This window comes from Phacochoerus africanus, chromosome 2 (assembly GCF_016906955.1).
Source record: "Phacochoerus africanus isolate WHEZ1 chromosome 2, ROS_Pafr_v1, whole genome shotgun sequence".
In the NCBI taxonomy this organism is placed as follows: Eukaryota; Metazoa; Chordata; class Mammalia; order Artiodactyla; family Suidae; genus Phacochoerus; species Phacochoerus africanus.
The window spans coordinates 109,303,283-109,373,792 of NC_062545.1; the positions used below are offsets into that span (position 1 = coordinate 109,303,283).

At 49.0% G+C, this 70,510-nt stretch overlaps 1 protein-coding gene across 3 annotated transcripts; it reads left to right on the forward strand.

The window, feature by feature from the left end:
* Positions 1 to 21,162: 21,162 nt before the first annotated feature.
* Positions 21,163 to 57,016, forward strand: RBPMS2 (RNA binding protein, mRNA processing factor 2). 3 transcript variants are annotated; one of them, XM_047765850.1, is made up of 8 exons: positions 21,163 to 21,560; positions 47,343 to 47,420; positions 47,987 to 48,025; positions 48,933 to 48,995; positions 49,328 to 49,478; positions 49,937 to 50,088; positions 55,607 to 55,676; positions 55,923 to 57,016. In XM_047765850.1, the coding sequence occupies exons 1-7, from the start codon at positions 21,468 to 21,470 to the stop codon at positions 55,667 to 55,669; spliced, it is 639 nt and encodes a 212-aa protein (XP_047621806.1). In that variant the 5' UTR covers positions 21,163 to 21,467; the 3' UTR covers positions 55,670 to 55,676; positions 55,923 to 57,016. The 3 variants fall into 3 exon arrangements, with proteins under 3 accessions (XP_047621806.1, XP_047621816.1, XP_047621797.1); XM_047765860.1 differs by having other exon boundaries at positions 56,073 to 57,016; XM_047765841.1 differs by having other exon boundaries at positions 55,607 to 57,016.
* Positions 57,017 to 70,510: the final 13,494 nt, after the last annotated feature.

The window sequence follows — 70,510 nt, forward strand, 5'->3', positions numbered from 1 at the left end:
CTGGGGAGGGACATGACACTTGAAAATGGCATCATGGAAGTTTGGCTCTGGCTCCTGCCCAATATCTGTTTCTGCCGGGTGGTGCTGGGCCATGGGGCCTGGGTCTGCAACTCATCAGCACCCCCCATCAGCCCTCCCCTGACTGGCACATGGGGGCCTTCGGTTATCACTAAGGAGAACACGGCTAAGGGTGAGCCAAGGTTGGTCTCAGTGCAGGGGCCTGGTGTCCCTTCCCTGCTGGACACCTTCAGGCAGGGAACTGTGTTCCCATTGGCCAAGCACCTCCAGGTTGACTGAGCTCTGCTATATGTTTGCTTTTTGTGTGTTTTTTGTCTTTTTGCCTTTTCTAGGGCCGCTCCTGTGGCATATGGAGGTTCCCAGGCTAGGGGTCAAATCGGAGCTGGAGCCACCGGCCTACACCAGAGCCACAGCAATGCGGGATCCAAGCCGCGTCTGCGATCTCCACCACAGCTCAAGGCAATGCCGGATCCTTAACCCACTGAGCGAGGCCAGGGATCGAACCTGCAACCTCATGGTTCCTAGTCAGATTCGTTAACCACTGAGCCACAACAGGAACTCCCTGAGCTCTGCTATATGAACGACACCAGGAAATATGCAGAGACCTCACTCATTCAATAAATATTTATTGAATGTCGACAGTGTGCCTGGCCCTGAGCTGGCTTCGGTGAATCGGACAAAAATTCCTGCTTACATTCTAGTAAAAGAAGTCTTAAGGGAAAGCAGAAGTAGGATGGGAAATAAAAGAGAGCAAATCTCTCTTAGCACAAGGTAATCAAGAAGGCCTCTGAGCTGAGGGAGGGAAGTATAGCTAGAAAGAGTATTCCAGACAGAGGAAAGGGCCCATGCAAAGGCTCTGAGACAGGAAAATGTGGAGTATTTGGAGGTCAGCAAGACCAGTGTGATGTGGGCAGACAGCCAGCTCCCCCTCAATAAATGCCAGCTGAACAAATTAGCAAATGATCATAAGACTTTCTGTGTCCAGCTGAGCCAGAGTAACAGGGACTGGGTTTACATCCTCACCTAAAACCACTGAAATACCCCTTTAAGCATATGAAACAGTGGTTCTCAAGACAGTGGATGCCAGGCAATGAAAAATAGTGATTCCTGGGAGTCAGGCAACAAATGAGATCAGCCCTATGAATGGTCCACCTCACTGCCTGAAGAAAGTTTCCAGACCAGAGCATAATGAGAGGAAAGCAAGTGAAGTCTGGTAGCCCCCCCACACTGAAAAAATGAAGCTGGGAGTACAGGACGCAAGGCAGAGAACCAAAAGGGCAAGAGCTGCATGCAGGAGTTCCCTGGTGGCTCAGCAGCTTACTGAGGCATTGTCACTGCTGCAGCAGGGGTTCCATTCCTGGCCTAGGAATTTTTGCATACTGCAGGCACAGCAAAAAAGGGGTCAGGGAGCTGCTAGGAGTTTCCACTGTGGCACAACATGGGTGGCATCTCTGCAGCACTAGGATGCAAGTTAGATCCCCAGACTGGCACAGTGGGTTAAAGGATACAGTGCTGTCTTGTAACTGCAGCTCAAATCTGATCCCTGACCGACCGGGGAACTGCATATGCCACAGGGCAGACAAAAAAAGGGGGAGGGGTGCCTGCATGCCGAGAATTCTAGAGTTCTATAGAGGGTACCTCTGCAGTAATTCTGCTCATGGGGGCCTTTGATTATCACTAAGGAGAGCATGGCTCCTTAGTGATAACCTTAGCCTGCATGTAATGAAACCACTAGAAAGTACGTTAAGAACCACCCAGAAGGGTGAGAAAGAACAATCCTTGGAGTTCACACAGAGCTGTGAAGAGTATTGTTTCCTAAAAACAAAGTGGAAACCTCACAACTAATGGGAAATTGCGCAGAGCAGTCAAAAGAGTTTTTGGCTATTGCGTAGAGCAGTCAAGAGAGTTTTTGGCTCAGAAGTGGGAAAAAAGTAAATGCTACTCTGATCCCAACTAACAAAAAAGTAAGATCTGAAAGAACCAAACTGTTTCCAAATAACTTTTGCACCCCAGGACAAAGCTCAAGGACATTTATAAGAGTAGAGAAAATATCCAGCACCCGGGAGTTCCCATTGTGGCTCAATGGTAACAAAACCAGCTAGTATACATGAGGACACGGGTTCGATCCCTGGCCTTGCTTAGTGGGTTAAGGATCCGATGTTGCTGTGAGCTGTGGTGTAGACCGCAGATGAGGCTCGAATCTCAGCACTGCTGTGGCTGTGGTGTTGGTCAGCAGATACAGCTCTGATTTGACCCCTAGCCTGGGAACTTCCATATTCTGTGGGTGCAGCCCTAAAAGGACCCCCCCAAAAAAATCTAGCACCCAATAAAATAAAATTATCAATGCCTGCTAACCAATAAAAATAAGTACATATACAAAGACACAGAGAAATATGACACATAACGAGAATAAAACCCAATAAATTAAAATCCATCTAGAAATTACCCAGATGATAGAATTATCACGGACATTAAAATATAGTTATTCTAACTATATTCCATATGTGCAAAAAGATAAAGATTGACCATGTTAAGTAAAGATATAGAAGATATTTTTTTAAAAGACCCAGAGTTCCCTGGTGGCTCAGTAGGTTGAGGACTCGGTATTGCTAATTCTGTGGCTCTGGTTGATTCTGAGGCTCAAGTTCGAATCCAGACCCTAGAACTTCTTGCATGCCACAGGTGCAGTCAAAAAAAAAAAAAAAAAAACACGACCCAATTTAAAATGATGAAAACCAAGAGTTCCCGTTGTGGGGCATTGGAAACAAATCCAACTAGGAACCATGAGGTTGCGGGTTTGATCCCTGGCCTCGCTCGGTGGGTTAAGGATCCGGCATTGCTAGTGAGCTGTCGTGTAAGTCTAAAAAGCAGAATAAATAAATAAATTAATTAAATTAAATTATGAAAACCATAATGTCTGACATAAAAAATACAATAGATGGGAGTTCCTGTTGTATTGCAGTGGTTAACGAATCCGACTAGGAACCATGAGGTTGCAGGTTCGATCCCTGGCCTCGCTCAGTGGGTTAAGGATCTGGCGTTGCCTTGAGCTGTGGTGTAGGTCACAGACAAGGCTCAGATCCTGCGTTGCTGTGGCCAGTGGCTACAGCTCCGATTCAATCCCTAGCCTGGGAATCTCCATATGCCACAGGAGCGGCCCTAGAAAAGGCAAAAAGACAAAAAAAAAAAAATACAATAGATGGCATTCTCTGGTGGCCCAGCATTGTCAGTGCTATCGCACTGTTCTCTCTGTGGCCGCACAGGTTTGCTCCCTTCCAGTGAATTTCATGTGCCAGGAATGCAGCCAAGAAGAAGGGACAAGAGGAAACCTTTGTGGGTGATGATATGTGATATGTTCATTATCTTGAATGTGATGATTATTTCACAAATGTATACCTATGTCAAAGCTTATCAAACTGCATACTTTTTTTGTGTGTGTGCTTTTTTTTGGGGGGGGTGTCTTTTTTTTTGCTATTTCTTGGGCCGATCCTGCGGCATATGGAGGTTCCCAGGCTAGGGGTCAAATTGGAGCTGCAGCCACCAGCCTATGCCAGAGCCACAGCAACGCTGGATCCGAGCTGCGTCTGCAACCTACCCACAGCTCGCGGCAACGCCGGATCGTTAACCTACTGAGCAAGGGCAGGGACCAAACCTGCAACCTCATGGTTCCTAGTTGGATTCGTCAACCACTGCGCCACGATGGGAACCCCTGTGTGTGTGCTTTTTAATGCTGCACTCACAGTATATGGAAGTTCCCAGGCTAGGGGTTAAGTTGAAGCTACAGCTGCCTTCACCACAGCCACGGCAACACGAGATCCGAGCCACATCTGCGACCTACACCATAGCTCACCGCAATGCCAGATCCTTAACCCACTGAGCAAGGCCGGGGATCGAATCCACATCCTCATAGATCCTAGTTGGATCCTTTCACCGCTGAACCATGAAGGCAACTCCCTACATAGGTGCAGTTTATTGTATGCCAATTAACTTCAATTAATCTGTTCGAAACATGATTAAAAGGAGGTATATATGATGTGGTGTCTACTGTTAACTTGCTATATCGCCCCAGACATGCTGGTACGCTTTACTGAGACTTAGGTTTCTTCCTCTGTAAAGGTCAGAAAGCAACAGAATCCAAAAGTGCTAGTTGAAGCCAGAAAGAGACGTTATCTGAAGGAACGTGATAGAATCCTGCAGTGTCCCAGGAAAGCTTCTCTGTTCATCTCTTCTCTTTGCTTCTCTGATGACAGCTTTCTCCATTTCCCTATCTACGTGGCAGGAAAAGAAAGCTAGCAGCTTCTGAGTTGTGCATGGTACAGGTTTAATTACACACAGAGATGCTAAATTGGCTCCCTGTCAATCCTAGGCCCAAGTGTAAATACTTAGAAGATCTTCTGGTGCACTTGGGTTAGGACTTTACCGTGCATCATGCCATGTAGTCAGTGGGCAGGGGCCTGTAGTATGAACCTGGCTGGTCTTGTCCTACAGAGAGAGGACAGGACAAGTGCTAGGAAAATACCTGGTGGACAGATCATCAGAGGGATGTCAGAAGGTACTATCAAGATATTGGCCAGAATTCAGGAGACCCGCCCTGTCCTGTAATAACCATGCCTCTAGATGGGGGCACTCCGGGAAGGCTCCTGGAAGAAGTGCCATTGATATCAGGCCTTCAGGAAAATTATATTTGGTCCCTGGCCTCACTCAGTGGGTTAAGGATCCGGTGTTGCTGTGAGCTGTGGTGTAGATCACAGATGCGGCTCGGATCCCACGTTGCTGTGGCTCTAGCGTAGGCCGGCGGCTACAGCTCTGATTCAACCCCTAGCCTGGGAACCTCCATATGCCGAGGGAGCGGCCCTAGGAAAAAAGAAAAAAAGACAAAAAAAAGAAAAAAAAAAAGAAAGAAAATTATACACTGCATCTGTGTGGCCTTTGAAATTTACTAAGTGCTTTCATAACCTCTCTTTTATTTCTTTAGGGTCACACCTGTGGCTAATGGACATTTCCAGGGTAGGGGTCAAATCAGAGCTGCAGCTGCCAGCCTATGCCACAGCCACAGCGAGGCGGGATCCAAGCTGTATCTGTGACCTACACCACAGCTCACAGCAACATTGGATCCTTAATCCACTAACAAGGCCAGGGATTGAACCCGCATCTTCATGGATACTAGCTGGGTTGGTAACCCACTGAGCTACAACAGGAACTCCCCATAACCTCTCTTCATCTAGACCCATCTTCTCAATTTCTCTAGGGTTAACTGGATTATACATGGAAACTGCCAAATGGAGATACTGAGTGACTTGCCTAAGTTCACACAGCTTGGGAGGGCAAGCTCCAGGCTTCTGACCCCAGAGCCCAGATTTGTTCCCTATCTGGGGAGGTTTCCAATGGGGCGGGGGAGGGGTGGTTGATCTCTGAGTGTTCAACAGGGGGTGAGGAGAGAGAGATGCTCAAGTAGCAGCTTGGAGCTTCTGTGTGCTTGCACACTGTGTCCTCCAGAAGATGCCCTACCCCCCACCTTCCTTCTCTCTAGACTCCTAGTTGGGAAGGAAGTCCTCCAGGAGCCAAGTGGGCCACATTTGGGGTGGGGGCGGGGGGCAGAAGACAACCATCTGGAGCTCACACCACAGACTCTGGCAGAGAGGTCAGGTGGTCTCTTGTCAGCTAGCCCCTCAATCACTGTCCCTGACTGTGCTGTCAACCCCAGAAGCCCCTGTTTCCCACTCTACCTCTCAGAGCCCTCCCCAGCATTCCAGGATTCCTAGCACACCAATCTGGTCACTATCTGAGGCAGAAAGGGCCTTAGGGCGTTATCCATTCAAAAGGCCCATAAAAGCCTCATAAGGTAAAAAAAAGTTAAAAAATTAAAAAATTAATAACAAAAAAAATAAATAAATAAAAAGGAGTTCCCGCTGTAGGTCAGTGGGTTCGATTCCTGGCCTCCCTTAGTGGGTTGAGAGATCTGGTGTTGCTATGAGCTGTGGGGTAGGCTGCAGATGTGGCTTGGATCCAGTGCTGCTGTGGCTATGGCTGTGGCTGGTGGCTGCAGCTTCAGTTTGACTCCTGGCCTGGGAATCTCCATATGCCATGGGTGAGGCCCTAAAAAAGAACCCCCCAGAGTTCCCGTCTTGGCTCAGTGGTTAACGAACCCAACTAGCTTCCATGAGGACACGGGTTCGATCCTAGGCTTTGCTCAGTGGGTTAAGGATCCGGCATTGTTGTGAACTGTGGTGTAGGTCGCAGACATGGCTCAGATTCCCCGCTGCTGTGGCTGTGGCGTAGGCTTGGCGGCTACAGCTCCAGTTGAACCCCTAGCCTGGGAACCTCCATATGCCTCAAGTGTGGCCCTAAAAAGACAAAAAAAAAAGCCCCCCCCAAAACAGCCTCAGAAGGTCATTAACAAACCCCCAACTGCGTGCACAACTTCAAGTATGTGGGGATTTCTGAAGTAAACATCCAGAGACACCAGCTGAGTCTCAAAGGGGGGTCCAGGACCCAAATGAGATACAGAACAATTATCTGTTGAGCCTTTCACTATAAAGGTGTTAATACACATAAGGCTCCCACGATTTTAAGTGTTCTTTAAGGCATGAGTTGGTCCACAGCCTGCTTTTGTAAATAAAGGTTTATTGTAATACAGCGACACCCACATTTTTGCATTGTCTATGGCGGCTTTCCCACTATAGCTATCAGGGCAGAGTTGAGTTGCTATAACAAAGATATTAACTGCATGGCTCAAAAAGTCCTCTAAGGGTTGGCTGCCATTATGATGCTGATTATACTTATGAAAAAAAACAGCATGCCCCATTCTACACAACTAGTAATCTGGGGCCTGAATCTATGTCTCTGTTCAAGGATTCTGTAACACACCTCTCTGCCTCTCTTCTTCACACACTTTAACACACAGTGCTCATTCATTCATTCAGCAAGTTTCAGGGAGCCCGTGCTGTGTCCTCCAGGATGAGATAGTGAGGGTGGGGTGTGGGGTTCGGGTGGAGGGACAAGCTGACTTTATGGCATTGCAGAATGACCTCACTCTACCTCCAAGGGCCCTAAGTGTTAGCCCTGGACACGTTTGCCACCTCATCTGCTCCAGTCACACTGGCCTTCTTCTTTTCTGTCAAAAACAAAAATTTTCTTCCTACCCCAGGACCTTTGCATATGCTGGTTTAGCTGTCTCTTTCCTGTCATTCAGGTCTCAGATCAGACATCAGCATTCAATTAAGACTCCTGGGCCCAAGTCACTGTTTATTCTTACAAGACACTTACCACCATGTGAAATAATTTTCTCTGGGCCTCAGTTGCCTTCTCTATAAACTATGTAAGGTGGAATATGAAAGTTGGATGAGAAGCCCCTAACTTTTTGATTTGAACATTCTATGGTTTGAAAGTACTTGTTATTAGGTTATATATGACGTGAGTGAGCCTCAGTCCCAGCTCAGGCCCTGGGGATTGGAGGGAAAATCTCTACTGAGGGATGAGGGAAGGAAGCAGTGGAGGAGGAGCAGGAGGAAGGAAGACTGAGAATCAGACAGGCAGAGATGGCTCTGAGTGGTGAAGGCCAGGGGCCAGGGAAGAAATGCCCTGAAAAGGGAGGCAGCTGAAGAGGAGGCAACTCCACCAGAGGCATGGGATTGGGGTTGTGGGGAGGACTTCTTTCACTTTTTTGGCCAATGAGCTTCAGAGTTGTTTGAAATTTGTATAATAGGTATGTATAATTTTTGCAACTGGAAGGATTAAAATGCATATGCCCTTTGACCCAGCAATTCTACTTACAGGAATTTCCCCACAGATAAAGGCATGTGTGAAATGACTCATGGACAAGGCTATTGACAGCAGTGGTGTTTGAAACAGCGAAAAACTGGAAGCAATCTAAATGTCCATCAAAAGGGGACAGGCTAAATAGTGTCAAAGCTAATGTTCTTAAAGGAAACGGATTTGGGTTGTTGGGTTAGAAGAAACCAACTCGCCTTTTGAGAATTTTTGCCTAGTAAGTATCAGTACTATCAAGTTTAACATTTGCGATCTTGGAAAATAATCCAGAAAAGTTAACCCTCCTTTGACGGGCTCTTCTAATCACAGACCAAGACGGTGTCAACCAAATTTAAGTAGCCATTGCATTTAATAGCTGTCTTCCTCAATCATTTTGTAATCTAAATTACTTGGGTTTATGCATCTTGAGGACATGTTTTGGCTCTCGAGATTTTATTTACTTATCTTGTAGGTAGTACAAAACGTAGAGATTAATGATAGTAAAATATGAGTACTAAATTCAAGAAGTATGTGTAATGACCGGACAGCTGTTTGGCAAATAGTTTACTGACCCAGCAGACTTAATTCTGCTCCTGTTGGAAAAAAAATCTGTCTTGATTTTTCTGGCTTTATACTGGTTGTAAAGGAAACAGAATAATTGTGTTTTCCTTAACTGGTAGTTGAATATAGAACTTAGGAATAAAAGATGGTTTTCTCTTTTTGGAATGTTTTGTATTTGAACCTTAATAAAACTTAACATGCAAAAAAAAGGCAGCAGGCGGGGGGGGGGGGGGCGGGGGGGCGGGGACAGGCTAGACAAACCAGGGTACATCCACAACATGGTACAATATAGAGACATTAGGAGTTCTTGTTGTGGCTCGGTGGGTTAGGAACTTCACTGGTATCCATGAGGATGAGGGTTTGATCCCTGGCCTTGCTCAGTGGGTTAAGGATCAGTATTGCTGCAAGCCGTAGAGCAGATGTGGCTTGGATTCGGTGTTGCCATGGCTGAGGTGTAGGCCAACAGCTGCAACTCCAAGTCAGCCCCTCGCCTGGTAACTTCCGTAGGCTGTAGGTGTAGTCCTAAAAAGAAAAAGAACAAAAAAAGAAAAATACATAGCAAGTCTGCTAAATGCTGATGTTGAATAATCTCCAAGATCTCTGCCAAATGAAAGAAACGAGGTGCAGAACAATGTATACAGGATGCTACCATTTGTCTGAAAAACTAGACACACAAATGTTTATAACTGCTCAAAATACCTCTGGAACTTGTACCAGTTGCCAAGGGAAGGGGCTGGGGTTAATATTCAAATTCTTTTTACAAAATGGAGGTAAAATTCACACAACATGAATCATTTTAACCATTTGAAAGTATATAATTCAGTACATTCAGTGTTGTTCAACCATCACCTGTATCTAGCTCTACACATCTTCATTACCCCAAAAAGAAACCCCTGAATCCATTAGCATTCACTTCCCATCTCCTCTCCTCTAGCCCCTGACAACCACTAATCTGCTTTGTGTCTATAGGGGTTTGCTGGTTTGGGATCTTTCATATAGGTGGAATCATATAGATGGAATCATATGATATGTGAGCTTCAGCACCTGGCTTTTTTCATTTAACGTGTTTTTGCAGCTTATCCACGTCAAAACTTACTGTGGATTTTTTATTTTTTCTTTCTCTTTCTGTCTTTTCTGGGCCGCACCCTCGGCATGTGGAGGTTCCCAGGCTAGGGGTCCAATCAGAGCTGTAGCCACCAGCCTACACCAGAGTCACAGCAACACCAGATGTGAGCCGCGTCTGTGACCTACACCACAACTCACAGCAACGCTGGATCCTTAACCCACTGAGCGAGGCCAGGGACCAAACCTGCAACCTCATGGTTCCTAGTCAGATTTGTTAACCATTGAGCCATGACGGGAACTCCGATACTTACTACGGATTTTTATATTCTATTGTATGGATATAATACATTTTGTTTATCCATTCATCAGTTGATGGACATTTGGGTTGTCTTCACTTTTTGGCTTTTCTGAATAGTGCTGCTATGAACATTCATGTACAGGTTTTTGTTTGAACACCTGTTTTCAGTTCCTTGGGGTACATACCCAGGAGTGGAATTGCTGGGTCTTATGGTAGCTTCATGTTTAACTTTTTAAAGAACTGCAACTGTTTTCTTTTTCTTTTCTTTTCTTTTTTTTTTTTTTTTTGCATTTTAGGGCCATACCCACAGCACATGGAGGTTCCTAGGCTAGAGGTCAAATCGGAGCTACAGCTACAGCTGCTGGCCTACCCCACAGGTCACGGCAACGCCGGATCCTCAACCCACTGAGCGAGGCCAGGGATCAAAACCACAACCTCATGGTTCCTAGTGGGATTTGTTTCTGCTGCGCCATGATGGGAACTCCGAACTACAACTGTTTTTAATATTCTTTTGTACTTCTGATTTTTTTTTTTTCTTTTTAGGGCTGCATCTGTGGCATTTGGAAGTTTCTGGGCTAGGCGTCATATTGGAGCTGCAGCTCCAGGCCTACACCACAGGCACAGCCACAACAACGCAGGATCGGAGCCTCATCTTTGACCTATTCCTCAGTTTGTGGCAACTCTGGATCCTTAAACCACTGAGTGAGGCCAGGGATCAAACCCAAATCCTCATGAACACTAGTCAGATTCTCAACCCACTGAGCCACAATGGAAACTCCTGAATTTTAAACTATGAATACAACATGCAAATATTAGCTCTTCCCAAGAAAAAGAAAAAGGAAAAAAATAAAGGTGGATATTCATGGAGGAAAAAAAAAGGCAAGGGATTATGGTTAGATAAGAAATTAGCAAATATCAGAGTTTCTGTCGTGGCTCAGTGGTTAATGAATCCGACTAGAAACCATGAGGTTGTGGGTTTGATCCCTGGCCTTGCTCAGTGGGTTAAGGATCTGGTGTTGCCATGAGCTGTGGTGTAGGTTGCAGACACGGCTCGGATCTTGTGTTGCTGTGGCTCTGGTGTAGGCCGGTGGCTCCAGCTCCGATTCGACCCCTAGCCTGGGAATCTCCATATGCTGTGGGAGCGGCCCTAGAAAATGGCAAAGAGAAAAGGAAAGAAGGAAGGAAGGAAGGAAGGAAGGAAGGAAGGAAGGAAGGAAGGAAGGAAAGAAAGAAGAAAGAAAGGAAGGAAGGAAGGAAGGAAGGAAGGAAGGAAGGAAGGAAAGAAAGAAAGAAAGAAGAAAGAAAGAAAGGAGGGAAGGAAGGAAGGAAGGAAGAAATTAGCAAATATCAATCTAGATGATTTCTGGAAGAAAACTGTGTTTTGGACTTGGACCTAAATTCAGACTCAATTTCTTTTTTTCCATTCTAGTTCTACTAGTTGAGTATACGGAGACCTGGGTTCAAACCCAGTCCTGCCAGTTACAGCTGGGCATCATTGTACAGGTTACTTAACTTCTCTATACCTCAAATGTAAAATAAGGAAAAATAATCTCCTCGGCCAGCTGTGAGTGGTGACTGAGTTCAGGGAGACGTGATACACTTAGCCCTGTGCCTGGCATGCAGTTGGCAGACTAGGTAAGTGGCTTTACACTAGCAGGGTCAGGAGCCAACCTCTTCTCTCCTGGGATCAGTGCTCTCTGTAAGCTTTTTTCATCTTTTTTTTTCCTTTTTCCATTTTCTGCCACGCCAGTGGCATATGGAAGTTCCCTGGCCAGGGATCAAATCCGAGCTGCATCTTTGACCTACACCATAGCTGCAGCAGCACTAGATCCTTAACCCACTTTGCCGGGGCTGGGGTTCGAACTGGCAATGCCACAGAGATAAGCCAGATCATTAACCCACTAAGCCATAGTGGGAACTCCAGCGTAGTCTTCTTCACATAAGCTTCTATGGTTCCCACATAAGAAGTCCTGGAGGCCTGGACCTGCTGAGCGGAGTCCCCCTTCCATAATATTTCACCACTCCAAATGCCAGACAGTCCAGAGAAGGGGCCAATTGGACTGTGAGGGGAGGAGAGCCAAGGTCAGTTACTGTGGAAGGGGCCTGCCCGTCAGTAGGACCTGACCTAGGGCAGGGAGCAGGGAGCATGACTTGGTCTATGGATCAGTGGAGCCCAGGGCCATAGCAGGGAGGAGTTGGGTGGAGGTGAAGGAAGATACATTAGGGTGTTTTTTTGTTTTGTTTTGCTTTTTGCTTTTTAGGGCCACACTCATGTTCAGGCTAGGGGTTCTAATCAGAGCTACAGCTGCTGACCTAAACCACAGCTCACGGCAACGCTGGATCCTTAACCCGCTGAGCAAGGCCAGGGATCAAACCCGAAACCTCATGGTTCCTAGTCAGATTTGTTTCTGCTGCGCCATGATGGGAACTTCCACGTTTGGGTTTAAATGAAGGAATGACACACTTTAAACCAATAGTACATAATGCCAAGCACTTTGTCAAGTACTGTAGTGTGATTCCATACAAGCTATCCCCATTTCACAGATGAGGAAATTGAGGCTCAGAATTCTTGAATCTTTAAGTCACTTTGCCCAAAGTCACAAAAACTAAGTGCAGCAAGGTTTGAATCCAGGCCTGTCCCAGTCTAGAACGTGGAAGCTTAGCCTCTGGGCTAAGAGGTCAATGGCCAAGAACTGGACAAATTCTGTTGGGTTTTGTTTGTTTGGTTTTGCTTTTTTTTTTTTTTTGGCAGGCTGCATCTGTGGCATATTCCCTGGTGGAAGTTCCCTGTCTAGGGGTTGAATCAGAGCTGTAGCTGCTGGCCTACGCCACAGCCACAGCAATGCAGGATCCGAGCTGCGTCTATGACCTACCCCACAGCTCACAGCAATGCCGGATCCTTTAACCCGCTGAGCGAGGCCAGGGATCAAATCCGCATCCTCATGGATACTAGTCGGGTTCATAACCGGCTGAGGCACAATGGGAACTCACTGGACACATGTTAATTATCACCAGTCATCACCTGATAACAATACAACTGTTAAGTAGAGCTGGAGTTGTAGCAGTGCAACGACCAGTTTGGGGTGGGAGGTGGAGTTGTTTCTCCCCATATTCAGGCAGAGGCTGGATTAGATTTTGTTGGAGACTCAAGTGTTTGATGCAGGTGATGCAGTACCCCAGTCCTGGTACTAGGGTTCTAGCTGCTAGAGTATAAGGAGGTTCCCAAGGTCTGCCCCCAACCCAGAGATTTGGATGTATTTGTTTTTGTATGGGCCCTAGGAGCTGGTCTTTTTCAAAGGGCAATTCTGGTCTGTAGCCAAGTGTGAGGTCCACTGGCTTGGATTGATCCCTGGGACCCCTTCTAACACAGATTCTGTGATCTGTGTGCCCTAACATCCACCGTGGGGAAGGGGGGAAGCATTCCTTTGGGTTAGGCATTGCCCTCTCCCCCAGCTGCCTCCTTGGATCCCAAAGGCCTTAGAGGGAGTGGCTGCACCTGCTCCCCTCCAGGATGAACAGCAAGCTCTCTGGAAGGCAGAGAAGACTGTCAAGATGGAGGCTATAGGAGCCCCACTGCCAAGTTCAGTGGGGAGAGTAGAGCCAGCTCATCTTCCCTCGTTGCCCTCTCCACTCCACACTATGCAGAGCACCAGTCCCCAAAAGACTGCCCCTTGCCCCACTGGACCTTGGTCATGTGCAACCATCCCTACTTTCAGTCCCTTAGTCTTTCTCAGAAACACTGCCCAGTGGGGCCAGCTTCCCAGGCACGCCACGCAATTCCGCAGTTTGTCTGGCCTGGAGGGCCCTCTCCCAGGCTCTGGGAGACCAGCAATTCAGGCAGGGAAGCAGGCCAGAGAGCCATTCTCAACGACCTTTGGTTTCCTGGGAAGGACTCAGAATCAGTAAAAGTTTAGCAAGTGCCATTTAATCGTTGCCAGAACTTAAAAACTTTTTTTTTTTTTTTAAACCACCTAGACTTGGTTCCCATTGTGGCTCAGTAGGTTATGAACCCCACTAGTATCCATGAGGATACGGGTTCGACCCCTGGCCTCAGTGCATTAAGGATCCAGCATTGACGTGAACTGTGTTGTAGGTTGCAGATGTGGCTCGGATCCTGCGTTGCTGTGGCTGTGGCATAGGCTGGCAGCTGCAGCTCCAATTCAGCCCCTAGCCTGGGAATTTCCGTATGCTTCGGGTGCAGCCATAAAAAGTAAAAACAAATAAACAAACAGATAAAACTGCCTAGACTTCTAGACTTTCTGGGGAGGTAAAAGATCATTTGAGGATTCTAAATGAAAAGATCTTTGATTAGTTTTGCTCTTTCTTAGAAAGAAAATCTCCAAGCTACCTGCTTGTAAAATTAAATAGAAAGTACAAAATGAACTCAGTAACTTGTGTGTGACCTCAGGTGAGTTGATGTCACCAGCTGAACCCTCAGTTTCCCCATCTGCAAAGGTCACTGGCCCAGTGGTTAGGTAGGAAGTGGCAGCAGGCAGAGGACTTGGCTGTTGAGACAGAGGTGTAAATTGGGAGCCCTAGAGTCTGTGCCAGAAACCTCTGGTGCGCCCAGCATGCAGAGGTTCCCAGGCCAGGAAGTGAACCTGTGCCATAGTAGTGACCTGAGCCACAGCAGTGACAATGCCAGATCCTTATCCACCAGGCCATCAGGTAACCCCTGATCACTGTTTTTTTTTTTTTTTAATCTGCTTCCCTTTCAGGTTCCTGATATCCCACTCGCTCCCATTTTGCGAGGGGAAATGCAGTCATTGACATGTTAGTATAAAAACACTTCTCTCAGAGCTCTTTCCATGGAAACCCAAGCCTTTCATTCATTCAGTATTATTTACTGAACCCCCTCTACCAGAACCTGGACTTGGCACAGAGACTTCAAAGATGAAAAAAGACAGCTTTTCCGTCCTCAGGGTCCTTCCTTAACTTCCAGCCAAGGAAGAACAGAAGAAATAACATATTTTAGGGGGGAAATACTGCCTTCTTGGAAAGCCTGGATTTGAAGTGAAGTTCTTGGTTCTATTCCTTTGCTGATTTAATTTAATTAATTAATGTATTTATTTTTGGCTGGAAGTTCCTGGGCTTGGGCTCAAACCCATGCTACAGTAAGGACCTGAGCCACTGCAGTGACAATGCCGGATCCTTAACCTGCTGCGCCACAAGGGAACACCCCTTTGTTGATTTTTTTTTTTCTTTTTAGGGCCACACCTGCGGCATATGTAAGTTCCCAGACTAGGGGTCGAATCAGAGCTGCAGCTGCCAGGCTATACCACAGCCACAGAAATGCTGGATCTGAGCCGCATCTTCGACCTAAGCCACAGCCCAGATCCTTAATCCACTGAATGAGGCCACGGCTTGAGCCCCCCCCATCTTTATGGATACTAGTCAGGCTTGTTACTGCCGAGCCACAATGGGAACTCCCCCTTTTGCTGATTCTATAATCACCCTTCCTGTTGCCCTAGAGCTTGGAGGCCATCTAAGAATTTTCAGAGCCAGGATCTCACTTAACACTCTTGAAATCCTAGATAACACTCATGAGAGCCTGAAAGGCATCTCCAGTTTTACTGTGAGAAAACAAAGCCTTACAGAGATTAAACTACCTGCTCATGGTCACACAGGTTGCCCGGTCACCTGGACTCAAACCAGGTATTCTGGTACAGCTATTTTGGAAATAACATCTGCCTTGGATTTGGACCTGGGATTTCAGTAACTGTGGCCCAGAGTAAGGGAGGCAAGAGGAGGAGAGAGCTCTTGAACTTTGGGCTGAAATGACCTAGACACTGATTTTTTTTTTTTTTTTTTTGCAAAAGGGCCGCATATGTGGCATATGGAAGTTCCCTGGCTAGTGGTCAAAATGGCGCTATAGCTGCCAGCCTGCACCACAGCCACAGCCACACGGGATCTGAGTCGCATCTGCAACCTACACCACAGCTCATGGCAATGCCGAATTCTTTAACCCACTGAACAAGACCAGGGATTGAATCTGCGTCCTCATGGATACTAGTCAAGTTCGTTATTGCTGAGCCATGATGGGAACTCCCGCCCAGTCTCTGATCTTGACTTGCAACCATTCTGACCTTGACCTTCAGACCAGCAGTAGGACTATAGGCAATAATCACAACCATGAAGAGCTTATCTTGAACTCTCACTTATCTTACACATCCCAGAAGCTGAGCACTAGTATCACCATTTGAGAAATGAAATGATAATCACTGGGCTGTTTCATGCTCTTCCCACCATTCAGTCCATCCACCAGTATCTAGGCAAGTCCCTTAGTTCTCTGATCAAAAAACTAGGGATAGCAGGAACAATGGCTTACTGGAAAAGGCATATTACCTGCAGAGGACAGAAAGGAGTAAATACTTTATAAGTGCCAACGTCCTGCCCCTTCCCTTCCTGAAAACTGTTGCAGCTTAAAACTTAAAGGTACCAAGAAAATACAGATACATGCTAGCCTTTGGACCTCAATATCACTCTTTCTACCTGCCTTCTTATTGCCCAGATTTTCCTAATGGTGGGGGGGCTGGAGTTAGGACAGCATTTCTCAGGAGTGTGGCTCTAACTCTTTTCCTTACCCTAAGATAAAAGGATAACATAGGGGGAGTTCCCTTTGTGGTTAATGAACCTGACTAGGACCCACAAGGATGAGGGTTTGATCCCGGGCCTCGATCAGGGGGTTAAAGATCCAGCGTTGCCGTGAGCTGTGGTGTGGGTCGCAGACGTGGCTTGGATCCGGCATTCCTGTGGCTGTGGCGTAGGCGGGCAGCTGTAGCTCCGATTAGACCCCTAGCCTGGGAACTTCCATATGCCACGGGTGTGGCCCTAAAAGAAGCAAAAGAAAATTAGAGAGAAAAGGCCGCAGGCACTAGATAACCCAGAGGCCCCAGGAATGGCTCACCGAACTGCAAGTGCCCACCACTCATCAGCACCCAGGGCCACAGAGATTGAGGGTGGAGGCTCTAGCAGGGTTTGTGGACATGTCTGAGGGTCAGAGATTTTCCCATCAGGCAGGCGAGACTGAAAGATAAACTATTCCCAGGCTCAAGAGAACATAGAGAAGGCACTCAGGCTCATTCTGGAAGGGGAGTGAGTGCCTGGGAAGAGGGTGGTTCTAGGCAAGGGGAACAGAAGTGTAAGAAGGTCAGACATGACATGGAGCCTAGCACTGGGGGAGGGGGGGGACACAACACTGAAGAGGCTGCTGGAAGCGGGGTTACTACACCACTGTGGGGGGAGACAGATTTGTCTACCCTCCAGGCAGTCCACCAGAGTTGTATACCCTGAACTCTTCTCTCTCCAGCCCCATTTGCATCAGCACAGGTGGGTATGTGTGCCAGTGTGAGTGGAAGCTTTGCATTTATATGATCTCCAGATCATTTGGGGTCAGAGACTCTCCCATTCCTGGGCCTATGAAGGGTCCAGGGAGGAATAAGACAGTTGCTGCCTTCAAAGTGCTTAGAGCTGCTCACATAAAGGGAACTTTCTGAGGCATTAAGTATCTTTATATAAGGTATTTCTTATGAATGCAAAAAAGAAAAAAAATAATGCAAATGCCTAACAAGAGATAAGTTGTATTATGGCACATTTAATGGGGGTTAAGCAATTATTAAAAATATGACTCAAGAACTTAAAAAGGAACATTCATGATAAATTTAAGGGGAAAAAAGGAGTATTTAAACTGTTCAGCAATTTTTTTTTTTCCACTTTTGGCTGCTCCGAAGCATATGGAATTCCTAAGCCAGGAATCAGATCCGAGCCACAGTTGCAACCTAAGCCACAGCCACTGCAATGTCAGATCCTTGACCCACTATGCTGGGGCAGGGATCAAACCTGCAACCTAGCACTCGCAAGATCCTGTTGCACCACAGCAGGAAATCTCTGTTCAGCAATTTTGTTTTTTAAAATATGCACAGACAAAAAAGACTGGAAGGAAATATCAATAATTTTGTCTCTACATGATAGATTGTTTTCTAAACTACTTTTTTCCTTCTGCCTTTTTAGGGCCACACCCGTGGCATACGGAGGTTCCCAGGCTAGCAGTCAAATATGAGCTGTAGCTGCCAGCCTACGCCACAGCCACAAGGGCTCTGAGCCACATCTGTGACCTACACTACAGCTCACGGCAATGCAGGCTCCTTAACCCACAGAGCAAGGCCAGGGATCGGACCTGAGTCCTCATGGATACTAGTCGTGTTTGTTAATCCCTGAGCCATGATGGGAACTCTTCTAAACTATTTTATAATCTTCCAACTATTCAGTAATAGGCATGTATTGCTATATGATTAGAATAGCAATAAACAATAGTCTCATGTTATGGAAAAATGCAGTAATGGGAATCAACTGTGTCCCCTGCATTATTTTTTACTCTTTGGGCCTCAGCTTCCTCTTCTATAAAACATGGACCTGAAGGACAAGGTGAGAAATCCCTCCTCTTTGAAAAAATTCAAACTAACTTCTAGAGGATATCTACATTTGGAAAATGGGCCAGGCTCCTCCTCCTGGAATATGGAGGGTCTGGAGCAGAATCTTGAGGGAAAGGAGGACCTGGATTGGTATGGGGTGGTGGGGAGAAGGGAAGGGGAAGGCAAAGGAGGAAAAGCATTGCTGGGCCAAAGTTGGAGGCAGGGAGGTAGGAGGTAGATGGGCCACCGGGCTGAGAACAGCTGGGACTTGTTAGGCCAAGTCAATTGGGCCTTGCTTATCTTTGATAGGTCAAGGAAAAAGGTAATGGCAGGAGCTGAGCTCTGCTGGAGTAGAAAGATAAGATGACCACTTTTTTTTTTTTAATTGTACAGTTGCATTATTTAATTATAATAAATTCTTTGATGGAGAGGAAATCAGAATCAGATCTAAGAAGACTTCAGCATTCCAAGAATGATGTCAAATGACCCCCTTCATGGTGGATTATGCACTTATTTACTATGAGATATATTTCTTCTTCAGAGATTCCGTTTGTGTATAAATTGTAGATTTTTGGTTTGCAGATATTCTGACGTTTTGAATCACTCCCGGGGTCAGGGAGACCTCCCCAATTACACATGCAGAGAAAGGCTCCTAGGGGTCAGAAAGGGAAAGGGAGGGGCACCAGGCCATAATAAGTCCTGATACCGTCCTGTCATCCTTTGCTCTGGAATCCCTCTTTGCCAAAAAATTGCAAACTCCTATCAGGGAGGGTCCTGTGTCCAGTCAGATGTGAGAAATAAAACAAGATAATTGGCTAAAGGAAAACAAAGACCCGGAAGAACTGTGCTTTAAAGAGTGATTTAAATCACCTCTCTGGTGCACTCCTCACCGCCCCCCGCCCCGGGGGGGGGGGGACGAGGACACGATAGGCCTGCACCCGCATGCCTCTTTAGGGTGTGTATTACTGCCTTACTTCTGATTTAAACTACTTCTGTGGGTGCTCTCCCACATGTGTATGTGACTCTAACAATAAATAAACTTTATACCTGTTTTCACTGTCTTTGCCTCCTTGAAACATTTTTGCTCTCAATAGGGGGCAAGAATCAGGGCAGTTCTGATTTTAGCCTCTAGTCTATGGCTAGGAATTCTGGTTTTCAACCAGATTCAATTGCTGAGCAGAAAACTAAGATCTCACTCCAAACCATCACCCACTGCTGTCTCTCCAAGATCAGCACCACCTAATGAGACCTATTCTAGAGAAGGGGCTGGGAGTGGAAAAAAGAGCCAGACTGGACAGCGGCCTGTGAAGGGTGGTCATGATATCTGGGAAGTCACAGGATGGCTCTATCTGGAGGTGCCAGAGGCTGGAAGCACCTAGAAAATGCTGGGTAAAGTGAAACATCATCACTCATGGAGATGCCTGATTCCTATAGGAGGCAGTTTCCCTCATCCTAAGGTCTGACTGAATAAAGTGCTGGCAATGGAGGTGGTGGGAAACCTTGGTGCCCCTGACCTTTCCATAGCACAAAGTGGCTGCTCCACAATTATTTACTAATGTTATAGTTAAAGATATTGCTTATCTATAATCCTCAATTTACTCATTCGTGAAATGGCAGGTTAGTGATTATAATTTGTTGGGGTAACTAAGTCACAGGAACATTGTACATACTTCCACACTCCATACTGCTGTAGGATAGTGCCGGTTCTATTTTGGCTATTGAGGCTCTGAAGGGTTCTCCAAGGTCTGAGATCCTAATTGGTTCATGACTGCAAACCCAGCTTTTCTCACTCCACCGGCACTGTGCATTACTTCCAACCTTAAAATCCAGGTTTGGCGGGGGAAAGTCAGAACAGAAACCAACTTCTGCAAGGTGACAGATCACACCTGGAGACTCCAGATTCTGGGAGGCGCTAGGCAGTGTCTTTCCCGAGCCTCCGACCGGAATGCCTGGGGTTGCAGCTCCAGGCGGGGGCGGGGCGCCCAGGAGGGGCCAAGCAGCTCTGCGGGGCTAAGGGCTTCTGTGCCTTAAGCGCTACCTGAGGTGGGCGCTGGTTTGTACAAGGTGGCGTCAAAGACCGGCCCCAGTAGGCGTGGGTTTTCAAAAGTGAGAGGAAAACCCACCAGACGCCGCGCTCTTGAGGCTTAGAGAGGGGAGTCACCACAGACCCACCCAAGCCTCGGGCTCTGAAAAGGAGGAGGGGAAAAGATGCCTCTGAGTGTGTGTTGGGTGGTATTTAAACCGGGGAGGAGAGGACCCAAAAGCTGAGAGAAGGGGGCGGCGAATGGGACCTCGATCATACGAGGTCCCCCCCTCCCGGGGCTAATAATCTTTTGGATACCCGTGACTCACCTAGAGTCCTATCCAGTGACTGCGGGGCGGGAGGGGAGTTTGAGATCTAAGTCCCACCCTCTGGGCTGGAAGCCTGAGGCCAGAGAGGGGAAGTGATTTCCTCAAGGTCACGCAGCAAAGGGCGCCCAGCCCAGGCCAAAGCCTAGGTGTTCGGCCTCCCCTGGGCCATCAATCCCAGGCCCCAGGCCCCAACAGTTCTGCGCTGGGAGGGAAGGAGACGGTGGACGAGGACTGGGTGGCTGCATTTGAGGGTGAAAGCGCGTTGGACACCCTGTAACCCCAGATCAGAGTACATAGTTGGGACTCCTTGAAGCCGAAGACGCAAGAGTCCCGCTTTGGGCGCTCCCTCGCCTGGGGCCGCCTGGGTGGGATGATGACGAGGGACAAGGGGGCGCGGGGTGCCCGGCACCCGGTTCCACCTCCCGCAAGCTGGCATGGCGCGGTGCGCGCGGTCCCTTTAAGAAAGTTCGCTAGATGAGTTCATCAAAGTTTAAAAACTAGTCGTGGAGAAGGGAAAAGGGAAAGATGAGAGAGGGAGAGAAAAAGGACAAGGAAGAGAGGGGAAAAGCCCCGCCAGAGGCTGGCGCGCCACGGCCCGGGCCGGGGCGAGCCCGCAGTGGGCTGCGGGGATTGGCTGCACGTTCCCCCGGAGACCGCAGGGAGGGAGGGGGAAGGGGCTGGCCGGGCCCCAGCTGAGGCCGGTTCCGGCCCCCGCCCCCCGCCGCAGCCGCGGGCGCACTCGCGGGTCGCAGTGAAAAGGCGGAGGCGGCGGCCGCTCCGGCTCCGCTCCGGTTCCCAGTGCCTCCTTCGCCGCACCCGCCAAACTTGATGTGACCCCAACCCGACGCGGCGGCTGCCTTTCACCGCCCCTCGCAGCCCCCACCGCCACCCCGCCCTGCGGCCCCGGAGCGCACCGCTCACCGCGCCCCTTCCCACCTCCTCGCTGGGGCCGGGCGCCGCGCTCGCCCTCTGCGTTCCCTTCTCCTCGCCACCCCCACCCCACCCCCCGCACCATGAGCAACCTGAAGCCGGACGGCGAACACAGCACCAGCACGGACACCAGCACCGTCACGGGCTCGGGCTCCGGCGGCACCCTGGAGGAGGAGGTGGGTATGCGCCCCCAGGATTTGTCGGGCGAAGTGCACGCGGAGGTGGACGGGGGTACTGGGCACGCGGGGCCCCCCGCGCGGTCTGGCAGTCGCTCCCGGCGCCTTCCCGCCGCTGCCCTTCGGCCGGAGAGGAGCAGCCCGTGTCCGGCGGGCGGGGGCGTGCGGCCTGGGCTGCCCGCCGGGCGGGCATTGTCTCCCCGAGCTCCCGGGCTCCGGGCGGGCGGCGAGCCGACTGCCGTCCGTGCGTCCCGAGGTGGGCGAGCGGCGCCGCGTCCGCCCGATATCTGCTGCCCGCCAGCCCTTGGTTCTTCACTCTCGTCCCGGCTTGCTGCCCTCTTATACTGCTCCCGCGTGGCCGGGTCTCCCGCCTCGGCTGGGAGGAACTGAGCGGGATTAGCACGGTGGGCGGGCGGCACCCTCACTCCTTTGCACTTTCCACCCTGACCCCTCCCCGTGACCTTGGAGGCCTGGACCGGCCTCGCGGCACCTTGGTTCACTAGAGCTGAAGTCTTGGGGGCGGGGTGCAGGGGGTGGACGAGTTTTCTTCACGGCCTCAGAGTCTGGGCTTTGGCAAAGATGTCAGCTGGCAGTTAGAATTGGGAAGGAGATGCCTAAAGACACTCAGTTCCCAGTTCTCCTCCCTCTGGTTTTGCTCTGGTAGCCAAGCCAGGACTCCAAAGCTGGCCATGGTGGGATTCTGCAAGGAACGTCCACTGGCCATGTGCTGAGAGGAAGGAGTCTGAGACGGCTTCGTGGAATCACCAACAGCTGGGTGGTTAATTGGATGGCGAAATCTGGGAGGGTGTGTGGGTGCATGTGTGGGTGTGTGGGTGTTGAGGGGGAGGTAGTGTGGTGGATATAAACCTTAAGGCTATCAGTGAATGGAGACCAGGAGCTGGGCGGGCAGAGACAAAAACTGGTCTGGAAAGGGGACAGACCTCATAGCTTTCTCAAGGGGCCTCTGCTGTGTCATTCTAGGGCTGAGAGACCCTTCCTGCTGCACCCTGGTATGCTCTTGACCAGGAAACCAAGGGCCAGTTATCCACCCTGAGCTCCCTTCCTCTTGGTCTGGGGAAGAAACCGCAGAGCCCCTGGTGGGGCAGGCATTGATGCCTCCCTCTAATGCAGTGGTGGGCGCAGGCCTGCCGTGCTATAGGTTTGGTGCAGAATGGCGGCACTGGCCCACAGCTGGGCTGGGCTCCTCACTGTGGGAGGGATGGTGGGAGGGTCACACTGCCAGCTCCCACGCTTAGCAATTCAGAGGCCTGCTGCCAGCCCGAGTCCGCCAATGGCATGGCATCTTGAGAATCTAGGTCTGTTATCCTCTTTTTGTGGGAATGGAAAGGAGGAATAGACAGCCCTTCACTCTGAAGGAGGGCTTGACATCTGTCTACTAGTGTCGTGTGGGCTCTAATGGGCCAGGGGTTCTTTTGGTTCCCGAAGGTCTGGTCCTTCTTGAACCTTGATGCTGATAGGTCTTTGGCTTTGGGGACCCTATCCTGACTCTACCTGGTTGTTGACAATCTCCCCTGAGAGTTGGGGGAGGGTGACAGCAGGGTTGCTGGTGTGTGTGATCTCTACTGAAATTAGGGGAGGGTAGCCTTCTTCTGTGAAGCCAGGCATGGACCCAGAAACACTTCTGCTAGAGGGTTGACTTCAGCAGGCACTTTACTCCAGCAAAGAGACCCTCAGACCTACCCCTTTGAAGTGGGAAGGATGAACCACATGGCCACTGTAAAGTCTTGGAGAAAGTGGTTGAGGTATTGGTCATGTTTTTCTAAGTGCCTTTTCTGAGAGAAAGGGCAGAATCTTCAATAAGTGGAATCCCTGCTTTCCTTTTTTGTGGGCAGAGGTGGGTTACAGCCCTGTAGTGGTTCAGGGAGTCAGTGCAGCTGATGCTGTCGGAGGGGTGGGAAGCATGGGCTCTTGATCAATGGAGATCTAAAACTAAGGGTCCCAATGATCTGGAGCCCAGGGTCTGCTCTGATCAGGCAAGCACAAGAATGGCCTCTTCCCCTCATTAGGCTTCTGAACCGTGGGGCCAAGAGCTCCTCTGCTGGGTTCCATCTTGGATTGGTGGTTTGAGCAGGAACTGGACTTATCTTTAGCCTAGATGCCCTCTAGGCAGGCAGTTCTGCAACCTCCAAGAGCCACCATTGGGGAAATTAGCCTTAGTAGTGGTAATTTACTCTCATGGCTTACCCAGGCTCTTTGCAGCTGGCTACTGGAGATTAGCTAAAGCAAACCTAGGGAACCAAGGAAGAAGTTAAACCCTCCCTGAGATGTGGCTGGGTAGGAGGACATTATAGACTTGTAGGGATGGAAAAGGCATTCCAAGAAGAGGGAAGTATAAAAATGGGGGGTAGGAAGTACCAGTTGTGGCTCAGTGGTAATGAGCCTGGCTAGTATCCATGAGGATGCAGGTTCCATCCCTGGCTGTGCTCAGTGGGTGAAGGATCCGGTGTTGCTGTGGCCTGTGGTGTAGGTAGCAGATGCAGCTCAAATCCCACACTGCTGTGGCTGTGGTGTAGGCTGGCTGCTATAGCTCTGATTAGACCCCTAGCCTGGGAATTTCATATGCTGCACCTTCAGCCCTAAGAAGCAAAAATAAAATAAAAATTGGGGGGTAGATTGAGGAACCCCATGGCTTGTTTGGGTGACTACTGGGAATTTGCTATGTTGTAGTAATATTGGGGACCACTAAAAACAGCTGAGATCATTCAGGCTTGGGAGGAAATTGGTCTTTTTTTTGCCACTTGGGAAGAAGATATGTAAGAAGCTTTGAAAACTTTTAACCCTTTGAATGTTAAGGAGGGCAGCGAGGAATTAAGGGCAAGATCTAAGCGTCCCTTTTAGTTTTGTCTTTTTAGAGCTGCACCCGTGCAAATGGAAGTTCAGGCTAGGGGTCTAATTGGAGCTGCAGCTGCTGGCCTATGCCATAGCCACAGCAATGCCAGATCTGAGCCACAACTGTGACCTACACCACAGCTTTCGGCAACACTGGATCCTTAACCCACTGAGCAAGGCCAGCGATCGAACCCACATTCTCATGGATACTAGTTGTGTTCATTACTGCTGAGCCACGGCAGGAATTCCCTGTCTTAGTGATTCTTGAAGGATGATTGGATAGTTACTGTTTCTGGGGAAGAGTATACATGGTTTGAAAGCATATTTTATTTTGAAAATGGAGATATTACTTTGATGATACAAGGTAATATTAAGTTGGAATAATTACTCACTGGGGGCCCCCTGAGAGGAGGTCGGTATTTGGACTCTTAGGGTGGGGAGGTTCAAGTTTCTAAGAGTTAAAGAAGTTTTATGCCAGCCTAATGGTAAGCTATAGAAGGGCAGGGATTAATGGCAGCTAAGGGAGCTTCCATTTGACCTGAGGGTCTGGGCCTCTCAATGCCCTTCTATCAACATCTTTGCTTGTCCATTGCATCCACCAAAGCTGGGCCAAGATGGCTCCTTGCTGGACCCATCGTGTGTCTTCTAGGGGTCTCTGAGGAACCAACTTAGATCCCTGGCCTTTGGAGGATGGGCCAGGGTTAGCACTCAAATTAGTGAAGGAGGCGTTCCCATTGTGGCTCAGTGGTTAACGAATCCAACTAGGAACCATGAGGTTGCGGTTCCATTCCTGGCCTTGCTCAGTGGGTTAAGGATCTGGTGTTGCCTTGAGCTGTGGTGTAGGTCACAGATGCGGCTCGGATCTGGCGTTGCTGTGGTTCTGGCGTAGCCTGGCAGCTACAGCTGATTGGACCCCTAGCCTGGGAACCTCCATATGCTGTGGGAGCGGCCCTAGAAAAGGTGAAAAGACAAAAAAATTAGTGAAGGAATTCTAGGGTCTAGTGTGTGACATGGGCACTGCCCCTTTTCTCTGCCATTACAAGCATTTGACAGAATCTGGGGCATCTTGGTGTTCTGTCTGCAGACTTTTGTTGGTGTGAGGGCACAGTTTCAGGACTTTTAGCTGGAAACAGTACCCAGGCAGGTAGATCCAGGCAAATTCTGGTAGGTTAGCCCCCCCCCCCCCCCCCCAGGGCTTGTGGACGTGTTTTGAGTACTTTGTCATTTTAATTCATTTAACTTTCACAATAGCACTATCAAGTATTTACTTTATTACCATTTTATAAATGAGGAAACAGACACAGAGAGGTTAAATAGTTTTCATGTAGCTAGTAAGTGGGTAAGTTGGGGTTTGAACCCGGAGTTTGCTCTTAACACACTATACCTGCTCTTCTGTTTTATACTGGGGGGGTTGCTAAGACTTGGTGGTTGGGGGAGAAGAGGATCTACAACTAAAGCTTTTTAGGGCTGAACTTTAGGTGCCGGGGTCCCAAGTAGAAGCCCAGGGACTGGCTCCAGGGCTCTTTGGGCTGGTGGCATCCCAAGACTGGGTGATGGGAGTTGTCAGCTCCTGCAAGAGGAGCATTTTTATCACAGATATTGTTTAGAATTGTCATTGGGTGATGATAAAAACCAGAGCAGGTCACTTCTCTGCATCTACCTTGTAGCCTATTGTGGGGCTGACCGCCTTAACACTTCCTGCCCCCCTTGATTCCCTTTTGCTTGGGGCATCTTAACTAAAGACATGCTGCTTGAAAGTGACTGCCTGTCGTTTTGGGGGGCCACTCGCTTGGGTTTCCTTATCTTCTCCTTCCCTGTATGTGGGCAGCCTGGCTAGTTTGCTTCTAAATCCCATTCAACTTTGGACATTCTGATTTCTTATCTCCATCTCTTGGGTAGGACAGAGGGGGAAAAGGCTGAAACTAGAGGCAAGATGTGAACTGCTGGGTGTTTTGCTCTGCTCTTCAGCTCTCCACCCATTTATCCTACTGGTTCTCCAGACAGTCCTGAGAGGTAGTGGAGAGGAGTCCTCACACCTGTGCTGAGCGCTGAGTGCCTGGTCCAAGGCCACCCTCCTCCAGTTACCCAGAGCTGAACTGGCATGCTGAGTTCTGGCCCCACCCAGTGGCTCCCAGCCTCTGCTCAGCCATTGATATATATATATTTTTTTTCTTTTAGGGTTGCACCTCTGGCATATAGAGGTTCCCAGGCTAGGTGTCAAATTGGAGGTGTAACTGCTGATCTACGCCACAGCCACAGCAATGCCAGATCTAAGCCGCATCTGTGACCTACATACACCACAGCTCATGGCAACGCTGGATCCTTAACCCACTGAGAGAGGCCAGGGATCACATCCACAGTGTCATGGTTCCTAGTTCCTAGTTGCATGATGGGAATTCCTGATTTTTTTTTTTTTTTTTTTTATAGCATCACCATTTGGAAGTTCCTGGGCCAGGGATTGAATCTCAGCCACAGCTGTGGCGCTGCTGGATCCTTTAACCCTCTGTGTGGGGCTAGGGATCAAACCCATGCCTCAGCAGTGGGCTTAACTGCTGTGTTCAGTTTCTTAACCCACTGTGCCACAGCGGGAACTCATCAGCCATTGATTTTTGGCAGCAGCAGCATTTGTCAGCTTCTCTGCCATCCCCCTGACCACAGCTGCCTTGGGTTGGTGGGGGGTGGGGGGGTCCTCACATCCCAGGCAAAGTCCTGAAGTGGTAGGGCAGAGCCCCTCTCTTATACCTCAGAAGCCACGCGCTGCTGTGAGGTGGGAACTGCAGACAACCCATGAAGCTCCTATGCCAGAATCTTGTCTACTCCTGCCTAGCACCAACATGGGCTCCTTGCTTTCTGCTTCTTTCTCTATTTTGTCCTTGGATGGAAAGAATAAGGTTACTTCTGAGATGTACAAGGCTAGACAGGTGGGAGGATCAGTGGGTCCTCCATTCCTGGAGAGTCCAATAGTGGATCCACCCATGCTGGGTAGCTCCAGAGTATAGCAGGGCTGGGTGTGGTGGGAAGGTAGGCCTAGGCCCATCTGTCATGGCCTTAGGTCATTTATAGCTGACTAAAGAAAGGGTCTTGGCTGTCATAAGCCAATCAGGCCACCTGTCTAGTTCTGAACAAGCCCAACACCCTCAGGGAGAAAGGGCAGAGCCTTATCTGGACCAGGCCATGGTATGGGTGTCTGGAGTCTCTACCTTCTCTCTGTAATTGGCCAGTTCCCCCACCCCCACCCCCACTCTTTAATTGAGCGAGATCAGGAAAGATTTTTGGAATAGGACCTGGGGCCAGTTTGGGGAACCTGTATTGCTATGAAGGCTGTGAAGAACTTCCACCCAGATCTGTCCCTATTCTTCTGTGTAGCTGTAGCCATATCCACAGCTTGGGATGGAGGGGTCCTAACGTGTGGGTGACAGGGGAGCTTCAAACCAGAATGTAGGTCCTGGAAGCAGCTTCCATCCTGAACAGGGAACCACTCCCAACAGGAGCATCCCTCTAGCAAACATCTCTGTCAGGCTTCATCTGCCCTCAGTCAGGTGGTGCCCAGGTCTGGTGGGCTCAGCACCTTGTGTTCATGTGCGTGGTGCTGTGTGTTCATACTGGATTAACATCACATGGCTTAAGGGTTGGAGGTACTGATTTAGGAGCTAGGAGAAGAGTGTGGGATTCCTCTAGCCAACACCTTGGATCTCTGGGGTGGTATGTGGCAGTGCTGATGACTGCAACCTTTGCCGGCCACAGGGAACAGGCAGTAGTTGGGCATTGGCTGGCCACACAGCACTAGGAGGGAAAGCGGGGTGGATGGCACAGAAGGGAAGGGATCCTTGCCTGGCAGCTCCATGCTGGAGGCCCTGTGAGCCTGCCTTTCAGAGTTGCCTCTGCAAGCCTTGTCCCCCGGCTCTGTCTGGAATCAAATGGAAAGCAGACCCTGCCCCCAGCTCCAGCCAGGTAGCATGGGGTCTGCACAGCACCGTTCATGTTGTTAGGTTGGATTCTCTAAATGAGGTATAGAGCAGGGCTCCAGGCAGGCTTTGATCAGGTGTATTCCCAAGATGTGAAGTCTTCTGTTCCTGGGGCTAGAATTAGCTGGGAGTATGAGGTCAAAGCCTTATTTAACCCGGCTTAGTTCCTCCCATCCCTGTATACACACAGGTGGAACTCTAGGCCACATTGCAGGCTCTGGGGGAAGAGCCCTAACTTTCTGGCAACTCGGACTTGATCCCCAGCTCTGTGACTGGCTGGCCAGGAACCTAATTCCTGAGCTGGCTTCCTCATCTGTAAAATGGGCGTATACCACCCTGTCTGCTACATCAGAGGCCTCTCAGGCTCGCATCCTGATAGCAGGTGTGAAAGAAGTGGAAATGATGAAGTGCTGCCCAGGGTGGGGTCTTAGAGCCAAGCCCTGATACATGTGATTTGGGGCTGGAATTAGCAGGGGCAGGCAAAACACAGTGAAACCAGCCCCTAAGCCTGGGCTTCTCCACACAAGGTCAAACTGACAGTGGAGGCTTTAGATGGGGGCTTTCTGGAGCTGAGTGGTGTCCTCTCTGGGACCTGAGCAGCCCAGAGCTCCTTGTAGGACATGGGAGGTGCCAGGGCTCCGGAAGCATGTGTGTTTCAGTTTACATCCACTGTCTGGCTGCATCTGCATGCTCTTTCTCCCTGTGTCCTTGTTCAGCCCTTATAAGTCCTGGGTCTGCGGGCCATGTCACCACATTCCATCCACCTCTAGTCAAGTGGCCCCACTCAGAGGGACTTCTTTCCCCCGGGAGGGGTAAGAGCGTCTCGCCAGTGCCAAGTGTAAGCACAGGACCCAGGCAGAACTAACCCCTACCCTGCCCCCGCATATGTACATAGAAGAGAGAGCCTGGGCCACTGAGCTCTCTCTGCAGTGACTGCGCTGAGGTTTCTGCTTGGCAGACCCAATATTGCCCCAGTGGACCTCTCTCAAAGCCCCAGGGCCTGGATTCTGACATCCTACCCTCTCAGTCTCTGTCCCTTTCTTTACTCCTTCCTTTGCCTTCTTGTAGAAGGAGAGTGATGGAGGACAGTGCCCGAGCCTTAGTCTGAGTCTCCCACTTCCCTGGTATCCTAGGAAGTCAGAATGTGAAGGGCCCTGAGGCTAGTCCACCCCTTCTCTTTACTGCTGAGGTAGTGGCGAAGGCCACCCTGGCTGGTGGCAGGGCTGGGACTTCAGTCAGTCTCCCTGACAATTGGTTTGAGGCTCTTTTCCTTTTGTTTCTGTGTCAGCTCTGTTGTTGGCTGAGCAGGAGGCTGAGCCTGAGTCCTTTGTCCTGGTTCTCCTTGTCTCTTTTCCTCTTGGAGGAGCCAGAGCTGTGCTGGTTGTGATGATGGCTGTTACCAGTTTAAAAAAAAAAAAAAAGCGTTCTCGTCGTGGTGCAGTGGTTAACGAATCCGACTAGGAACCATGAGGTTGTGGGTTCGATCCCTGGCCTTGCTCAGTGGGTTGACGACCCGGCGTTGCCGTGAGCTGTGGTGTAGGTCGCAGATGGGGCTCGGATCCCATGTTGCTGTGGCTGTGGTGTAGGCTGGCGGCTACAGCTCCAATTAGACCCCTAGCCTGGGAACCTCTATATGCCGTGGGAGCAGCCATAGAAAAAGGCAAAAAGACAGAAAATAAAATAAAAATAGTAAATAAAAAGGACCTCCAATATCTTTTCTTTTCTTTTAGGGCCACACCTGCGGCATATGGAGGTCCCCAGGCCATGGGTGGAATCCAAGCTGTAGCTGCAGCCACAGGCCCATGTTACAGCCACAGCAACTCCCCACCGAGTGAGGTCAGGGATTGAACCTGCATCCTCACAGATACTAGTCGGGTTCTTAATCCACTAAGCCACAATATGAACTCCCAGTATCTTTCTATCAGGAAAGCTACAAGCTTTCTATAATGCAGACTGCAGCTCATAAACTCCCATTGATGTGGCTGGTGGAACATGTATAAGACACTGAAATGGAGTAGCCTGGGATTCTGTTTGAACTTGGGCTTCCTGGGGCTTCAAAGTGTCCTGCTGTAGCCCCCCTCCCCACAGGGCTGCTCCCACTCAGTCAGCCACTGGGAGTTGACAGTCCATCAGTCCTCCCTCTGACCTCCCTGTAAGGGAGCCCTGTTTAGGACTAACCATGGCATTATCCAGGGGAACCTTGCGCCCGCTCAGTCAGCCTTCTCCTAGGGGTTGTTTCTGCCCTCAGCCCAGAAGCTGAAGGTCACCTTTTTCTGGGCACCTGAGGCTGACCCCACTGGGGTCTCAGTGGGTTGGTGGTATGAGATCAGGGTCTGCAAAAGAGCATTGGCTTGTGAACAGGGCACCTGGGGACACTAGGGCTGCTTCTGACATGCTTGGTGACCGCGAGCAACTCATTGGAGCTCATCTAAAAATAAGGTTTCTTCCAGCTGAAGTACTCCGCATTTTAGTTGCTGGAGAGGGCTGGGTGTTGGGGAAGGATGTGGGAGGGGCTTATGAAAGGCTTGTTTTTCCCTGTTTGGAGTTCCCTCCTTCCCTACCCCCTTCTATAAGTGGTGTTTTCTATTCAGATGACACTAGGAAAGCTCCCCAAGCTAAGCAGCCAGCAGGCAGGGTTTGAAGCAAGCAACATGTTTAAGCATTACTTAAACATGTTGATGGAGTGGATGGTTGAAACAGTTTCCTTTCCAGATGGAATTCTAACTTCTGGAGATGCTAAAGGATTACCACAAAGAATCAATTTTCTTTTTTTTTCTTTTTTCATTTTTGGCTGCCCTGTGGCATATGGAGCTCCCAGGCCATTGATCAGACCTGAGCCATAGTTACAATCTAAACTGCAGCTGTGGCAGTGCCAAATCTTTAAACCACTGTGTTGGGCTGGGGATTGAACTTGCATCCCAGTGCTCTCAAGACGCCACCGATCCCTTTACACCATAGTGGGAGCTCCAGCATCAATTTTCAAATACTGTTTTTATCTCTTTGGTATGATGTTTCTGTTGCCCAGAGTCCAGTTTCCTAGCCTCCAGAGGCAGAGATGCACCCAGAAGGTATGGCAGTCTTCTAGTTGAAGTGTTCCTGGTGGACTGCTGGGATTTATGTGGGAGTGGGGGAAGGGTGCAGGTGGCCCTGATTTTTCCTACCTGAACACCCTCCATGGACAAAGATCTCTCCCCGAGATAGGAGGTCCCTGGAGTCCAGGGGGCTGTCTCAGAGAGCACAGGGCTGGGGTTTGGAAGGAGGCTGTGGTTGTCCTTTGGAGTTAAAGGATAAAGGGGTTTAATATCCATGAACATGTGACTGTTTTTGACAGCAGTGTTTACCTTTTCCATCTCTATTGAAAGCCAGTACTTATGGAGCCCATCCTTTCAACTCTCATGTCCTGCTGCCGTCTTTACCTGAGAAATTGAGTGTTTAATGCTTCCACTGGAGCTTCCATATTTTTGTGTATCTTGTGTCAAGAAGGTGGGGGGAGTTGGAGTTCCAAAGCCCTCAGCCTCTGGTCTGTCCTTCCTGTGTAGAGGGGCAGAGGAGGGCACACACCTGGTACGGGCAGAGTGTGTAGCCTGGGCTGACTGGGGAGAGAGGACCCCATGGCATGGCCCCAAGGATGCCATACTCCAGTCCTGTCCTCCACAGAGGCTTTCCTCTGGGGAGAACACTCCTTGCCCTGCCTCCCCCTCAGCCGCTTCCCTTATGTCCTGTAGGGCTGGGCCCCATGCCCAGGGAGGATGGAGACCTCTTTGCAGCCACTGCCAAGGGAGCTGGCCTTGCCAGGGGGCACTGGAGTGACAGGTTTGCCTGTGGGGGTGTGCAGGCTGAGAGAGAGGTCCACCTGGCCTGATAGAAAGAGCTTGAGTCCTACCTCAAGCCTTGTCCTCAGAAGCCTTAGCTTGTGCTGTTAGGCTGATGCCTTGGGTATCACTGTCACTTTGCTCCTGGAGGCTTCTGTTTAATTTCATTTTTTCAGAAGATCTTTAAACAGCTGTCAATTTGTCTGAAGGAAGAATGTTAACAACACACAGATAGGAATGAGTTTGTCAGAGCCCCTTCTTCCTACTTCTCTCCAAAAGAAGGCTCTGTACCGGGTTAGAAAGTGATGGAGAGGCACTTTTTTTTTTTTTTTTTGGTCTTTTTGCCATTTCTTGAGCTGCACTTGCGGCATTTGGAGGTTCCCAGGCTAGGGGTTGAATTGGAGCTGTGCCACCAGCCTATACCAGAGCCACAGCAGGATCCAAGCCACGTCTGCAACCTATACCACAGCTCACGGCAACACCAGATCCTTAACCCACTGAGCAAGGCCAGGGATCGAACCTGAAACCTCATGGTTCCTAGTCAGATTCGTTAACCATTGAGCCATGACAGGAACTCAGGAACTCCCGATGGAGAGGCACCTTGAAAGGGGCGTTCCCTCCCCCGGGGCCTCAGGAGTAAGGCAGAGGGTGGGGGGCCACCACTTCCTGTGCCCTTCTCTGCCCCTGGTGCCCTGAGAATGAGAGGCACAGCCTCCCATCGAGGAGGGAGGTGCAGGCAAGCGGTCATTGGGAGTCCCAGGCACTTGAGGCCCAGAGCTAGCTGTAGAGAAAGGGCCTGAGAACAGACAGCCAAGACCTCGACAGCCCCAGGAAGTCTGCCCACCAGTGATAGCCTGTGGTGTGGACTTTCCAGAAGGGGCCAGACTCCCTCCACCCCCTCCCTCCCAGCAACCCCAGGGAAAGATAGGCAGTGGAACTTGCTTGAGGGACGAGCAGCCTCGGGAGCCCCAGAGTCTTGCTGGCCCAGACACCGTTGTGCTGAAGGCCAGTTGGTTGTCCTAGGCAGGCCTGGTGCCAGCTGCTCCTGATCACCATGAAGACCACACCACATCTGCGATGAGCTGTATGGGGATACCTCTCTGGCCAAATTCCTGGTCCATGTTGAATATGGTGCTTCTGGTGGGCTCCTCAACATGTGTTGTCTTTTACTGACCTCTAAGGATTCTCCATTCTTTTTTTGTGCCTCTCCCAGTACCCTATCCACCTTGTTCTGAACTTACCTTCCAACTGTGCCAAGAACCTGGCCGTGTGGTCCAGCACCATTTGCTGGTACTTGCCACAGAGATGACCATTTTAGCAGGACTCTGCTTGCTTTGCATGTTCTAGGACAAGAGGGAGATACTCTGTTGGGTTGTGTGGCTGTTTCAGGAGAAGGGGTGAGCGTATGGAAAAAGGGCCCAGGTAAATGAGTTTGGTGCCTTCTTAGCAGCCTGGGATATTGTGAGTCACCCTTTATGCTTCCTCCAAGTACCTTAAAACATTTCCATGTTGGAGTTCCCATCATGGCTCAGTGGAAACGAATCTGACTAGTATCCATGAGGTTTCAGGTTTGATCCCTGGCCTCGCTCTGTGGGTTAAGGATGCAGCGTTGCTATGAGCTGTGGCGGAGGTCACAGACGTGGCTCGGATCCCATGTGGCTGTGGCATGGGTTGGAGGCTGTAGCTCCAGTTCGGCTGCTAGCCTGGGAACTGCCATATGCTAAGGGTGCAGCCCTAAAAAGCAAAAAAACAAAACAAAACAAAACTGTGTTGAATTCTTTTTTTTTTCTTTTTAGGGCCGCACTTGCGGCATATGGCGGTTCCCAGGGTAAGGGTCCGAAAGGAGCAACAGCTGCTGGCCTATGCCACAGCCACAGCAAAGCCAGATCCGAGCCGTGTCTGCGACCTACACCACAGCTCTTGGCAATGCTGGATCCTTAATCCGCTGAGCAAGGCCAGGAATCAAACCTGTAACTTCATGGTTCCTAGTTGGATTCATTTCCATTGCGCCATGATGGGAACTCCTGTGTTGAATTCTTGTGATAAGTTTGTGGAATGGGCAGGATAAGGCTTCTTTGGTTGATCTTTGTACATTAGCATCAACAGTGCTTGATCTTTGAATCACTGTCTGCACCAAACCTCTTTGCTGAATGTTGTACCCTATTGCCGTGAGGCTGGCGCCATGAGGCTGGCACCAGTAGCTGGCATGGGAGGAGTGGTCACCAGTGCTATCCTGGGACATAGAACCAGTTGGCCAGGCCTTAGAGAGGCAACTGCATGTCTCTCTCTCTCTGCCTGCCACCCCTAAGGATCCTGACTGTGCCATTAGCTTGCCTTGACACCTTCCTATTCTGGGCCTCAGTTCTGCCCTCTGTAATACAATGAAGGTGTTGGGCATTCCTGCTGTGGTACAATGGGATCGGTGGCATCTCTGGAGCACTGGGATGCAGGTCTGATCCTGAGCCCTGTGCAGTGGGTTAACGATCCAGCATTGCTGCAGTTGTAGGTTGTGACCGTGGCTCAGATCTGATCCCTGGCCTGGATATTTCCATGTGCTGAGGGGTTGGCTTAAAAAGGTGGGGGGGGGGGAAATGAGGGTGTTGAACTAGCTGATCTCCATGGTGCCTTCCACCTGGGACATGACCTCCCTGGGGAAAAGGAACACTGAAGTACTCAGTGACCGCCTAAGGTCATCTCACCTGTGTTCCCAGCTCCAGGCTGATCTGGACCCCATCCAGTCTCACCAGGCAGCCTTATAACTAAATGGTTTGCGGTATCTGATAGATGAGGTCTTTGTACAAGTAAATGCTGAGATTACAGAAGCCTTACATACATGCATTTTGTGGTGCCTGTATGCCTGGGGCATAGAGGAAAGTGTGCTCTTGAACCTGGAGATGGATGGTGTCTGGGTTGTACAGATAAAGAAACCGAGGTTCGAAGAGATGAAGCAGCCCAGCATGAAGCTGAGATGCAAACTCTGGTCTAGCTAAAGCCTTTCCCACATATGGCATCCCTTTGCTCTGTGGTGCCACCTCTGTCTCTGACTGTGAGTCCCTTCTTTAGAGGGACTGAGGTGTAGAGAGAGAGTGGAGGTTTCAAATATTGAGCCTGGCTCTTGGCATCTTAGAGGATAGGAAAAGATTTTGAGACTTGCCTCTAGTCTCTGGGTTTTAGAGTCCAGGTAAGCTCAGACTGGTGGGACCAATATGAGTCAAGGGGTCCTGAGGGCCCCGTAAAACTTAACAGGAAGGAAAGGGGGATAAAGGAGCAGAGGGACCAGAGGGATGGGGACCCTTCAGTTAAGGAGTGAGGAAGGGGCAGGCTGAGGAGCAGCTTGAGCAGCTGCCTTGCGGTGGGTCTGTGTGGGTACTTGTTGGAGACCCGGAGCCAGTGGGCCAGGGCAGGACCTGATGGAGTTGAAAATGACACCGTCGGGGGAGCTTCCATCATGGCTCAGCAGTTAACGAATCTGACTAGCATCTGTTAAGATGCAGTTTCGATCCCTGGCCTCGCTCCAATGGGTTAAGGATCCGGTGTGGCTGTGGCTGTGGCATAGGCCGGTGGCTACAGCTCTGATTAGACCCCTAGCCTGGGAACCTCCATATGCCTCAGGTGTGGCCCTAAAAAGAAAAATAAATAAGTAAATAAATAAATGTGACGCAGGTGGGTAGGGGGGCTCTGGAACCTCTTCTCTCAGCATGTAGTTAGCCAGCCTGCTAATAAGCTCATGCTTCTAGTTACTCCCACTTTGCTTTCATCCTAAATAGGCACCCAGGGAGGGGACTGGCTACAGAACAGATGTGGCAGCACTTGACCCATCCATGGGCTGATGTTGCTGCCCGAGTTGGCTCCCTCTGTCCCCACAGCCAGATTATTGGCACAGATGGCTGAGTCGAGGTTCCTGGGTTTTACCCAGCTGTGCTTCTTGGCGACCCAAGCTGCGTGAGCCCTTTCCGGGCCTCGCTTGCCATGTCTGCAGGAGGTGATAGGCGGAGGGCATACCATCGGCCATGGCATCCAGAGTGAAGTAAGAACCAAGGAGAGCATTTAGGCTCCCTGTGACTCAGCCTCCCAGCAGACGGGGCCTACCATCTAACCATACCTGCCTTGACCTCAGCTTGTTTCCTGAGGGATGGCTAGGGACAGGATGGGATCTCTGTGGTAGTTTTTAGAACCTAAAAGATGGGAAGCAGAGGAAAAGGGTCATCTAGCAATGAGGAGAAGGCTGGAGACCAGGGATCTGAGCTGGGAATGAGGGGGAAAAACCCCGGTACTCACTCCCTTCCCTTGCCCTAAGCAGGAAACTTTGTGCTGAGAACTTTCTATTTAAGGAGGCCTCCAGGGAGGTCTGGCCAGAAAGGAGCCATTTGAGGAAGCATTTAAAATTAGCTGGGGTGAAATGGGTGGCCCCTGGGGAGAACTGAGGCAGAGGAGTCTGTGGGGCGGCTCTGGCTCTGCATCTCTGACCCAGAGCATGTCCCATTGCCCCGGGAGGAGGGAGCAGCACTGATCTGGGCCCATCCAACAGGGCCCTGGCCATGTGTTCTCTTTCAGCCCATCCTCTGGTGGTGGGCTGGGCACCCAAGTCCTAGTACCAAAAGCAAGCCTGAGTGAGTAGTGGGGAGGGAGACCTGGGGTTTGTGTCCCAGGCCTGCTGCCTTTAAAAAACGAGCTGTGTGACCCTCTGAGTGATCCATTCTGTTTGGGGGTTTGCATGTAGATAAAAGGCCTTCCATCAAAGAGCAGAGGGGTTAGAGAATGGTTGCTCTGGAGTCTAAAGCTCCACTTAGGGCCCACCCTGGACCGTGGGCTGTCCAGCCCCTCCCAGGTGCTTCTGAAACAGGGCAGGGCTTGAGAGCTGTGTATACAGGGACACAGAGCTGCCAAGGGCCATGAGGTGTACAGAACCTTCACCCCAGGCCTGGGAGCGGAGGCGTGTGTGGTGGGGACAGGCATCCCCAAGGGGGGAGGTGTCCTAACTGGCAAGGGATTCTGTGGGCAAAAACTTGGGAGGGAGGAAGCCGTTGTTAACTTGTTCTTTACCAGGCATGGGCTGGGAGCCATTCCTGTGTGGGTGGGGGTGGTGCACTGGTTACAAGAATCTATCCGGGCTGGTTTCCTTTGCCATTCCTGGCTCTGTTGTTGACCTGTGTGTTCATTGGAGTGAGTGTGTATGTGTGTCTGTTTGTCTGCTTGTCTGTGTCTGTGTATGTGTGTGTGTTGGGTATAGGGTGTAACTTTGCCTAACTGCCCTGGATTCCTTTTTTTTTTTTTTTTTTAACTCAATGAATTTTATTACATTTATAGTTGTACAACGATCATCAAAACCCAGTTTTAGGGAGTTCCCATCATGGCGCAGCAGAAATGAATCCAACTAGGAACTATGAGGTTGCGGGTTCGATTCCTGACCTCCTCAGTGGGTTAAGGATCTGGCGTTGTGGTGAGCTGTGGTGTAGGTCACAGATGCAGCTTGGATCCTGAGTTGCTGTGGCTGTGACGTGGGCCAGCAGCTATAGCTCTGATTGAACTCCTAGCCTGGGAACCTCCATTATGCCACGGTTCGGCCCTAAAAATACAAAAAACAACCCCCCTCCCCAATTTTATAGCATTTCCATTCCAAACACCCAGCCCACCCCCCCGACCCTGCAGCCTGTCTCCTTTGGAAACCTTAAGTTTTCAAAGTCTGTAATTCAGTATCTGTTCTGCAGAGAAGTTCATTGTATCCTTTTTTTAGATTCCACATATAAGTGATAGAGCATATGACCGTTGGTGTCTCACTGACTAACTTCAGTTAGCGTGATAATTTCCAAGTCCACCCATACTGTTGCAAATGTCATTATTTCATTCCTTTTTATGGCTGAGTAATATTTCATTGTATATAGGTACTACATCTTCTTTATCCACTCCTCCATTGATGGACATTTAGGTTGTTACCATGTCTTGACTGTTGTATATAGGGCTGCAACAAACTTTGGGGTACATGTATCTTTTCGAGTCATGATTTTCTCTGGATGGATGCCCAAGAGTGGGATTGCTGGATCAAATGGTAATTCTTATTTTTAGTTTTTTCATGGAATCTCCATACTGTTTTCCATAGTGGTTGCACCAGTTTACATTCCCACCAACAGTGTAATAGGGTTCCCTTTTCTCCACATCCTCTCCAACATTTATTGTTTGTGGACTTTTTGATGATGGCCATTCTGGGTGGTGTAAGGTGGTACCTCATAGTGGTTTTTATATGCATTTATCTAATAATTAGTGATGTTGAACATCTTTTCATGTGTTTTTTGCCATCTGTATGTCATCTTTGGAGAATTGTCTGTTTTGATCTCCTGCCATTGTGGCATATGGAGGTTCCCAAGCTAGGGGGCCAATCGGAGATACAGCTGCTGGCCTACACCACAGCCACAGCAACACAGGATCTGAGCCATGGCTGCAACCTACACCAGAGCTCACAGCAACACCGGATCCTTAACCCACTGAGCGAGGCCAGGGATGGAACCCTCAAACTCATGGTTCCTAGTTGGATTCATTTCTGCTGCATCAGGATAGGAACTCCCCTGCCCATTTTTTGACGGGATTGTTTGTTTTTTTGGTACTGAGCTGCAGGAGGTGTTTATAAATTTTGGAGATTAATCTCTTGTGAGTCACTTCATTTGCAAATATTTTCTCCCATTCTGTGGGTTGTCTTTTCAGGTTTCCTTTGCTGTGCGAAAGCTTTTAAGTTTAATTTGGTCCCATTTATTTTTGTTTTTATTGTCATTACTTTAGGAGCTGGATCTGAGAAGATTTTACTATGGTTTTATGTTAGAGAAGGTTTGGCCTATTTTTTCCTCTAAGAGTTTTATAGTATCTTGTCTTACATTTAGGTCATGTGTGTGTATACATATATTTTAAATGTAGGTCTTTAATCCATTTTGAGTTTATTTTTGTGTATGGTTTTAGGAAGTGTTTTCATTTCATTCTTTTACATGTAGCTCTCCAGTTTTCCCACCACCACTTATTGAAGAAACTGTCTTTTTTCCATTGTATATTCTTGCCTCTTTTTGTCATAGATTAGCTGACTATAGGTGTATGGGTTTAATTCTGGGCTTTCTATACTAGTCCACTGATCTCTGTTTCTGTTTTTGTGCCAGTACCACACTTCTTTGATGACTGTAGCTTTGTAGTATAGTCTGAAGTCAAGGAGCTTGATCCCTCCAGCTCCGTTTTTCTTTCTCAGGATGGCTTTGGCTATTCTCAATCTTTTGTGCTTCCAAACGAACTTGGAAATATTTTGTTCTAGTTCTGTGAAAAATGTCCTTGGTAATTTGATAGGGATTGCATTGAATCTGTAGATTGCCTTGGGTAGTATTGTCATTTTGACAATGTTGATTCTTCCAATCCAAGAGTATGGTATTTCTTTCCATCTGTTTGCATCATCTTTGATTTCTTTCATCAGCATCTTAATAATTTTCAGAATACAGGTCTTTTGTGTCTTCAGGTAGGTTTATTCCTAGATATTTTATTCTTTCTGATGTGATGGTAAATGGGATTGTTTTGCTAATGTCTCTTTCTTTTCTTTTTCTTGGGAGGGGGTTTAACAATTTTTTTTTCTGTTATACTTGGTTTACAGCGTTCTGTCAATTTTCTACTGTAGCAAAATGACCCAGTCTCTTTGTCTCTCTCTCTCACACACACACACACATATATATACATTCTTTTTCTTACATTATCTTCCATCATGCTCCATTGCAAGTGACTAGATAACAGTTCTCAGTGCTATACAGCAAGATCTCATTGCTTATCCATTGCAAATGAAATAGTTTGCATATATGAACCTCAGATTCCCAGTCCATCCCACTCCCTCCCCTTCTCCCTTGGCAACCACAAGTCTGTTCCCCAAGTCCATGAGTTTCTTTTCTGTGGAAAGGTTCATTTGTACCACATATTAGATTCCAGATATAAGTGATTAAGTGATATCATATGGTATTTTTCTTTCTCTTTCTTCTCTCTCTCTCTTTTTTTTTTTTTGTCTTTTGAGGGCTGCGCCCAAGGCATGTGGAGGTTCCCAGGCTAGGGGTCTAATTGGAGCTGTTGCCTCCAGCCTATGCCAGAGCCACAGCAATACCAGATCCGAGTCACATCTGCGGCCCACACCACAGCTCACTGCAACGCCAGATCCTTAACCCACTGGGCGAGGCCAGTGATCAAACCCGCAACCTCATGGTTCCTAGTTGGTTTCCTTAACCACTGTGCCACGATGGGAACTCCTGTTCTCTTTCTGATTTACTTCACTTAGTATGAGAATCTCTAGTTCTGTCCATGTTGCTGCAAATGGTATTATTTTGTTCCATTTTATGGCTCAGTAGTATTCCATTGTGCATATATACCAAATCTTAATCCATTTATCTGTTGATGGACCTTGAGGTTGTTTTCCTCTCTTGGCTATTATGAATAGTGCTTCAATGAACATGCGGGTGCATGTGTCTTTTTCAAGGAAAGTTTTTCTCTTTTGTTTCTTTTTTTTTGGTTGGTTGATTTGCACTTATTTTATGCTGGTGTACTTTTTAGTTTTCATGAATGAAATGTTTGGTTTTGATTTGTGGTTGCCCTGTTTTTTAAGTAAGTTAGCCCCTTCCTCTATCTGCTTGCTTTAGCTTGATAGTCATATAGGCTCAAACACTTTAAAAAGAAAAGTCTAGATTTGGTTACTTTCCTTCCCCATGTTTTATGATTTTGAAGTCCTTTCTTAACATCTTCATGTTTGTCCTTGTGTTTCTTGTGTTTATCATCACTTTTACAATAGGGTTTTGAAAATAGGTTTTTCCGCCTTTTTAGATCTGTATACTGGCTTGCTTTCCAATTGTGATTTCCTCCATCCTATTTCTTCTTACTTTTTAAAAATTTTTTTTTAATTTAGAGAAGCCCTTTCAGTATTTCTTATAGAAAGGGTTTAGTATTGCTGTACTTTTTTTTTTTTGTCTTTTGTCCTTTTTAGGGCCACACCCATGGCATATGGAGGTTCTCAGGCTATGGGTCTAATTGGAGCTGTAGCTGCCAGCCTACACCAGAGCCACAGCAACTCGGAATCCAAGCCATGTCTGCGACCTATACCACAGCTCTCAGCAATGCTGGATCCTTAACCCACTGAGCGAGGCCAGGGATTGAACCCTCAACCTCTTGGTTCCTATCGGATTGTTTCTGCTGCACCACCGTGGGAACATGCTGTACTCTTTTAGCTCTTGTTTGTTGGAAAAATTCTTTATTTCTCCTTCTATTTTAAATAATATCCTTGCTGGGTAGTTCTAAGCTGCAAATTTTTCTTTTTTAGAACTTTGAATATATCTTGCCACTCTCTTCTGGCCTGTAGTGTTTCTATAGAGAAATCAGCTCATAGCCTTATGGGGATTCCCCTATAATTAACACTTAGTTTTTCCCTTGCTGCCTTTAGACCTAATGTCTCTTTCTGATCTTTTGTTGTTAGCATATAGAAATGCAGTCAATTTCTGTGTATTAATTTTGTATCCTGCATCTTTACCAAATTCATTGATGGGCTCTAACAGTTTTCTGGTATCATCTTTAGGATTTTCTAGGTATAGTATCATGTCATCTGCGAACGGTGATGTTTCACTTCTTCCTTTCCAATTTGGATTCCTTTTATCTCTTTTTCTTCTCTGATTGCCATGGCTAGGACCTCCAAAACTATGTTGAATAGTTGTGGTGAGAGTGGACATCCTTGTCTTGTTGGTTACCTCAGAGGGAATTCTTTCAGCTTTTCACCATAGAGAAAGATGTTAGCTGTGGGTTTGTCATATATAGCCTTTATTATGTTGAGGTAGGTTCCCTCTGTGCCTGGAGGGTTTTTTATCAGAAATGCATGTTGGATTTTGTCAAAAGGTTTTTCTGTATCTGTTGAGAGGATCATATGGTTCTTCTTATTCAGATGTTAATGTGGTGTATCACACTGATTGATTTGTAGATATTGAAAAATCCTTGCATCCCTGGGATAAATCTCACATAATCACGGTGTACAATCCTTTCAATGTATTGTTGGATTTCGTTTGCTAGTATTTTGTTGAGGGTTTTTGCATCTATGTTCATCAGTGATATTGGTCTGTAATTTTCTTTTCTTCTCTCTTTTTTTTTTTTGTGTGTGGTATCTTTGTCTGGTTTTGGTATCAGGGTGATGGTGGCCTCATAGAATGAGTTTGAAAGTGTTCCTTCCTCTGCAATTTTTTGGAATAGTTTCAGGAGGATAGGTGTTAGCTCTTCTCTCAATGTTTGGTAGAATTAGCCTGTAAAGCCATCTGGTCCTGGACTTTTGTTTGTTAGAAGTTTTTTTTGTTTGTTTTGTTTTTTGCTTTTTAGGGCCACATTTGAGGCACATGGAGGTTCCCAGACTGGCGGTCTAATCAAAGCTGCAACTGCTGGCCTCTACCACAGCCACCACAGCAACGTGGGACATGAGCCAGGTCTGCAACCTATGCCACAGCCCATAGCAACGCTGGATCCCACCCACTGAGCAAGGCCAGGGATTGAACCTGCACCTTCATGGTTAGTAGTTGGATTCGTTGCCACTGCACCACAATGGGAATTTCTGTTAGAAGTTTTTGTTTTTTTTTGGTCTTGTCATTTTAGAGTTGCACTCACTGCATATGGAGGTTCCCAGGCTAGGGGTCTAATTGGAGCTGTTGCTGCCTGCTACACCAGAGCCACAGCAACTTGGGATTCGAGCCACATCTTCGACCTACACCACAGCTCACTGCAACACCAGATCCTTAATCCACTGAGTGAGGCCAGGGATAGAACCCGCAACCTCATGGTTCCTAATTGGATTGGTTTCCGCTGTGCCATGATGGGAACTCCTATTGGAAGTTTTTAAATCACAGTTTCAATTTCAGTACTTGTGATTGGTCTGCTCATGTTTTCTGTTTGGTCTTGGTTTAGTCTTGGAAGATTGTACTTTTCTAAGAATTTGTCCATTTATTCTAGGTTGTCCATTTTATTGCCATGTGGTTGCTTGTATTAGTTTCTTATAATCCTTTGTATTTCTGTGATGTCCATTGTAACCTCTCCTTTTTCATTTCTAATTTTATTGATTTGAGTCCTCTCTTTTTTCTTGGTAAGTCTGGCTAAGGGTTATCAATTTTGTTGATCTTTTCAAAGAACCAGTTTTTAGTTTTATTGATGTTTTCTTTCTTTTTCTTTTTTTTCTTTTTTGTCTTTTTGCCATTTCTTGGGCCGCTCCAGCAGCATAAGGAGGTTCCCAGGCTAGGGGTCTAATCGGAGCTGTAGCCACCGGCCTATGCCAGAGCCACAGCAACGCGGGATCTGAGCTGCGTTTATGACCTACACCACAGCTCACAGCAACGCCCGATCCTTAACCCAGTGAGCAAGGCCAGGGATCGAACCCACAACCTTATGGTTCCTAGTTGGTTTCCTTAACCACTGCACCATGATGGGAACTCCAAGTTTTACTGATGTTTTCTATAGTTTTCTTCTTTTCTGTGTCATTTATTTCTGCTCTTATTTTTGTGATTTCTTTCCTTCTAACTTTAGGTCTTGTTTGTTTTTCTCTCTCTAGTTGCTTTGGGTGTAAAGTTAGCTTGTTTATTTGAGCTTTTTCTTGTTTCCTGAGGTAGGCTTATATTGCTGTAAACTTCCCTCTTAGAACTGCTTTTCCTGCATCCCATAGGTTTTGGATTGTTGTGTCTTTGTTTTCATTTGTGTCTAGGTATTTTTTAATTTCCTTTTTGATTTCTTCAGTGATCCTTTGGTTGTTTAGTAACATGTTGTTTAGTCTCCCAAGTGTTTATGTTTTTTGTAATTTTTTTTCCTTGTTATTGATTTCCACTCGTAATAGTATTGTGGTCAGAAAAGATGCTTGATATGATTTCAGTTTTCTTAAATTTACCAAGGCTTGATTTGTGACCCAGAATGTGATCAATCCTAGAGAATGTTACTTGTGCACTTGAGAAGAATGTGTTTTCTGCTGCTTTTAGATGGAATGTTCTATAAATATCTGTTAAGTCCATCTGGTCTAATATGTCATTTTAGGCCTGTGTTTCCTTGTTGATTTTCTCCCTGGATGATCTGTCCATTGCTGTAAGTGGGGTGTTAAAAGTCCCCTGGCATTATTGTGTTATTGTCAGTTTCTCTTTTTAAGGTTGTTAGCAGTTGCCTTCTATATTGAAGTGATCCTATGTTGGGTGCATATATATTTACAATTGTTATATCTTTTTCTTGGATTGATCCTTTGATCATCATGTAATGTCCTTCTTTGTCTCTTATAATCTTTATTTTAAGATCTGTTTTGTCTGATATGAGTATTGCTACTCCAGCTTTCTTTTGAGTTCCATTTGCATGGAATATTTTCTTCCATCCTCTCACTTTCAATTTGTATGTGCCCCTAGAACTGAAGTGGGTCTCTTGAAGACAGCATATATATGGGTCTTATTTTTATGTCCATTCAGCCAGTCTGTGTCTTTTGGTTGGGCATTTAGTCCATTTACATTTAAGGTAATTATTGGTATGTATGTTCTTATTGCCATTTTATTAACTGTCTTGTTGTATTTGGATTGCTTTTTCTTATTTGTGTGTGTATCTATTGTAGATTTTTGGTTTGCAGTTACCCTGAAGTTTTGATGTAGGAGTGTGTGTGTGTGTGTGTGTGTGTGTGTGTGTGTGTGTATGAATGATTGTTTTTAAGTTGTTAGTCTCTTAATTGCAGGTGCATCTCCAGTGTCCTGCATTTGTACCCTCTTCTCCTCAGGATTTCTGATTTTGGTAGCATATTTGTGTGTGGATGATTTCCTACCTTGACTATATGTATGCCTTTACTGGTGAGCCTTGTCATTTGTAATTTTCTTGTTTCTAGTTGTGACCTTTTCTTTTCCACCTAGAGATGGTCCTTTAGTAATTGCTGTAAAGCCAGTTTAGTGGTGCTGGATTCTGTTAGCTTTGCTTGTCTGTAGAGCTTTTGATTTCTCCTTCAAATTTAAATGAGAGCCTTGCTGGGTAGAGTAATTTTGGTTGGAGGTTTTTTCCTTTCATCACTTCGAGTATATCATGCCACTGCCTTCTGGCCACAGAGTTTCTGCTGAAAAATCTGCTGATAACCTTATTGGGGTTTCTTTTTATGTTATTTGTTTCGTTTCCCTAGCTGCTTTCAGTATTTTCTCTTTGTCTTTAATTTTGGTCAGTTTGACTAATATGTGTCTCAGGGTGTTCCTCCTTGTGTTTATTTTATATGGTACTTGTTGTGCTTCCTGGATTTGAGTGAGTGATTCCTTTCCCATGTTAGGGAAGTTTTCAGCTATTATCTCTTCAAATATTTTCCCTCACCTTTCTCTCTTTTCCTTCTGGCACCCCTATAATGCGGATATTGGATGTTTAACATGATCCCAGAGTCCTTGTAGACTGTCTTCATTTCTTTTCCATCTTTTATCTCTTTTCTGTTCCACATCAGTGGTTTCCACTAGTCTGTCTTCCACCTCACTAATTCGTTCTTCTGCTTCCCGTATTTTGCTGCTGGTTGCTTCTAGTGAATTTTTTATTTCAGTTGTCGTAGTTTGCATCTCTACTTGCTTAATCCTTAAATCTTCTATTTCTTTGCTCAGTGTTTCTTGTAATTTATCTGTTTTCACCTCCAGTTTATTTCCAAGATCTTGAATCATCGTTACTATCATCAGTCTACAAAGTCTTTGTCATGGAGGTTGGTAATCTCCAGATCACTCGGCTGTTTTCCTGGGGGGTTTTCTTGCTTCCTTATCTGAGTCATAATTCTCTGCCTTTTCTTCTGTAGAGATTTTTGGTGTGGTCTCCTTTTTGCAGACAGTAGAGTTGTAGCCTCTCTTGCTTCTGATGTCTGCCCCCCTTGTGCCCTTGGTTTCTGATTGAAGCCATTGTCTCCAAAAAGTCTGTTGCCTGGGTTTGTTCTGCAGGCCATCATTAGATCATGGAAGAAGTTCTCTAGGGCCTCTGGGGGGAGGGGATGTGGCCCCACATTAGGACATCTAAATGCTTTCAGGAATGGCCTGACTCCATGATGGGCAGGCTGAGGCACATACACTTGTTCTTGGGTCGGCAGTGAGGAGTTGAGAAGACCTACATTTGGCTTAGTGGTATGAGATGCGACTCAAAACAGGAGTCAAGTGTGTGGGGGAGCTCTGCTCTTCCAGGTTTTTCCTTATGCAGGAAAGCACAAGGTCAACATGTATTTTTAGTGGATATACTATAGAAAGCCTTCCCTCCCCTGGTAGAATTATTGGCTGATCTGGCCTCACTAGTTGAGCATTGGGTACTGGCAACATTTAACCAGCAGGGGTGAGTTAGGAAAGTGTTCCCACCAGCCCTCTCCTGGACTTCACCCACCTTTTGTGTAGTCAGCCTTGGCAGGAGTCACAGGGTGGACGGTTGTGTCTAGACCTGGCCGCACCACCAACTTAGAATTGTGTTGAAGGCAAGGCTCCTAACTTAGAGTATCCCCTGCCTCACTTACAGCTGGCAACATCCTACTAATTCTTCAAAACCTAGCATCATTGTTCCATCTCTGACTCCTTCCCCATGTGCCTTATTAAGTCAACATTTGGTAATAGTACCATGCTGAGAGCTGGGCAGAAAGGCCAGACATTCCAGGCCCCTGAGGAGCTTACGTCTAGCACAGGAAGCCAAAGGAGATGGATGTGAAAGCGCTGGGCCCTCTGATGAAATTGCTTCAGGGCCTAGAGTTAACATCTTTGCCTCTTCCCTAGACCAGATAGAGCTTGTCTACCAGGGGTCCACGGGCATCTTTTGGGTTTCTACGTGTGCATTTCTGGGAAGAAAAATACCCTAGCTCTTTCTTCAGGCCTCAGAGGAGTCCTTGGTCTCTGCTCCTGTTTAACAGGGCTCTCTTTTAGCTGTTCGGTAGCAGACAGAGGTGCAAAGGCAAGTACTTATTGTGACACCTGCAGGGTGAACCCCGAGAAAGAAAAGTGTCCAGAGGAGGGCTTTGAAAAGTTCAATGCTGTGAAACTCTGGGTGCTCACTTGCCTCAGCCTCCAAAGGAGGCTTAGGAAATCCCTAGTTCTTCCTTCAGCCCTGGAAGAATTCTGGTTCCTTCCTGAAGGAAGAGCTGTCATCCTTTGTTCTTCTGTCAGCTTGGCCCTGACCACTGTGGTCTCTGTCCCCAGGTCCGGACACTGTTTGTCAGTGGCCTCCCTGTGGACATCAAACCCAGAGAACTCTACCTGCTCTTCAGGCCATTCAAGGTGAGTCTGGACCCAGCCACCCATGGGCAGAACCTAGGATGAAGCAGAAGCCTCAGGAAAGAATCACAGACCTGGTTGGGGCAGCAGGAAACCACGAGAAGCGGATCGCAGACCTGGCTCTCTGTCCTGGTTCTGCTAATCCACATGTTGCTTTCTGTCAATTCCTTGGCCCTTTTGAGCCTCTGTTTTCTCATCTGTAAAGTAGAGACAGTAGACTCTCCATAGAATTTGCCATGTAAGGAATTTTTGAGATTCAGTGTAGTGTTTGCAGATAAGAAAACTTAAAAAGGTAAGGTTCTGCACCTTCGGATTACAGAATAGTGGAGCAAAGGGGAATTTCTGCATGAAACGATGACTGCTTACCACATGATGCCCACCCCATGTGCTAAGCCGTGTGATCAGGGATGCAAGGGCCAAACGTGCTTAGCAGTGGTGGAGGTCAGCATGGGTCTCCTTGCGGGGAGAAGAGTGTGAGCTGGGGAAAGGTGGGGCTGCTCTCAGGGGCGGCCAGGGTAGCACGACAGAGGCTTCCAACCTTCCCTGTTAATGACCAACTCTCTCTGCAGGGGTATGAAGGGTCCCTGATCAAGCTCACATCGAGACAGGTAATTTCTCTGCAAGGATTTTCTTCCTCCCAGCCCAGACCGACTGCTGAGCTCGGAACTGAGCCCGTTCTCTGCCTCATTCCTGAGGCACCTGCCAGCTGAGACCTGCCCCCTGTCATCCAGAATCTTTCCTGGGCTGATGAAAGAGTGGCCTCTGCGAGTCCACCCTGCTTCCCAGTCAGCTGCTGGTCCTTCCTCTCTGGCTCTTGAGAAGCCACAGCAGGGCTTGGAGGCTGAGGACCACACAGTTGGTGACTATACTCTGGCTCCTGATGCCAGGAGTCCTGGGCCCAGAGCCTTCAGGGACCATTTGGGGTCTGGACTGAACCCTGGCAAAATTAAGTTGGAGAAGTTTTTGTTTTTGTGTTTTTAAGGATTTTATTTTGTTTCTCTCTCTCTTTTTTTTTTCTTACCTCATCTGCGACCTATACTGCAGCTTATGGCAACACTGGAGCAAGCCCAGGATTAAACCCGTGTCCTCATGGATACTAGTCGGGTTCATTACCGCTGAGCCATGTCGGGACCTCCTGGAGAAGTTTTGCCCCTGTTTTCCCTTGATTGAACCTGGAGCCTTCCCTGCCCTTGATACATTGGTGTCCCCTTTCTTGCTGGGGAAGACACTGGAACTTACTCTTAAATACCTGCATGCACGAACAACAACACAAGATTTTACTGAAAGGCCGATGTTTAGCGAAGTGGGATAAAGCACCATCAGCATCACTTCTCATCGTGTGGTGCCTGAGTGGGAGGGTTTTGGTACCCAGGAACCTCCTTCTGCTGTTCCACTGGATATAGGGAGGCGATGGACTAGTCTTACATATTTTTTGTTCTGTGTTATTTTGTTTTGTTTGAGGGGGAGATGAAATGTTGGGAGAGATGCAAGGGTATTCTCTCTTTTTCCTACTAGCCTGTTGGTTTTGTGATCTTTGACAGCCGGGCAGGAGCAGAAGCAGCCAAGAATGCGTTGAATGTGAGTAGATGGAGAACAGGCCCTCCTCTGACCCCCAGACCTCTAGGCGTCAGGTACCCTTGTTCCATCTTCTGCAAACCTTCCCCCACTCCACACCCAAGGAAAGGGTCCCCACACAGATGTACCTTCCCCACCTGTCTCGGTGCACGATCTCCGGCTGCACTGTACCGAACGCCATTATTCACAAGGCCCAGGCAGCCTGTTTCCTGTCTAGCCCCTGTGCAGGCAAGTCTTTCAGGTTGAGTCATTTCTGGGGCCTTTCCATACCCACTGCAGTGGACAGTCTGGGTCTTACAGAGTTAAACCTCTCCCTTCCTTTCCCTCTCATGTAGGGTATTCGCTTTGATCCTGAGAACCCGCAGACCCTGAGGCTAGAGTTTGCCAAAGCCAACACCAAGATGGCCAAGAATAAGCTAATGGCTACACCAAATCCTACCAACACTCACCCCGCCCTAGGAGCACACTTCATCGCTCGGGACCCCTGTGAGTGGCACTTGGAGTGGCCAGCTGCCACCCTTTACCTGGCTGAGCTGGGGGCCCAGTGAATGGCATTGCGACGTTGGGATTGTCAGCAAGGGAATCAGTCCCTCTTTCCAGGAGCTTCTTGCATCCACCGTCACCCATCCCTGTGGGTCCCGTGCTTCCTTGCTCCCCTGCAGCCTTTGCCGGACTTCAGACTGAGCTCCTGAGCTGTCAGTGAAGCCTTCTCTGATCCCTCTTGGTTGAGATTAGCAGAAGCCCATCTGAGGATTTGTTGAAGCCTACAGGATGCTCACCAACTCTGGCCTAGTTACTGTGGCTTCTTTCCTGGTTCTGGGGTCCTTGAGGGGACCCTGGCCTCAGAACTCAACCATAGCACTGGGTCCCTTTCTCTGTTGGGAGTGGGGTGGCACAAGGGGGGACCAGTGTTCTGATGATGGCAGCTGTTGTCTCCATTGCAGATGACCTGATGGGGGCCGCTCTGATCCCTGCATCCCCCGAGGCCTGGGCCCCCTACCCTCTGTACACCACAGAGCTGACCCCAGTAATCTCACATGCTGCATTCACATACCCAGCTGCCACTGCTGCTGCCGCCGCCACCCTCCATACTCAGGTAAGCCTGCCTGGGGGAGAAGCAGGAAGGGGGAGAATGAAGGCTTTGAGTTGGCCAGGCTTCATTTCCATCCAGCCACGGGCCACCTGGGGCCCCAGAGCTGCTGCAGAACTGCTGTCTGGTATGACTGTGCCATTAGGGTTTGGGATCTGACGGAGGGGAAGGAGAGGATAAGCCGTTCAGGTCTCGTCAAGAACAAGTGGCAGAATGCTCAGTGCTGAGGGACCCCTGTGGTTCCACCGTCCCGTGAACACCCGTGAGTGGGCTGTGCCAATTCTGCTTGTGGTGATAGACCTGAGGGTGGTCTCTGGAGCCAGCCCGCCTGCTCTGTCTCCTCGTGATGGACTTCAGAAAGCTTGAGAGATTTCTGTCTGGATATTTTTTTTTTTTAACTCATCTGAAAAAGTAAGGAGAGTATTATGTGCCTCAGGTTGTCATGAAAATTAAATGTTAAGACGCAAGGTGCTTGAATTGTACCTGGAGCATCAGGGGTGCCCGATGAGTGTGTGCCCTTGTGCTGGTCGATCCTGGGTGCTCCACTATGAATGGTGCTGGCTCGGAAGAGATGGAGCCAGCACTGCTGGGCAGAGGCAGGGAGGACACCAGGGCCAGGAGGGCTCTGTGCTCGCCAAGTATCACACCAGGCGCCCGAGAGGCAGATAAGCAGGTGGTCAGATACTGCCCCTGCCTGTGTGGCAGTGACAGAGCAGTGCCAGGCAGCACAGGGGGGCTGGGGTGAGGGGCAAGCCTACCTTGGCCTCTCCTCTTAAAGTGAGCGGGAGCTGAGGCTCAGGAAGAACGACCTGGCTGTTGAAACGGAGAGGACAGAGTCTCCTGGGTGGAGCGTCAGAAAAGGACGAGGAGTTAAAGGGAATGAGAAGCCAGGAGGGAGAGCTCACAGAAACTAGAAGCTGATGCAGGAGGAGTTGGGGGATCTGCCCGTGCGAGGGCCAAATGCGTGTCTGTCCTGGACCTCTGCAAGGCTAAGTGGCAATGCCATATCCTTTAACCCACTGAGCAAGGCCAGGGATGGAACTTGTGTCTTCATGGATACTAGTCAGGGTCTTAACCCACTGAGCCACAACAGGAACTCCTTGAAAGCATTACATATAAGTAGTGCTGCCCCAGAGATGGAGGCTGAAAATGCCTAGATGAAAAAAGTAGACACTGATCTTAAGGGGGTTTTTCTGAACCCAAAGGACCAGTACTCTTGTGTTTTTTTGCCCCTGGTGGCAGGGGAGGGGAGGGCGACTGGGAGAGAAAGCAGCAGCTAATAGAAGGGGCTAGAAAACCGGCCCTTCCTCTCTGTACCCCAACATGCACACCCTGACCTCATGTCTTTTGGCAGTAGGTCTCCGTAGGCTGAGATGTCCTCATGTGGCTGCAGGGACGAGACCTGCAGGAAGGAAGGGGCTTGGTTCAGTCCTGCTCTTCTTGGCACGAGGCTATCTTGCCAGACCTTTTGATAGCATTGTCTTCTTTCAGAGGGTGTAGGTGGCAGGGGCATACTGGGATCTGGCCTATGAGGATGGTGGCCTAAAAGCTGAGATCCTGGGGAGTTCTCATCATGGCTCAGCTATAGTGAACCTGACGAGTATCCACGAGGACACGGGTTCCATCTTTGGCCTCTCTCAGTGGGTTAAGGATCCAGTGTTGCCGTGAGCTGTGGTGTAAGTTACAGAGTTTGGATCTAGTGTGGCTGTGGCTGTGGTGCAGGCCGGCAGCTGTAGCTCCTATTTGACCTCTATCCTGGGAACTTCCCGTATGCTGTGAATACAGCTCTAAAAAGACCAAAAAAAAAAAAAAAAAGGCAGGGATCCTGCATGTCCTGTTGCACCCCAGGGTCCTTCCAGTGTGGGCTTTTTTCGTATCAACCTGAGGATCTTGGGAGTCTTTCACTGTGGCCCTTTGCCCCCCTTACACTGGCTCAGCCACTTACTGATGACCTTAAAGTTAGATGAATGGCCCTGCCTCTGTTTTCTTATCTGTGTAATGGAAGTGACAACAGCATCCACTTCATCAGATTTTTCTGAGGATTACAGGAACTTAGTGTATGAGAACTACTTAGAAAAGCTTCTGGCACATGCCAAGTGCTTCATAAGCATGAGCTTTTAGAGGTCTGCGCTTGCAGGAAGGAAAAGACAGCTTTTTCTCTTTTCCCTTTGCTTATCATCCTGCTTGCCAGAATATCACTACTTCTAGTCCTTAGACTTGGGAGGGAGTTGGACACCGGTGTTTAAGTAAATCCATAAGTATGAACCTTTTATAGAAATGACCCATTTGGGAGTTCCTGTTGTGGTTCAGCTAGCATCCATGAGGACACAGGTTCGATCCCTGGCCTCGCTCAGTGGGTTAAGGATCTGGCATTGCCATGACCTGTGGTGTGGGTTGCAGATGTGGCTCGGATCCTGTGTTGCTGTGGGTGTGGTGTGAGCCAGCAGCTGTAGCTCTGGTTGGACCCCTAGCCTGGGAATTTCCATATGCCACAGGTGTGGCCCTAAAAAGAAAAAAAATAACACTTTGAATCTTTTTAAAACTTCAGTATTAGGGTGTGCTTCTGTGTCAGTAAATGCAGATCTACATTCTGGATGCCTGGCCAGCTGCCGTTGTATCTGTGTCTAGCTTCCTGCAGATGGCAAATTAAGTTGTTTACACAATTTTTTGCTCTGATAGGTAGTGCTGCCATGGACACCTTTGTTCACACCCCTCTGGGCACCTGTCCTACTTGTTTTCCTTATCATAAATTCCTAGAACTATTACAAGGTCAAAGTGTAGACTTGCTGGTCTGGGTTAAGTAAGACTGGCTATTGTTTTGATTGACTTGGTGATGAGGGAGGAGGCTCCTGTGTTTATTGGTTGTTCAAGTTACTTCTCGTGGATTCATCCCTTTTCTTACCTTGTGGTGTATCTTTTCAGTCAGTCCCAGGCTCCGAGAGAGGACCGAGTTTGTGCCCCCACCCCTTTGTTGTGATGCTGCCCCTCTCAGAGCTGTAGTCTAGACGCCCACAGGCCTGTCCCTGTGAGGTGGCCTCTTAAGGCCCCCAAACCCCCTCTGAACAACTGGAGGCCCAGAGGGGACCAGCCACTCACTCCCTGCTGTGCTGGCCATGACCCCCAAGCTGGGGGTCTCCCTTCTGAGCTGGGGCAGGAAGGGACCATGCATTTTACAAGACCTGGACTGCCAGCCTATCCCAAGCCTCTGAAGAGAGTGGAAATGCAGCCCTTTCAGTGTATTCTGTCCGCCTTTGTGGCACAACCCTCCTGAACTCAGAAATGAAGGCTTTCCTCTACTTTCTCCCCAAGATGGAGGTGGCAGCACATCTCAGGCTGTTGGGAGAGCTGCCGCTCTGGACCCCGAGCTACAGCACCGTGGAGAGAGCGGACTGGATGGAGCAGGCTTGCTGCAGGCCCCTAAGCAGCCAGTGGTGGAAGAGGATGGGTCGGAGTCCTCTAGGGTCCCTCCCTAGTTGAGTGCTCTCCTCTCGTCCACCCCTACAGGGCACCCAGCCTGCCAGGCGCTTCCTCCAGGGGGGCTGGGTGAAGGGTGGTGATCAGGCCCCCCTCCAACTTCCCTGAGCTGGACTAGCCACGGGCTCGTCTGGCAGCAGTAGAGCTGGTTTCCTTGTCGTCCCTCTCTTGGGGAATGAACTCTGGTGTCCAGCTGGACTTCTCGCCGAGATGGCAGCCCACTGCCTCCTCCCACTCATCTCTCAGCCGGGAAGGGAGGGACCTGCTCCCAGATGTTTAGCAGACAGGAGAGAAAATAAGGTGGCCTCTGAGGCCGAACAGCTCCAAGGTGAGCAGAGGCTCTTGACCCTTTCTGTGTGGTGTGTGGCTTAGTCACGGTGTCCTGGCAGCACAGGCCAGCTGTGTGCTGATGACAGTAGTGCCACATTTCTGAAGCTCAGTGTTGGTCAGGTGGCCCAAAACCTGGTCCAATGTGCCAGTGTCCTGGCTTCTCGGAGTAACCCACTGCCAACTTGCTGCTGAGCATGTGGTGGTCAGAGTCCTGTGCTATACAGAATAGCACCTAAAGGAGTTCCCTTGTGGCACAGTGGGTTAAGGCTCCAGCATTGGTCACTGCAACGGCTCAGGTTACTGCCGTGGTGCAGGTTCCATCCCTGGCCCAGGAACTTCCACATGCTGTGGGTGTGGCCAAAAAGAAACAAACAAAAAGAAGCAGCACCTAGAGTTTGGAGGAGCACAGGAGCAAGTTCAGGAAGCTTCCATGAGCCTCCAGATATCTTGGTGTTGCTCAGTGATATCTTCTTTGCTTACAGAGACAGGGATTCCTGGCAGCCAAGTGGGTAATTAGGTCCAGTTGCTCCAACTTCAAGGGAGTTTTATTTTTTGGCCACACCTATGGCATGCAGAAGTTCCAGGGCTAGGAATTGAACCCGTACCACAGGAGCAACCTCTGCCACAGCAGTAACAACACCAGATCCTTAACCCGCTGAGCCACCAGGGAGCTCCTCAGTGGGGTTTTCTGTAGGCCCAGCTGCTACAGGGTTTCCACACCTGCTCCTGTGCCATCTCTTCCTTTCCTAAGAGAACCTGGGCTCCCACCTCTGAGCTCTTCTCCCACCCACTCCCTGGGGCCCTGTGATGCCCTGCCCCCACCCCTCCCAGGCAGCCACTCAGCTAGGGCAGATGTGCCGTCTGTAACTGGGACAGGCAGCCTCCCTGCAGTCTTGGCCTGGCACCCAACACAGCTCACCATCCAGACGACTGGCTCATGGGGAAGGGGGTGTGTGTCCTTTCCTGGCCCAGCTCTGGGAATCCTGCTTTGGGGCTACTGCTGGAGGGTGGTGGGGGAGCCATCTAGCAAGTACCAGGGTCGAGGTAGCTGCCAGACCTCCACTGGAGGGCTCAGTTGGTAGGTGACAAATCCCTAGGCCTAGGAGGCTTGTAATGGGAACAGGAAGGGTGAAGTCGGAGTGGGGCAGTGGGGATGGCTGTTGGCTGGGTCACATCTGTGACTTCCTTGAATCACACAGGACAGGACCAACATCTGGGAGTCCTACCCCTTAGAGACCACGGTGACTTTGGTTTCTAATGTGGTTTGACATTCCCTCTTACCTGATCCTTGTGGACACCCTGTGACTTAATCTTCTCTGTCCTGTAGCTAGTGAGGACACTGAGACCCAAGAAGTGGAGCAAGAATGTGTTAGCATCATTCTCCTTAGGAATCTGCACTCCCCCAGTTAAGGGGGATGGGCAGGCTGTTGGGCCAGTGCCCCTGGCTGCCAGGACTCCACCCGGTACAGGCGGGCTCAGTGGAGTTGTAAACACCCTCGTAACCAGCTCTCATTTGAACCCCCATCCTGCAGAGGAGGCAGGTCAGGTGGCACTCTCCCATTTTCAGGATGAAGAAACTGATGCCCAGAGGTGAGTAACTGGCCTGACCTCCTTCGTCAGTGACAGAACCAGCACAGGGGCACTGAAAGCCACGTTTCCCGGGCTCCCCTGTCAAAAAAAGGACTGCTCAGCTAGCTCCTGACGTTGGCTTCTCTTGCAGGTGCGCTGGTACCCTTCCTCTGATACCACCCAGCAAGGATGGAAATATCGCCAGTTCTGTTAGTTCTTCCGTAAGTGCTGGCCCGGAGGGCTGGGACTGAGAGTGGCCTAGAGCTTGGCTTCCGCAGGGTCGTGGTTCCTCTGCCCGAGTCCAGGACCTGCTGGTGCTACTCCCCCGCCCGAGCTTGTGCCTGGGGCACTCTGGCTGGTTTGCCCCGTCTCCTCCCATCCTGCAGCCTCCTCACCAGGGGAGGACCTGGGTTCGACTCCAGTCCAGCCCCACCCCTCAGCTCATGGCCTCTCTCCCCTCCCTCCAGGCCTTGTCACCACAGCTGGGGAGGAAGCCACCCTTAAACTCCCACTGCCCCCAGGCGGCCGTGCAGAGATGCTGCTTCCCGCCAAAGACTGTGAATTTTAAGCCTGACTCAGTGGACTCTTTCCTGTTCCCTTTCTCTCCTCTTCCTCAGCCCATCCTGCCCCAGAGCCCCTCTCCAAGGCCTCGCAGCAGGATTCCGGGGCCTTCTCGCTGGGACACCCTGGCCCAGCTCAGAGGCCTCGTTGGGACTGAGCAAGGCCCGACCTCCAGGCCAAATTTGCTTCCATAGCTCCACCTCAGAGCAACGAGGCATTTAATTTTGCATGTTTTCTGGCATGAATTAAGACACTTCAACTTGTGTATATGTGAGTGTACAGTTTGTTCTCACATTGTGTCACCATAGCAACAGATCCTGACCACTATGGTTCATCATCCCCCGCCCCCTCCCCACACCCCTCCCAGGCACCCACCCTGCTTCAGTGAGGACCAAGCCCTGCAGCCCGGCCCGCCCACCCCCCACCCCACCCCACCCTTCCAGGCTGAACAGGAAGGACCACCCAGCCGAGAGAGAGCATTTTTTTTGTGGTCATTTCAAATTGGGGTCCTCTGCTTCCTCCTCCTCAGATGGGCCCATTTTGCTTACGTCCACGCTGCACCCCCGCCCCCTGCCATGACTCCTCATTCTTTCCAAACTTCAAAACCAACCAAAAAGTTAAAGTATTTTTGTACCCTGTGTAACAAAATATTTATGCATCATAAAGGATTTTTTCGTGTGTGTGTGCGATTAATTATTGAAGAGACCTTGTCTGCCCTGTCAGTTAAGTTTAACGTTTAGTTGGAGGCATGAAGAAGAAAAGGGTTTCCGTTCTCTAGCAGTGAGCCTTAGCGTCAGCTGTTAGTTTAGGGAAAATGAAGGAAAAATTGTGCAATTTTTTTGTTTTGTGAGCACATCGGTGCTGTGCCTTGGACCGCAGCTGGGGCTGTCTTGCCGTTTTCAGACTTGGGAGACGAGGTGGCTGTTGTAATTGCCGATCCTGTGAGAATGTGAAACTGGATAATATATGAAATGCAAAATAAAAAAATTATGCAAAGTAACCGCTCTCCGACCTTTGCTTCCACGGGTTGTGAACGGCCATTGGGAGGGCAAGGCTAGAGGACAGGTGCCGGGAGTTCAGGGGGAAGGAAGCCCAGGGGACCCGGGCCTTAGAGCCCATGTGGCCTCTCCTTCCTGCCATCTTCTGTGTGACTTGAGTCTGGAGGGACATGACCTGCCAAGGGTCATGCAGCAGGGGTAGTACCTTCCCCGCCCCACCTAGGTTTCGTTCTTGGTTTTCTGTGCTCAGGCTGGGGGCTCAGAGTCCCTGCACCCAGAGTTAAGCACCCAAACGGGACCTTGCTTTTCTCCTGATGGTGTCGTCTAGCTGCCCTAAACCTTTGTGGCCTGTGGCCTTTCCAGGCCCTCAAGAAGAGAAGGACTGTGGCTTGGGAGGTTGGGCTCCTTCATGTGGTGTCCTTGGTGTGTTTCATGTGAGGGAAGCAGAGGACCCAAGAGTTCGGCCCAGAAGGGGTTAAGCCCACTTACCCAGTTGGCTCCCAGCTGCAGCTCTGGTTCCTGAGATGGGGTTTTGCTGGGAGCCAGAGCAAACGAAGGTCGGGGAGCCGGTGTGGTCCTAAGACCCTGGGCTGTGCTGGGCCCAAGTCAGGATGTCAGCAGCTGACCCTCAGTCTTCCCTTTTGTGACCGGAAGGCTCACTTTGCTCATCTGTGAAATAGTGGTTTGCAGCTCTTTTCCGGCTCCTTCTGGAGGGTTGGAGCACTAATCTGACGGCTTTGCTATTTAACATCATCCCCCTTCCCCGTGCCCTTCACAGCCTCAAAGCGGAGCCTGGTAAGGGCAGGGGAGCCTCAGCCTCCCTCCTGCTGGGTTTCCTTCCAGCTTTGCTCTGAGCAGAGCGAAGTGGCTGTGGCTGGCCCTGGTCACTTCCTCACCTGCACCTTGGGTGATCCTGGTGTCCCTCTCCACTCCTTGCCTCACCCCCTCTCCTGATCCCAGGCCTGCACTAAGCAACATATTATGTCCACGGTGTTCTGCTGACAAATATGTCTGCTGTTAAAGGCTCACAGGTGACATTTGCAGCCCCAACTGGTACTTGAATGTGAAGAGAGGACACACACCCCAGGTGCTATGAGGGAGGAGGAGCCTGGCCAGGCCCTGGCCTGTAGGTAACTGGGGGGAGGGGGATGGGTAGGTGGGTGGTGGTCTGGACCCCAGAGGGAGGCCCTGGGAGGTGGTGGGGTGGTGGGGGAGGGGTTGGTGACTGTGTTCATGCAAACAAGAGAAGGGGGTTCAAGGCTTCTCCTGCCTCATCCCCACCCCGCTCACTGTAGTATTTGGACCAGCTGGGCAAGTGCCTAGCAAGCAAGGCCTTTGCAGCCCTGCTCCCCGCCCTGCTACTGCTGCTGGGGAAGCCACTCTGAGGCCCTCGGCCCCCACCCAGGGCCAAGCCCATGGCTGACCTACTTCAGCTGTGGTAGGAATCACTGGGTCTTCCCGAGGTGGTGAATTATTTAGTGGGGGCACCTGGGTCTTTCTGAGAGGGGCTGAGAAACCTGCTCCATAATTTAAAGGCTCCTGCTCCTCTGGCTTCCCTGGGGGGGGGGGGGGGGCCCTCCTTCACGCTTTACCGAGCAGGGCCTGTGTCTGGAAGGAGGAGCTGGAAAGGGGAGGGAGGCCCTGAAGCCATCTCAGAGGGGGCTCTTCAACTGGACAGGGCCTTTTTCAGGGTGGGGCCTTTGCAGAAGGGCCTCAGTGGACAGTCAGGTTTGGCCTGCGTGGCGGGGTGGCAAGCTTCAAGTGGTTAAAGGGCTTCCTGGCAAGGACACGGTAAGCTCAAGTCAGGAGCAGCCACTGACTCCCCATCCAGGGCTCTTTCTAAAAAGCACCTTATTCCTTTCCAGAGGTGTTCAGTCCTGCCGTGATGACAGGAGAAACGCTCCTTTCTGAAAGCCTTTTAGGCCTTGGAGTGACCAGGGTTCTTTTGCTCAGGGGTCCCTTTCCAGCATCAATGAACTCTCCCCCTGGCAGAGGAGGCTGTCTTCACAAGAGCACCCGCCTCCCACCCCGCTTCACACACAGATGAGTCTGGTGGTAAGTGGACGCTTGGCAAGGCCCCCGGGAGCCCGGGCCACAGCCAGCTGGGCAGGGATGGTTCCCGTTACGCAGACCAGGCCATTTCTTGGGCGCTGCTGCCTGGCCAGCATTTTTAGGGACGTGACTTAAACTTTGGAGCCTCGACAGGTGAGCGGTTTCCCAGCCCTTGACCCTGAGCTTCTGTGGGATTCAGTACAGGTTCTGAGGTCTCAGGAGGGGCCTGGCACCCTCACCCTTCCACCCTGCCCTGCCTGTCACATTCTGCATTGCCCCATTTGCCCAGGTCTGGAACAAAGACTTTCTGGTCTCCAGAAGCTCTGTCAGAATGGAGATTTCCCTGAGAAACAGGGCAGAGCCCCTCAGAGTAGGATTAGGGGAAGTTCCAAAAGGAGAGAGGTTAAAAATGGGGTAAATAGGAGTTCCCATTGTGGCTCCGTGGAAATGAACCCCAGTTAGTGTCCATGAAGATGTGGGTTCAATCCCTGGCCTTGCTCAGTGGGTCAAGGATCTGGTGGTGGTGTGGCTGTGGCGTAGGCCGGGAGCTGTAGCTCCAATTGGACCCCTAGCCTGGGAACCTCTATATGCCTGCGGCCCTAAAAATAAAGAGTGGGGTAAATAATCTCTCCACTCTGCTGCAGCCCACCCTGCCTCTGTCCATCCATTGAGGCCTCCACTGCACCGGGTTGGGGGATGGGTGGGCCTTCTACAGTATAGCAGGCTCTCCTGCTCAATACGCTCCCTGGAGAACAGAACGGGGGCTGTAGGAGCTGAGGGGACACCCTCATGAGGGGAGAGAGGCTGGCACCTCTGGTCATGTTGCAGGGCCCACAAGAAAGGGGCCTGAACTCCTCTTTCCCCTGGACCTCCTTGCTCGTCACTCCGCCCACCCACACCTCTGGTCAGAGTGGATAACACTCAGGGGCTGGCTCGCCCTCTGGCTTCTGGACTGGGTGAGTGGGAGCCCCTGCAGGGGTGTGAAGGGTGGTCAGTGAGTGAGGTCATGCACTCCTCGTGACCTTAGAACAAACCATCAGAATTAGAATATCAGCTTCTCTAGTCCTCCAGAGGCCACCAGGAGCCCTACCTCTCATGGGACCCTGCAGCCCGGAGTCCCCCAGAATCATTTTACTCTGGACGGCAATACCAGAAAACCAGGGTCTTGAGCCTTCTGCTTGCTGTAGGACCTTCTTAACTTCGGCTTCCACAGCTATAAAAAATAGATAATAGCAGAGTTCCTGTTGTGGCTCAGTGGTTAACGACCCTGACTAGTATCCATGAGGCCTTGCTCAATGGGTTAAGGATCTGGTGTTGCTGTGAGCTGTGGTATAGGTCACAGACATGGCTTAGATCCCGCCTTGCTATGGCTGTGGTATAGGCCTGCAGCTACAGCTCCAATTCGACCCCTAGCCTGGGAACTTCCATATGCCTTGGGTGTGGCCCTAAAAAGACAAAACAAAATAAAACAAGCCCTTAATCTCCTAAGGCTTTTGCAGACCACCAGATATGGCATATGTGGACATGTTTTGTAAACTATAAAGCAGTATAGGAATGTATTACTATTACTACTGTTAGTAGTTTGATAAAAAAGCTAGAATTAGATCTAAATGTGCCAACAGCAAGCCCCTGGGGGCTTGTAGATGTGGCCCTGCCCCCTCCCACCTCCACCCCTCCTCCCAGCAGAGTAGGGGTTAAACACCTTTTGAGGACTAGTGTATCATTAGACAGATGACCAAGGAGGGTATAAATCAGAATCAACTCAATTTCACTTCTTGTTAAGAGTAAGAGAAATAGAAAAGTCATTTTAAGCTAACTCTAGCAGACATTTATTGAGGACCTCCTCTGCATAAGGCATTTTCCTGCCTTTTCATTAACCCTCACAATAAGCCTTGTGAGAAAAGGGCACAGATTCACAAAGAGCGAGCTATACATTCTGAGGGGGAAAGACAGGATTTCACGGAACAGCAGAGCCATTCCTTATTTCTCAGAATTCTCTGCTAAATTGTGTTGCATTTTCTCTACCACAGGCAGAAATGGAGATTTGCTGTCTTGGTCCCTGCAGGGCTAAGGACTCTGCCAGGTTCCAAGGCCAGAGAGACTGCGCAGGGCTGGGCGGACACTAGATCAGTCATGAAAGGTTTCCCTGGTCCCATAATCAGGGAGCAGCACCCACGAGCCCAGGAAGAGGTCAGGCCAGAAGTGTGACAGGTAGGAAATCCGAGCTCTAGTCCTGGCTCTGGAGCTGCAGGAAGAGGCCTCCAAGCCTGCAGCCATCCCACATCTGCTGCCTCTCTGCCTGTGGGTGTGCGTGGTTCTGGAACAGCTGTGTTGGGTGGGGGAAGGTGATGGACTGGGTGAGGAAACAGTGGAGCACGCCTTGGCCACTGTCTTCATGATCTTAGAGCAAAGCACTTCACTTCTCTGTGCTTCAGCTTCCTTGTCCAGAAAATGGGAACCGGGACTGGACTAGCAGCAGGTAGAAGGGTCAGCAGCTACCCAGACCTCTTTAGTAACCTGGCTGAGAAATAGACTAACAAGCAAAAAACAAGGCCTACCACCATTAGAGTATGGAGGGGAAAAAAGTCACCTGGACCAGGGTGAGCAGAGCTCAGAAATCTCTCTCTCTCTCTCTCTCTCTTTTTTTTTTTTTTGTCTTTTTAGGGTCACACCCATGGCCTATGGAGGTTCCCAGGCTGGGGTCTAATCAGAGCTACAGCTGCTGGGCTTCGCCACAGCCACAGCTGTGACCTACACCACAGCTCATGGCAATGCCAGATCCTTAACCCACTGAGCGAGGCCAGGGATCGAACCTGCAGCCTTACGGTTCCTAGTTGGATTTGCTCCCATTGTTCCATAATGGGAGCTCCCCAGAAATCTCTTAAGGCAGACTTGTTTCCTCCTTTGACCAGAGCAGGATTATTCAGATGCCAAAATCAACTACCTGTGTCTGAGCTGGGTTATCTCCTTGGGGCCTGGAAGCAACTGCCTTGTCACAGAGCTGCCTGAGTGAGTAGGGTCTACTGCTCATGATGAATTACTTGAGTCTGTGGTTTGCAAACATCACAGGGCTAGGAGGGCACAAAGTCCACAGGGTTAGCCACAAGCCCTCCTGTCTCTGATTCTCACAGTTGTCCCGGGACATGGTCTGGGGGATAGCCATCTCCATTGCGAGGACAGGAAGTTCAAATGTGGAGAGGCACCCAATTCCCCTTTGGCCATGAGGAGCCAAGGCACTGAGCTCTGGGTTCTTGTCACCTCTGAGGAAGCACCACACCTCCTATCATTCATTCTCTCCCTGGCCATTCATTCTTCCTTTCACCAAATACTTGTTACGCATCTGTTCTTGGAGCCTGTGTTTGGTGCCTAGGTGGAGGATGAGGCATGGTCGCTATTCTTGGGGGCCCAGCCTGGGGTCTGGGCCATGGAGCTATTTAAATGAGTGGTAATCCAAGGGGAAGATGTAGCAGTTAGTGGTTCCAAATGGCTGTTTGTCTCTTTCCCCTGGATGCTGTCCTGTTGGCCCCTTTCCCTGTGAGTCCAGACCCTACTGTGGGCCTGGGTTGTGATCCTGTGCTGGGCTTCTCAGAACAGCTACATGGGTGGCTTAAGAAGTAGGCGTGAAGGGAGATGCCCCATTTCTCACCCCAAGATGATTCTTTAGCTTTCAGGGTGGGATACTCAGATTCTGGCCCCTAGTGAAGCCGGGCTTTTAAAATAGAGGCTTCTCAGCTGTGTCTGTTTCTCTCTCCAGACCCAGGTTCTTAAAGTTGGAACTAACAGACTGTGGTTCCTGGGAACTAGTTTGGGTCTCAATAGAAGAGGCGGTGAGAGAAGCACCATACAAGGGGAACCGGGAGGGAGCAACAGCCACCAGAGCAGAAATCTCCATTAGATTTTTCCCCAAAGACTGCACTCCCAAATATTTCTTTGTATATACTTTCAATGGACGTATATATTTAAACCTCTCTCGTCTACAGCTGCCAGATGAATTGCTCCAAAATACACTTGCACAGTTTCAAGGAACTTTCTTTCATGGTTCTCTAGAGCCTATGGGCTGATGGCCAGAGTCAGGCACTTAGGACCCATCCCAGTCTGGCTTCAGGCCCCTTCCCTGTGCATTCACATTAGGACTTGTGCTGACCACTGTGCAGGCTCTGAGATACTCAGAGGGAGAGGTTTTTCTCTGTGAAGTTGGGCACTGCATTCATCCTCAAGGAGGGACCTCACCCCAGGTGCCGTGTCACCTCACCCCAGGTCTGGGCATTTTTCTCTGACCCCAGCAAGTCCCTTTTTTTTCTCTTTGGCCTCTGCCCAGTCCTGCCTCCCCTTCATCCACCATTGCTTCTTTGTCCCTTGTCCACTTGTGTTTACATCTCAGGTGTCTCATCTTAGCTCAGTGGTACCCAAGGTGAGGCTTCTGCTTATGGAAGATTACACATTAGCCTTGTTGGGACTGCTTTCCAGGTACTGGGAGGGAGGAGTGAGGCTGGGGCTCCCTCTTGTGGCCAGACATGCTCACACACCTCACACAGATAGTTTCCCCTGTGGTTTTCCTGGAGGAACTTGCCTGGAAGAGTTTGCCAGGGTCCATTTGTTCTGGGCTGTCTGGGCTCCTCTGTGATGTCCAGTGTGCTCTCAGAGGCAGAGTCAGCAGTCAGTCAGAGACAGGTATGGAGCACCTGCTGAATTCGTACATGGCTTATATTCTAAATAGCCAGGCTCTGTGTTGGCACTGGGGATAGAAAGTGAACATTAGGTCCTGAGAAATTGGATTCACCCCCTCCTCAGTCCAAAGATGAAGAAGTGATGGCCCTAAGAGACAAAGAGATGTGCCCAAGTTCATTCAGTTCTGCAGAACCGACATAAAACTCAGGTGTGCCGACTCAGTTTCACAGACAATCCAGTCAGTTACCTGCATCCCTTTCCATCTCACTGATTCAACTCCCAGTATGTCCACAGTGATAAGCCAGGACTGCCACAGAACTTCATAACCATAGTTGGTATTTTTGGAGCTTACATGTCTAATTTCTCACATCTGGGAGACTTTTTACCCAGTGGCCAGACCTCCCCAGGAGCTCAGCCCTTTCAATGCCCATTTCCGAGATGCCACTCTATCACCACTGTCAGGTGTTAACTCCCATCTGTGTGAACCTTGCTGGTCCCTGCCCAGATGGGCTCTATCTTTAGGGCATAAGTTGTGCCATCCTCACTCACCAGCATAGTCTAAACACCACCCATAAGCCTGCTAATCAGCTCTTTCACTTTGGGACACACAGCAGGCAAGTCTCCTCTCTGGACACAATGTCCTCCTGGAAATGTAGCCTTGACAGAGGTTCCCACCCTAAGGAAGCAGTCAGAGCTCTCCGAAGGTGCTGTATGCTGCCGCCATAACAGGCAGTGACTGTCCTGTCCCCAAAGGTCTGCAAGTATATGCTTAGTCGGGATGTTCCCTAGGTGACTCAAGCCCTGGATGACTGGTTGGCCCCAGTCCTGATATTTTTTTGACCTTGCTCTTTATCATGACTTGAAACTTGTAAGCTCCCAGCAGGGGGTGATGGGACTGAGGGCAGCAGCCTGGGTGACAGGGTGACAGAAGAGCTTGTGCCCCACTGAACGGGGCTGTGGCTTCTCAGCCCCAGTCAGCTTCTGCTCAGCAGGATGGAGGCCCCAGTTGGCTTGATGTTTTGATTTTTCAAGAGAAATTGGACATGAAGACTTCGATGTGGGAGTTCCCATAGTGGCGCAGCAGAAACAAAGCTGACTAGGAACCATGAGGTTGTGGATTCGATCCCTAGCCTCGCTCACTGGGTCAAGGATCTGGCGTTGCTGTGAGCTGTGGTATAGGTTGCAGATGCAGCTCAGATCTGGCGTGGCTGTGGCTCTGGCATAGGCGGGCGTCTACAGCTCCAATTTGACCCCTAGCCTGGGAGCCTCCATATGCCTCAGGTGCGGCCCTAAAAAAAGACAAAAAGACCAAAAAAAAAAAAAAAGATTTTAATGTGAAAATTCATGATTCTGGATATTGGCAACTAACCAAAAAAGTGTATAACTGTTGCATGGGCTAAGCCATGGTCCACGTGCTGTCCATTTGCAATTCCAAGATTCCTAGTTCTAGTTTTTCCTTTGTGCAGTGAGTTGGGGACAAAAAACTGCCCCTCCCCCACCCGATTCTCAGTTTCCCCCCAACTCGGGTGTATGGCTCCCTCCTCTCCCTCCCTTGTTCCCTTCTTTTTCTATAGAAGCAACTTTGTCCATCTTTCTCTGTACATAATCTTCCCATAAGCCCATAAGGAGCTAGACCTCTCCTTCCTTGTGACACTGAGTTGGTAATGCTTCCAGAGGCCACCAGGGGGCAGGGTGCCAAAAAGTTGGTTTTGGCGGTCATTTGTAATCACTTTGTGCCAAGATTGCAGATCTGTATTGAATCCATGTTCAGGAAGGCATCTGGGGTCTTTCGCGGGGGGCACGGTGTGGCTTCCATTCCCTGCCTCCCCACTCAGTGGGTGCTGTCACCTCACCCCTGTATCATCAGGAAACTTTGTACCTGGACTTCCGGCCCTTAGCTCCCCACAGGCAGCTTCCCATGCCCCCTAACCACCCAACAATCACAGATGTCAGACTGATCTGCCTCAGCCCACTTTCCTCAGACCTTTTCAAGAGTCTTCATGGCTCATCATCACATCCAGCTTTTCAGAAGCACAGTGTCAAGATGCTGATGCTGGAGCTCCCGTTGGGTCTCAGCAGTAACAAACCCGACTAGTATTCCTGAGGATGCGAATTCAGTTCCTGGCCTCATGTGGCAGGTTGGAGATCCGGCGTTGCCATGAGCTGTGGTGTACATCAGATCTGGCTGTGGTGTAGGCCGGCAGCTGTAGCTCCGATTTGATCCCTAATCTGGAAACTTCCATATGCCAAGAGTGCAGCCCTAAAAAAACAAAACAAAAAAAACCCAATAAAACAAAAAACACCCCACCATGCCAATCCTTGTTAAGTAAAGGAGAGTGGGAGAAGCTTTCCTGTCATCTTAATTGTAGTCATAAGGGCAAGCCTTATAATTCTACTTTCATAGATGACAGGTTTGAAACATACAGAGAAAAGTGATAAATTCATTCATTAAGCAGAACTCATGTATTTTCTCTCTCCTTTTGCCTTTCTTTCTTTTCTTTTTGTCTTTAGGGCTGCACCTGCGGCATATGCAAGTTCCCAGGCGAGGGGTTGAATTGGAGCTGTAGCCGCTGGCCTACACCACAGTCTCAGCAACGCTGGATCCTTTGACCCACTGAGTGAGACCAGGGATGGAAGCAGCGTCCTCGTGGGTACCATTTGGGTTTGTTACTAATGAGCCGCAACAGGGACTCAGAACTCATGTATTTTCTGACCATTCTTCCTGGGTAATGTGAGGCATATAAAAACTTGATGATGTGGTTCCCGTCCTCAAAGAGACTACAGCTTGTTAGGAAAACATGATAGACATGTATAAAAAGGTAACCAGCTCCCAGAAGCTTCCAAATGGATAGTACGGGCAATAGTAACAGCAGGATCAGGGAGAGGTCCCTGGTCCTAAACGGTGGGAAGACTTCGCAAAGGCAGCAGTGGTCTTCACACTTGAGCATGTGTACTCCTGAGAATACAAACAGGTTTTTCTTAGGGTAGGTGGCGCAGTTGTGTTGAAGGGAATCCATCTCCAGAACACACTGTCAAGAAGTACCAGTCCCTGCCTGAGAGTGCCTCACCCTGCTTCCTTCTCATGATTGTTTGTTTCCCACTTCCCGGGAGGAAGAATGGTGATCCTTAGTGCTATTCACCTACCTACCCTCTTCTCCTCCCAGGTCTTTTCTCGATTTTTAGAAATTAGGTGTGGCCCTGTGACTTGCTTCGGCCATGTGACTTGCTTCAGCCAGTGGAATAGGAGCCAAAAGTGTATCTCTTCTGGGTGGAAGCATTTAAGACCCAATGTGTGATCCTCCTTCTCACCTTCTCTCTGCCATGGTGACCGATGACATTTCAGATGGTGAAGTCTGGATCCCTGAGTGAGGACGGCGCGGATCAGCACCTCCAGCCGGCCTGCGATGGACATGTATCGTGAGTTGGGGGAGGGGGTGGAGGAGAAAAGAACATTTGTTGGGACTTTCCGTCTCGTGGTGCAGTGGAAACGAATCCAACTAGGAACCGTGAGATTGCGGGTTCAATCCCTGGCCCTGCTCAGTGGGTTAAGGATCAGGCATTGCTGTGATCTGTGGTGCAGGTCGCAGACGTGGCTCGGATCTGGCATTGCTGTGGCTGTGGTGTAGGCTGGCAGCTGTAGTTCTGATTCAACCCCTGGCCTGGGAACCTCCATATGCTGTGGGTGTGGCCCTAAAAAGACAAAAAAAAAGAAAAAAGAAACTTTGTTGGTTTAAGGAACTGAGATTTTGAGGTTGCTTAGCTTAGGTTGCTTAGCTAAGCATAGCTTAGCCTATACTGTATAAAGGACTTCTCTCTCACCCATCTTAAATCTTTGGTATGTTGTCTCGGTGTAGAAAATTCTCTGCAGCACCAAAGAAACAATTTAAAATAGTAATTTCAATATTGAGAAAGTGAATGAATCCAAATGACTGGGTAATAAATCCTTCTGCAAATCAAAGATTGAACAATTTTTTTGCTTTCAGCAATAGAAGGAAGTGAAATAAATTTAGTTGTCACCTGCTAGATGACTAGGTGGTATTGAGTGGCTCTGCCAAAACTTCTTCCATTCCCATGTACTTATTTATGTGAACAAGGTTTCTCAGCATTCACATCTATGAAATTGAAATGTGGAAACAAAATTGGTGCTGGTCACTATCTCTTTCCATCACGTATAAATCTATCTCAATATGAGTTGGAGTTCCTTTAAAAGTTTACTTCTAATATTTAATAGTTCCCCATCAACATTTGCAATGTATATTTGTTGTTTTGACAACAGGGAGCTAATGATAATTGTAATGATAAGTTGATTCGGAAGATTTTTTTTTTTTTTTTGAAGGGTTGCACCCACGAACCGTATATGGAAGCTCCCAGGCTAGGGGTAGAATTGGAACTGCACCTTCCAGCCTACACCACAGCAACTTGGGATCTGAGCCTTGTCTGCAACCCACATCACAGCTCACGGCAACAGCAGATCCTTAACCTACTGAGCGGGGCCAAGGATCAAATCCACATCCTCATGGATACTAGTGGAGTCGTTATCACTGAGTCACAACAGGAACTCTCAGAAGAAAAATTTGAACTCTACGACCTTATGGTCACAACAAATAAGAATACAAATTTAATTTTTTTATCTTTTAAAGAAATAATTTCTTGAGGTAAAATTCATATAAAACAAACCATTTTAGGCATTCCTGTCATGGCACAGTGGAAACGAATCCAACTGGGAGCCATGAGGTTGTGGGTTCAATCCCTGGCCTCACTCAGTGGGTTAAGAATCCAGCTGTGGTGTAGGCCGGCAGCTACAGCTCCAATTAGACCCCTAACCTCCTAACCTGGGAACCTCCGCATGCCTCCACATGCAGCCCTAAAAAGACAAAAGGCAAAAAACAAACAAACAAACAAAAAAACCAGAAAACAAAACACTAACCATTTTAAAGTGAGCAATTCAGTGGCATTTAGTATTTTCCCAGTGGTGTGCAAGCACAGTCTCTGTCGAGTTCCAGGGCATTTCCATGCTCCAAAGAAAACCGTGTACACATTAAACTGTCACCCCCCCCCCCATTCCTCCTGCTCAGCTCCTGGCAACAAACAGCCTGTGTTCTGTCTCTGGATTTGTCTATTCTGAGCATTTCCTATAGATGGAATCATACAAGAATATGACCTTTTGTGCCTGGCGTCTTACACTTGACAATGTTGTTGACTTTCATTCAGTTAGCATAGCATTTGTAGCATGTATCACCACTTTGCTCTTTTTATGGGCTGAAAAATAGACCATTGTATGTCTATACCATAGTTTGTTACATTCATTACAGTTTTAATTTATATGTATATATATATATATTATGGTAGAGAAATATGGTTGGATGATCAATAAGAGGTTTTCAAACATAGACTATATATTACATTAGGATAGCATATGTGGGGGAAGTAGAAAAAAATGTGTGTTCAAGGAGAAAAGGGAATGAAGGGAGTTCCTATCATGGCGTAGTGGTTAACGAATCTGACTAGGAACCATGAGGTTGCGGGTTCGGTCCCTGCCCTTGCTCAGTGGGTTAACCATCTGGCGTTGCCATGAGCTGTGGTGTAGGTCGCAGACACGGCTCGGATCCCGAGTTACTGTGTCTCTGGCGTAGGCCGGTGGCTACAGCTCCGATTCGATCCCTAGCCTGGGAACCTCCATATGCCATGGGAGTGGCCCAAGAAATGGCAAAAAACAAAGAAAAGAAAAGGGAATGAGGTAAATTTTCTTCTGTTGAAGAGCTGACTTGCTTATTTTGCAAATAGTTGATGTTGGGCATTACATCACTGTGATTCCACTTGATGTCTTAATATAAGTGATTTTTTTTTTTTGGTCTTTTTTTTATTTTAGGGCTGCACCAGCAGCATATGGAAGTTGCCAGGCTAGGGGTCAGGCAGAGCTGTAGCTGCAGGCCTACACCACAGCCACAGCAACTCTGGATCCGAGCCACGTCTGTGACCTACACCACAGCTCACGGCAACACCTGATCCTCAATCCACTGAGTGAGACCAGGGATGGAACCTGCATCATCATGGATGCTAGTCAGATTTGTTTCTACTGAGCCAGGACAGGAACTCCTAATATAATTTTTTTTGGTTTGCTTTTGTTTTTGGCTTCATTTGTGGCATGTGGACATTCCTGGGACAGAAATAGAATCGATGCCACAGCAGTGACAACACTGGATCCTTAACCTGCTGAGTCACCGGGGAGCTCCAGTAGAAGTTTAATTTTAAAATATCAATATTTCCAATATACCAGAAATCACAGCCTTTGCAACTGGTTAAACCTGGTTGGAAAAAAAATTTCAAAATTTCAAGAGAATACGTGGTTTTGTAAAACCAAATTTATTATGGGATACATAATTGAAAATTTTGTTTCGAGTGTGCATGAGCTAAATTATTGAAAGACTACTGCCTTGAAGGATGGGCTGGATTTGGCTTGGTAGAGGAAGAGGAGGAGATAGGCACTGTGGGTAGCAAGGAGCAAGAGAAGATGGAAGCAGAAAGAGGGTGTGTTCAGGGAACTCCTGTTGGTGGAGGGGAGTAATCTGAGATAAACTGGAAAGGTAGGTTGAGGTCAGACGAATAGTTACTAGGCTTAGGCATTTCTGCTGCTTGTTAATTTTAATGATGCAAGTTGTGTGTGTTTATAATCTCCTTAAACAAAAGAACATTATGGAGCAGCTTGGGGCCATCTTTTCCATTTCTGGCCCCCTCCCTACCTCCCCAGAGGTGACCTTGGTTTTCAGTTTGGTGTT

What these genes read in the sequence shown, in the direction of transcription:
- RBPMS2 (XM_047765841.1), top strand. Translation starts at nt 21,468, where the DNA reads ATGAGCAACCTGAAGCCGGACGGCGAACACAGCACCAGCACGGACACC. An exon ending in CAGCCAAGAATGCGTTGAAT is followed by an intron (nt 48,996 to 49,327) that starts GTGAGTAGATGG and finishes CCTCTCATGTAG; the next exon opens with GGTATTCGCTTTGATCCTGA. An exon ending in CTTCATCGCTCGGGACCCCT is followed by an intron (nt 49,479 to 49,936) that starts GTGAGTGGCACT and finishes TCTCCATTGCAG; the next exon opens with ATGACCTGATGGGGGCCGCT.